The sequence below is a fragment of the Tasmannia lanceolata genome, unplaced genomic scaffold (genome assembly GCF_043159265.1).
Source record: "Tasmannia lanceolata isolate RefF3 unplaced genomic scaffold, GAP_Taslan_0.1 ptg000048l, whole genome shotgun sequence".
In the NCBI taxonomy this organism is placed as follows: domain Eukaryota; kingdom Viridiplantae; phylum Streptophyta; class Magnoliopsida; order Canellales; family Winteraceae; genus Tasmannia; species Tasmannia lanceolata.
The window spans coordinates 4843537-4915625 of NW_027518725.1; the positions used below are offsets into that span (position 1 = coordinate 4843537).

The 72089-nt window shown below is 38.0% G+C and overlaps 4 protein-coding genes across 5 annotated transcripts in view; 2 read left to right on the plus strand and 2 right to left on the minus strand.

Moving 5' to 3' along the window:
• Positions 1–2121: 2121 nt before the first annotated feature.
• LOC143864163 (subtilisin-like protease SBT1.7) lies at positions 2122–7184 on the plus strand. 2 transcript variants are annotated; one of them, XM_077375035.1, is made up of 4 exons: positions 2122–3300; positions 4653–4996; positions 5664–6192; positions 6349–6488. In XM_077375035.1, exons 1-4 carry the CDS (start codon positions 2436–2438, stop codon positions 6351–6353), a joined length of 1743 nt encoding a protein of 580 aa, XP_077231150.1. In that variant the 5' UTR covers positions 2122–2435; the 3' UTR covers positions 6354–6488. The 2 variants fall into 2 exon arrangements, with proteins under 2 accessions (XP_077231150.1, XP_077231149.1); XM_077375034.1 differs by having other exon boundaries at positions 2285–3300; positions 6385–7184.
• A 9016-nt stretch (positions 7185–16200) lies between these two features.
• Positions 16201–18046, plus strand: LOC143864475 (uncharacterized). The gene is made up of 3 exons (XM_077375398.1): positions 16201–16547; positions 16901–17570; positions 17924–18046. The coding sequence occupies exons 1-3, from the start codon at positions 16201–16203 to the stop codon at positions 18044–18046; spliced, it is 1140 nt and encodes a 379-aa protein (XP_077231513.1).
• A 2681-nt stretch (positions 18047–20727) lies between these two features.
• LOC143864165 (transcription factor SRM1-like) lies at positions 20728–32600 on the minus strand. Its single transcript, XM_077375036.1, has 2 exons — positions 31644–32600; positions 20728–21632 (listed from the first exon to the last, which is right to left on the minus strand). Exons 1-2 carry the CDS (start codon positions 32015–32017, stop codon positions 21146–21148), a joined length of 861 nt encoding a protein of 286 aa, XP_077231151.1. The 5' UTR covers positions 32018–32600; the 3' UTR covers positions 20728–21145.
• Positions 32601–50339: 17739 nt separating this feature from the next.
• LOC143864415 (SNF2 domain-containing protein / helicase domain-containing protein / zinc finger protein-like protein) overlaps positions 50340–72089 on the minus strand; it is a 27755-nt gene continuing 6005 nt past the window's right edge. Inside the window, exons 2-12 of the mRNA XM_077375353.1 lie at positions 71604–71777; positions 71272–71503; positions 70347–71152; positions 67098–67169; positions 66932–67009; positions 65923–66820; positions 65206–65336; positions 64393–64614; positions 59424–60026; positions 59048–59257; positions 50340–50800 (exon numbers count right to left, since the gene is read on the minus strand). Coding sequence (XP_077231468.1) covers positions 50684–50800; positions 59048–59257; positions 59424–60026; positions 64393–64614; positions 65206–65336; positions 65923–66820; positions 66932–67009; positions 67098–67169; positions 70347–71152; positions 71272–71503; positions 71604–71651 — 3417 coding nt within the window. The 5' untranslated portion in view covers positions 71652–71777 and the 3' untranslated portion in view covers positions 50340–50683. The remainder of the gene's footprint in view (positions 50801–59047; positions 59258–59423; positions 60027–64392; positions 64615–65205; positions 65337–65922; positions 66821–66931; positions 67010–67097; positions 67170–70346; positions 71153–71271; positions 71504–71603; positions 71778–72089) is intronic.

Sequence of the window (72089 nt, forward strand, 5' to 3'; positions counted from 1 at the left end):
TCTATGGTTCAGGGACCTGACTCTTCCCACCGATTGGCTTGCCGCAGAGCCGAACTGACTTTCCGGACTCCTACGACGAGGCCGGGACTTCATTGGTGGTGCTCGTTCCTCGTGAGCTCGGCGCCTTTGCGTAGGACGAGACCGCGACCTTTGACGGTGGTGAGGCTCTGTCTGTGCATGCCTGGCCGTGGGGTGACAGACTTGTCTGGTGGAGTGGTGAGTTCGGTTCTCAACGTGGCGCGATGACTCTCCTCTATGGATATCTGGCCTTTCTTGGCCAGGTCATGGAGCTTCCAGAGGAGGTTGAGGAGGTGCTTGTAGCAGCTGTTGGTACTGGCCAACAAGGGCCGTCATTTGCTGAAAGAGAGCTTGAACTTGCTCCGGAGTGGGCACGGGGTTCAGGTGCTCCGAGCGAGCAAGGCTCTGCTCGGCGGTAGCAGAAGCTGCCACCACCAGTGAGGCGATTCGCTCGCTCCTGGTCCTGCGAGGGAGCACGGCTCGGGTAGTCCGTGCAGTAGGTATCCGCGCGCTCTTGCGCCCCACCATTTTTGTGAGATGTCTGAGAACAGCTTTTAGTTCCGGGGTCCCACGAATGGCGCCAATCTGTTAGACTGAAAATTGGTAACAGGTACGACAGTGACGTAAGAGCGGAGCTGGATGACCAGAGGAGCTGAATCCTGAGGGACCGGAGTGAGGTGAGATGAAGTGACTGAGTCCTGCTACGAGGGTTGAGTCCTGCACAAGGCAAGCGAGGTCAGAAGACCAACCCGGGTTTTACTCCGGACAGGCCTTTCGACACTCAAGTCAGTATGAGCAGGAGTGCAGAGCTAGTTTTTAGGAGTTTTTGGGTGGAGAGGGTTTTTTGTATTACCCATTGGTTTGAGCTTTGAACCCCTTTTTATAGGGGAAAAACCTGGTGAAGTGTCCAGGACAGGTGGCGGCCTGTGAGAGGCTGGAGTTCACCTACTCCAGGACAGGTGGCGGCCTGTGAGATGCTGGAGTTCACCTACTTCAGGACAGGTGGTGGCCTGTGAGAGGCTGGAGCTTTTACACCCCATCAGTTTTACATCGTGACAAGTGATTGTGAGGCCCTCATTGGATTATTGGCTGAAAATTCAACATAATTTTGGAGCTCAACAATCAGTTGGGGAGCTCACAGTCAGCTGTCATAATCTGAAACTAACATGGCCTAAGGAATTTATTGTAAAGCAAAATCAGTACTATGAAATGTCTGAGCTGAAGTCGAGAGCATGGTTTTAAATTTCGACCGAAATCCGAAATCCATAAAAACCAAAACGGTCATTTATTTCGACCGAAATTTCGGTTTTCCGAAATTTGACCCAAAAATTCTTTTTTTTAATATTAATTTAATATTCACCGAAATTTAATATTGAATAAAATATTAGTTTCGGGTCTTGTACCAGATTTCGACCGAAATTTCAAAGTCCGAAACCGCTACAGAAACCGAAATTTTAAACCTTGGTCGAGAGACACGCAGAGAAAGACTTAAGGGTAAGCAATTTATTGTACTATGAAATATCTGAGCTATAGTCGTGACTCGTGAGACACGCAGAGAAAGACTTTTGGGTAAGCAATTTATTGTAAAGCAAGAAACTCCCTTAAATTCCACTGATTCTTTCTACGAGCACATTGGTTGTGTCTCATAATTATGCCAACGCATTTTTAGTTGGATGTCGGCGGACGGGCAATTGTTAAAAGAGTTTATATCCAAAAATTACTAGGCCCCACCTGCATTATTGGAAGTAAAATATTTACCCCCTTTTCTCTTTTTACATTACAAGGAATAGCTAGGGAAGAAAAGGGGGGAAAAGGTTTCTGAGGTATTGCGGAACCTGAGCAGCCCTCTAAATACCCCATCTCCCATAGTTGTTTGACTCATCCAACCCATTCATTCGATAGGTTATAGTTAGGATTATTGTTAGGGTTAGGGTTATGGCTTATGGTTATGGTTATGATTTGTGGAGGTTTAAAACGGATGGCTAGAAATTAGGTTAGGATTGAATGGTTAGGATTATGGTATGTAGATTGTTTGTTAAGAACGCCCTATCTGTGTGAGGTGCTATAGAATGAATGGGTAGGATGAGTCAAACAACATGTAGATGATGTATTTATAGAGGGTTGCTTAGGCTGAGCTATAGCTCAGAAACCTCGCCGCCATAATATTTACCTTGATTATCTAACTCCAAAAATATATCCAATTGGACGATCCCAACCATCCGATTGTTAATCAAGTCAGTGGTAACAAATCACAAACCATATTTAAATACAAGATAGAATAGCTCAAACTATGCACTAATTCAAGTCCATCCAAAGTTTAAAAAAACTGTTCATACTATTCTCATGATGAACAACCATATATAAGAATGTGCTCCCCTCCTCCATCATAAACCCAACACCATAACCATAAAAAAAACATGGGTTCTTCTTCCTTCATGGCCCTCAAATCTTCCTCCACTCTATCCACCTATCTTCTTATTCTTATTCTCACCTCTCTACTTTCAATTGCTTCTTATTCCACTGCTACTACCAGAGCTTCCAAGTCCAAATTTGACATGTCAAGCTATATTATCAACACCCACAATTTTAGCAGACCCTCTCACTTCCCCACCCAACATGACTGGTATTCTTTCATGCTCCAATCAGTTGTCAATGGCAATTCCAATCTTACCACTCATGATCACTTCCCCACCCAACATGAATGGTCTTCTTTGATGCTCCAATCAGTTGTTAATGGCAATTCCTGTCTTACCACTCATGATCGAATCTTTTACATCTATGATACCGCAATGAACGGATTTGCTGCCAAACTGACCGCCCAAGAAGCCCAAAACATGGCAAAAATACCCGGAGTTATCAACGTCTACCCTGACAGAATGATAAAGCTCCAAACCACAAGATCACCAGATTTCATCGGCCTTAATGCAAATTATGGTCTCTGGCCGAAAAGTAATTTTGGTGAAGGTGTGATAATTGGCTTTGTTGACAGTGGAATCTGGCCGGAAAGTGATAGCTTTAAGGACGATGGCCTCGGACCTGTTGGGCCTGAGTGGAAGGGAGAGTGCGAGTTCGAATCCAGTTTATGCAACAACAAGCTCATCGGTGCGAGGTTCTTCTATGCTGGTGCGGAATCCCTTGCGGGGCCCATAGATGAAGAGGCTGGTGAATATAGTAGATCACCTCGAGATGCAAGCGGCCATGGCACGCCTGTCGCTTCAATTGCCGCTGGCGCTGCAGTTGCGAACGCAAATTTGTTTGGCTTCGCTGTTGGAACTGCCCGTGGTATTGGTGGATATTTTCAAAATATTTTATTTTTAAAATAAAATATGAGTTTTTCTGTGATAGACAATTTTTTTTTTATTTTCTATATAATTAAGGCCATGTCTGGCAACCATGAAATTTTTTTTCCACCATAAATTAGTTTCTCCAAGTGGTGGGATAAGGATAGTGTGGGTGGGAGAAGGAGAGACTTGGGAGGGCAAGAATGAGTTGAGGTGAAAACTGGCTAAAAACGGAGAAAAGTCGATCATAGTTTGGGTTGAGTTTTTTGTTTCCTTTTTTTCTTTTTTCGGGCTTATCTTACCCATTCCTCACTCAGTCCCTCTAGTATCAATCTCTTTCCCAGCCCCCCAGCCTCTGGGCATGCTAATATTCCAAGAAAAAAAATTCATGGTAAACAAACGTGTCCTAGAAGAAGGCTTTCAAATCAATCTTTTGTGAATAGTGTTTTTACTCTCTAAATAGGGGTGCAACTTGGGCCGGCTCGGGTTCAACTTTTCTAAAATATGACCCGAACCCCACCCGATTTTATGGTAAACGCTCAACCCAAATTCCAAAAAAGTCCACATGAGTTTGTTTTTTTTATTTTTTATTTTTTATTTATCGGTAAGTTGGGATTAGGTGGACCCCTACCAATATATTGATTAATTAAAGATGATACAATAAAAGAAACAAGAGCACTCCCCAATTAGAACAAAGTCTAAGGAAAGGGCAGAACAACTAAGGGCATTCTACCCTTGAAATCAAAACACAGCACAAAGTCCACATGAGTTGCCTCGGTTTTGGATATTTGTTAGCCCACTTTGAATGGATCGATAATGCTGTGTTATGATCAAAAGAGCAAGGTCGGTGTATCTCCCAAGCTCCCTTACCTTGCTCTTTTGATCATAACACTAACATTATCGATCCATTCAAAGTGGGCCAACAAGTGGTATCAAATCCAGTCCAAGATTTCTCGCACGTTTTATCCTTTTTTTCTGGAAAACTTTTTTCAGTCAAAATATGGCATATCATATATCAATTGAAAGATTTTTTTAATCTAGTTTCTAACAAAAAAACACGGCATTAATGATCCATCCAATCGGGTTCAATAATATTGACACTCCTTTTTCACTCTTCTCTTTTTTCTCTAAGTATACTGCTTTGAATTTGGAGTGCAGCCCTTGATCATGGTATATGAACTGTATCTTCAGGATTTATTTCTTGGTAGCCACTTGCATAAGTGGTGAAATTAAAGTCTTTTAAGAGTCTTAATTCACTTGCCTCACTTAACTCTCATTTCTATACCTATTTCTTAATTTGATTATTTGTATCTCCACCATTTGATCATCCATCGTACCAATTTGTCCCAACAGGTATGGCGAGTAAGGCGAGGATTGCCATGTACAAAGCCTGCTGGGCCGGGCATGGCTGCGCTGATTCCGACATTCTTGCTGCAATAGAGAAAGCCATAGAGGACGGAGTTCACGTCCTTTCCCTTTCTCTGGGTGCCAACGACCCTACTAGGCCATACTACCAGAACCCAACTGGTATTGGTGCTTTTGCAGCAATTGAGAAAGGAATTTTTGTTGCGGGCGCAGCCGGAAATAGTGGCCCTTCTATTTTTTCTGTTACGAATTCAGAGCCATGGACAACCACAGTCGCTTCTGGAACAATCGACAGGACATTTCCAGCACAAATCATTCTTGGGAATGGAGAGGTCTGCTGGATATGATCAAAATATTTTATTTTTAAAATTTGAAAAATGAGTTTTTTTTTTACAAAGAGACACTTCTTTTGTAAAAGAGTATTGCCAGGGAAACCGACAGTAGGACCGAAAAGGGGACCGGGCAAATTGATTCTTGCCACAACATGCCAAGTGACGTGAGCAACCCCTAGATTTGGGAAAACCAAGAAAAAGTAAACATATTATCGTACACATGACATTTTTTCATTGCAGGTCCCATGCTCGGTGGTACTCTCGGTTTCCATATCAATTTCCTTTGTAAAATGGTACACAAATGATACTTGTGTTGTGAAAAATGTGTTATTTTAAATGAAAGGTTACTTTTATTTGAAAGTCTAGGGGTCTCATTTTCAATAAGATATTCTCCTCTTCCACTCTCCTCTTTTTTCCCCTCTAAGTGCGGGTATGCTGATTGTTTTGAACTGTTCTTGGCACTGGAATTGTAATCTCGAGACTTATTTCCATGGTAGCCATTTGCACAAGTGGGGAAATTAAAGCCATTAAGTGAAAGCCTAGACTTTCCTTACCTACATCCCATTTTTCTAACCCTCTTTTTTATTTCAGTTTGTGTTTCTTATTTGGATTAGTTGCATCTCCACCATTTGATCATACATTCTTGATACCAATTTTGTCCCAACAGGTCTATGAGGGTGTTTCTCTTTACGACGAGAAGGTGAATGCTAGCATTACGAATACTCTTGTTCTTCTTAATTACTGCAACTCTACCGATATAGTTCGTAGTAACGTAATGGATAAGATTGTAGTCTGCAAAGGAGGCGACGTAGGTACTTCGATTCTCGTTCTAGATGCTGTTGGTGCAGGATTGGCCATCTTGGATGGCGTGTACATAGAAGATGGCGTCCCAAGTACTGCTTTTACAGTGCCTGGTCTAAGAGTAGCAGACAGAAGACAGAAGATAACTACTTATATGAACAGCACGCAGAATCCAAAAGCAGCTCTGAAATTGGATGGCGTTACAATTGTGGGGGAAAATAGAGCTCCATTCGTGCACTACACTTCCTCCAGAGGCCCAAATCCTGTTGTCCCACAACTTTTAAAGCCGGATATTCTTGCTCCCGGAGTGAACATCTTAGCTGCATGGATTCCCATTAAGGCGCCAACTGGATTTGATTATGACACAAGAATGACGGCTTTCAACATGCTTACAGGTATTGAAGTATAAATTATTAAATAACACCAACTCTAACGGATTAAGTTTTTGTAGTAATTGGTTGTTTTTCACATCCTATCATCGTCACGATTCAAAACGCACAAAACCCAACAACCTCTTGATATTAAAATCCACTTGTACACTTGACTTATAGCTTGAGATTTTGGAGTAATTGGTTGTTTCGGGACAGGCACCTCCTTTGCTTGCCCACATGTGTCAGGCCTCGCAGCTCTGCTCCGTAATGCCCACCCAACATGGTCTCCAGCAGCAATCAGGTCCGCTCTGATGACAACTGCCACCGATCATGACAACCAAAACCGCAGAATTGCCCTCTACGAGAATTTCCAAATGGGTACTCCTCTGCACTACGGTGCCGGCCTTGTTGTCCCCGGAATGGCGATGAACCCAGGTCTGGTTTATGATGCCAATGTTGATGACTATATCAATTTCTTGTGCACTCTGAATTACACCGTCGAACAAATCCAGAGTATTGTGAAGAGACAAGTAATTTGTTCTAAGTTCGAAGGAGGACCAGGGGACCTCAATTATCCATCCTTCTCTGTGGTATTTGATAGTGAAAACAAGGTTAGTGTGTTGAAGAGGACATTGACAAATGTGGAAGATCGAGAAGTGAATTACAGTGTTAGAATCGTTAATGACCAACCCGATAAGGTGGAGATATCGGTGAAACCAGCGATGCTTACTTTCAAAAAGATGAACGAAAAGTTGAGTTACAGTATTGAGTTTAAGAGCATGGTTAACTCTGTTTTTGAGTTTGCGTACGTGATTTGGGAGAACGAAAATCACAGTGTCAAGAGCCCCGTTTTACTCACATGGTATAATTGAAGATGGAATAAAGAGACTTTTACAGATTGATTCAGTGGGCTAAGGGATACATGTTGGGATTCTTGTGTTTATGGCATATAGCTTCTACATAATCTATAAGAGAACCCCGTCTTAAATTTATAGGGACGGCTATTAAGAATAAAAGACCTCTCTCTCTCTCTCTCTCTCTCTCTCTCTCTCTCTCTCTCTCTCTCCCCTAGTTAATTCTAAGATTCTTCTTTTTCCCTATTGGATTCTAGGGCATATTTTAGATTGTACGCTTAGGCGACGATTTTTCGTTTGATCCGTTGAGTCAAAAATGGCCCCTCGAGTTGGGTCAGGTTAGACCTCGTCTGGTTGGTACTCTAGTTGGAATGGGTTCGGGTTGAGTAAATGGTTCCTCAGGTTGGCTTCAAGCGGACCCAACCTGACCCGAGCTGCACGCCTCTTCTCAAAAGCTGTTTAGAATTTCCAAAAAACTCTAAAGCATATAAGACAAGGTGAGTTTGTCTCATTATCAAAAACAATGTGCCCAAGTTAGAGTTTTTAGTGTTTGTTTAATATTAGCCCATTTTCAAGGAGTAAGATGACCAACCAACAACAGAAATTTAGTGAACACAATCCTAAGTCTGCGAATGGAGAGGAAGTAGACGGGTAAGTGTGTCCTAGGATTCAACAAGAGAGAAGATGGATGGAGATTTTGTCCCTTCGACTCGATTCATCAGAATGAGAATTGTTTTATTTTGTTATGTTAGATGTTATATATTGAAAATATTCCTCATGTTTAGCTTGAAAGTAAAAATATATATATTAAGGGTATATTAATTTGTACTATAAGCTCCGTTTCTTTCGATGCAAAATGAGTGTAAAACAAATTCTAAGCCCATTAAAGCAAAAATTGTGCCCATTTAGGTCGAAAGAAACGGATCCACAGTGAAAATATGTTTAGATGTAAGACACTCCATCAGACTCTTTTTATAGCGTCTATGTCCCCATCCTATTAATTAAGGGTTGTGCATGAGACACTTCAGCGTACTCACTTCATATGCTTCATATGCTTATGTCCCACGCATTTAGAATCTGATCCAAAAGGATCCATGGGACCTTTTGGGTCCCTTCACAGGCCTAACTAAGAAGCGACTGAGATTTCATGTCAATGGCAACTAACTCCATGGGATCAATCATCCATCACACCAAACCATTCTAAGTCATGTTGAACGCACAGTTGTGACCACAGGTTTAATAGATTCTAGTCCTAGAAATTTCCAATAAATTCTTCTTCCCATACATCAGCGATGCCGCAAACATTAATCTATCTATATCTATAAAGCTGAATGTGGTAAGCTGGGGTGTCGCCACGTGGCACCCCCATTGTATTCTGAAATTTAAAAACGTTTCATAATTGAACTTCGACTTCCCATAACGCATGGAATTCCAAACGCTATAAAGTAGATGTGGTAAGGTGGGTGTCGCCACGTGGCACCCCCACTGCATTCCGAAATTAAAAAACACTTGATAATTGAGCTTCGAGTTCCCACGACGCATGGAATTCCAAACACTATTTTGACGCTATTTAAAGCTCAACTAGGAGTTCCCACAACACATAGAATTCCAAACGTTATTTTGACGCTATATTTTAGGATTTCCTTTAAAAAAGAATTGGTTTCTCACGAATTCGCATTATTCTCCTTTTAAACAGCTGATAAGTTAGAACCAAATTATGCTTAGGGGAATCAAATTTGGCAAACGTGCTCTTATTCTTTCACCCCGTGCATCGCACAGAACTCCAACTACTTACATTAATATCAGAATAAATGTGGAATGTTGCCTAAAAAAAATCATTTGAGCCGTCAATTTGCAATCTAATGAACAACGGTTAAGATCATTCCAATTGCTGGGCCTTAGTGATTTTATAAATACTCAACTTGATGGTAATTATATTACCAAATTGCATTTGTGGCAATTAATAAATTAATCAACAGAAGAAAAATCAAAGTGGACTCGTTCTACTCAGTAACAGCTTGGGCTCGATCAGTCTCAGGTGGTTTTTGAGCCCCACTAAATCAGGAACTCGGTTTGGATCCTAAAAATCTCACGTTATTGGGAGTTAGAAGAAAGCAAATGGGTCTTTGACACACACCCACTATAGATCCATAGATGTAGGAATCAAGTGTTTGTAGACTTATTTAAACTGAGCCCCATCGACTACCAAAGTTTCAAAATAGACCAAAAAGCTTAAAGTCTTAAACTCCATGAGAGAGAGAGAGTTCCAACCAAGGTTTTAAATTTTGGTTTCGGTACCTATTTCGGACCCCACTGAAATCCGAAATTTCGGTCCGAAATTTGGTATTAAGCTTCGAAATGTGGGACCGAAATTTTGTAACATTTATTTATTTTTTTAAAAAATGCAATTTTCTCAAAATTTCGAACTGAAATTTCGGACCATTTATTTCGCGAAATATCAAATTTCAGGAAATTTCAGTTTCGGTCCCCACTGAAATCCGAAATTTCAGATTTCAGCCGAAGTTTAAAACCATGGTTCCAACTATAACCATGTGGAGAGGATCATTAATTTGTGTGTTCTTCTTCTTACTGATTATACAAACACCTTCATTAACCAATGTTACTGCCGATGCCGTGCGTGACATAGACGGCAACGAGATTCAGCGCAGCGAAGAATGCTATATAATTTCAGCAATTTGGGGAGCCGGCGGTGGTGGGTTATCACTCGCATGCCGAAATAGTACTTCCCCGGCCTCGTCTTGCTCAAATGTCATGCAACATCAAAAGGACACCAGGTGGGCCAGACTCTCAATTGTTAGATATTTTCAAAATGTTTTGGGTCAATTCAAAATGTTTGAAAGTGTTTTATCAAATAAAAACAGATTTTCAAAGAGAGGGCCGGTCGACCACGGAGGTTCGGTCCACCGCGGATCGGAATCTAGAAATATAAACGATTTCAAGAAAGGTATGGCCGGTCGACCGCAGTAGGCCCGGTCGACTGCGGTTCTTTGGATCGTAAAAATAACAAGTCCAGAAGCATAGCGGCGGCCGAGTGAAAATCTATCCGTTGGGAGAAAAATAGACATATCTTTTCACTTCCAAATTTGAATTTCTTCGTGTCCTTTTGTTTCCCAACAGTCATGGATGATTTCAAACTCAATGGACACTTTATGAATGATCCAAATTAGTTCTATCGCGAAGAAGTGCGATCTAACGGCCATTATACAACCAATCTAAAGGGTACTTTGAAGAGGTACTTTGAAGGGATGCTTTTCACATTGAAAAGACATATGTGGAACTATAAAAATAGAAGAAAATCTGTCTTTTGAGAATGAGTTATTTGATGGACTTTTCTCTCATTCAATTCCCCTACTTTCTTGTTTACTCTCTCGTTTTTAAAGGATGAGTTTTATACAAAACTATACACTAAATACTGTTTTTCTGCAGAAACAGTTTTAGTGATTTTCTCTAAGGCTTGTTATTCTTAAAGGGTGTTTTGGGTTTGATTCTGCTTGTGCAAAGTGTCATCAAACTTTTGGATCATTTGTAGGATACTCCAAATGTTTGTCTGTCACGTTTCTAGCCAAAGTACTTTTCTGACTCTGGGCATTGCATGTGAATCTCATTCCACCAAACAAAACAATCCAAAAAATGAAAACGAAACAAAGATACTTATATTAACCCCCTTGTTTTGATTAGGTGCAACCCTCTTGTTGTTTTTATACACAACCACTTTGAGTCCTGACTCTTAGCATTGCATGTCAATCTCATTCCACCAAACAAAACAAACCAAAAAAAGAAAAAAGAAAATAAAAATCTTATTATAAGAAACATACATTCACCCCCTTGTTTTTTATTACTTACACCCCTCTTGTTGTTTCTATACACACCCACTTGGAATGAGTCCTGAAAAAATAAGCCCTCCGTTGAAGTGGAGGCTCCTTAATTCCAGCAATAATTTTTTACTTTTCGCAGGTAAGCTGGCTTGAACCCAAAATCCTCGTGGTTGCAACACATAGCACCTATCAGTGGTGATATTACCTAAGCCATTCCAACAAAATGTTTGATTTGCCATGTTTTCTACTTTTCTTCTTGGGGTTTCCGTTTTAACCAAAATTTTCAAAATAGAGTCTAAAATTATTTGGTGTAAAATTGTGTTTTGCTATTGATAATTCTTTGAGAGCAGATTAATTTTGGCTTTCAAAGCAAGTGAGCAATGATGAATTTTGGAATATGAGTTTGGTTGTCGTTTTAATAATAAGTGAAAACTAGAACTGGATCCATGAATTTTTTTTTTTTATATGAAACTACCTTGTAGGGAGTTCTAATCAATTCTCCATTGGCAGAACTAAATGCAACAGATCTGTCTCTGCAAAATGCAATCTTCTCAGTAGAGATAAACAACATCCCTGCAATAGGACCAGCTGTGGTTGACAAATAGCATTGACAGGCTTTCAACAACTTCTCTCTTTCCCCAACGCTGAAAATCTGTTTGAACACCTTCCCAACACCACCAACTTGTAGACTCCTAGCTCCCAGGCTCAGTTTACCCTTCACAGTTTCAGAGATCTTGGGCCCCATCCTCACTGAAATTTCCAACAGACAAAAAAAATCAGATACTTTCCGCAATTAATTTATGATATTAGTCCATACACACAAGCTACATATCAGTTTTGGGTAATCATTCTTCCATGTTCTTGTGTCTATGAATTGAGGCGGCAAAGGTAAAAAGGACTTGACTCAGGGGAGTCCACCGTGACGCGGAGGAGTTTTGAAATTATGCTTAAAAGAGATCATTTTATCAGATGGATTTTTATTTATCATTGTCAGCGTTGCTTCAAGTATACTTTCAGATACAATGGAATATTGAGTGTGTGTGTGTGTGTGTGTGTGTGTGTGTGTGTGTGAGAGAGAGAGAGAGAGAAATCAATGCAGAAAATGGAACGACAAAACAGGTTAAAAACCCAGGATAGGATTCAACAAAAAAAATTGACACAAACTCAGCTTGAATAGTTCTTTATTGAGATATTGACACAAGAAGAAAAAAAATCATTTAAGCAGAAGAAACCCAGAAAATTCTTAGGAAATTAACTCCTCAGAAGTTAGAAGACAAAAATGTTGAAAAATTTAACGATTCCCCATTTGTTACTAGAGTAAGATGCAAGAATACACTTACTATGTTCACGGACCCCATGCAAAACTGTCTGCTCTTTTGCTGAATTTGTTCATCCAGTCAATGACCAAATCAATTCTCTCTGCAGTTCAAGGGTCAAGATTGATACGCTACTGAACAGCATGAGACTAAAATTGCCATAAATTATTCATAAAAAAGGAGAGAGAGAGAGAGAGAGAGAGAGAGAGAGAGAGAGAGAGAGGGCAGATTATTACTCTGTTTGAATTGGGAAGACCCATTTGAAGCAGAACGACTGCCTAACAGATTTGGGAACAAAAACGAGTCTCTCCCGTGATCTCTCATCTGTATTTTTTACGGAGGCAATGAGAATTCCTATAACGTGATCGTGGATTAGGTTCTTCATATTAAATGGATGTCTGATCTCCTCTTGCTTCAAGCCTCTTCCTTAGAGATAGATACCTTTAAGTGTTCTTGATACACTTTTGACTCGAGTGACAGAGCCAGTGGATCTGAGACCCAACCCAAAGGGGAGAGTTAAGCTTCAAAGAAACAGGGTTCAGCCACAGTGGATGACAGATTATGTAAACAACTAATGTGAACTGAATCTCAAGGAGGTTAATACGATGGAACTTAGTTACAACTATAGTTAGTAGTTAGTCATGTGGTGTAACCAAGGTTAGTTAACGGTTATAGGTAGTTGGTATTAGCATATATGAAGTGTATTGTAATTCAAGAAAGGTAATCAAAGAATTTTCTCTGTCATTTCTTCTTCTTCTTCTCTGAAAACTCTCTGAAAACAGAGCATTACCAGTACTCTGATGTTGCAGTAAGCTTTTCTCTATCATTGGTGCTTTCATTGTTCTGTCCTCATGGCGGACGGTACAAGAGCTCGACAAAACTCCCAATTTGATGTTGCAGCAGAAAAGCTTACTGCTCAAATGGCCACCTTACAGAGACAACTTCGTGAGGATTTCATGGCTATTCTCCTTCCAATGCAACAAAAATTGGACAAGTTGTCTTCTGAATTTGAAAACAGCAAAACCTAAACCAATCAATTCAATTCCAATTCGTTCTCAAATCAAGACGAGTTGAATTCCTATGTTCTTCCTCACCTTCCTCCGAAACACCTAAAGCTTGATTTTCCGAAGTTTAGTGGTGGAGATCCCTCTAATTGGCTTTTCAAAGTTGCTCAATTCTTCTCTTTTCATAAAACTCCAGAGAATCAGAAACTTCCAATGGTTTCTTTTCACATGGAAGGTTCAGCTTCAAGTTGGTTTCAATGGATGTCAAATAGAAATCAGCTGCGATCTTGGCAAGAATTCGAAACAGCAATTAAATATCGTTTTGGTCATTCTCCCTATGCCAATCCACAAGGTGCGTTAGTCAAATTAACTCAAATAGGCTCTGTTCTTGAATATCAAGCTAAATTTGAGGATTTGTCGAATAAAGTCTATGGTCTTTCTGATAATTTCTTGAAAAGTTGTTTTATTTCGGGACTTAAACCTGAGATTCGATGAGAAGTGATAGCCCATCAGCCATTTGGATTGCATCAGGCTATTGGTCTTGCTCGATTACAAGAGGATAAAATTGCAGAAGTTTGTATGGTTAGTAGGCAATGGAATTCCAAAGTCAGTACTCAACCTTCTCTTTTAGGACCTACTCCTAATTTTGCTACTCAGAAAACCCCACAGAATTCGTCTAACAATTTCAACACTTCAACTTTTCCAACATCAAAAACCTCTTCTTCTAACAATTCAGCTGCTGCAAAAATTCCAATCAAGAAACTCTCATATGCTGAAATGCAGCAAAAACGAGAAAAAGGGCTATGTTTTAATTGCGAGGAGCGATTTCATCCTAGACACAGGTGCAAGAATCAAATGTCGCTTTTGTTGTTAGAGCGTGACAGTGGTGCAGATGAAGTGTTTCATTTGCACGAGTAAGAAACACCTTCAGAATCTCTTGAAGGGTTGGCAGAACCTACTATAAGTTTCTATGCTTTCATGGGTCTGAATGTGTCAAAACACTCTGGCTAGAAGGTATCATTGAAAACCGTATTCTTCAAGTGTTAGTCGATAGAGGTAGTACCCACAATTTTATACAGGAAAGGGTAGCAAAATTCTTGGGCTTACCTATTACTCATTCTCCTCATTTTAAGGTTCAAGTGGGTAATGGATAATTTTTAACTTGTCATGGAATGTGCTCCAACATTCTAGTTGACATCCAAAACCATTCCTTCGTTACAGACTTATTCATCATTTCCTTACATGGGGCTGATGTTATTCTGGTTGTTCAGTGGTTGCAACAATTGGCGCCTGTTACCACTGATTATAATGCATTGACAATGGCTTTTGTGTGGCAAGGGAAACCAGTTCATTTCTATGGACTTCAAGATCATCAGTCAGATTTTATTTCCCCAAACCAGTTACATAAATTGGCGGATAATGGTGGTTTATCCTCTTGCTTCATGTTACTCTCTTCCACAACAAGTACAGCTACTCCTCAATTGGACAACAACCCTTATCACCAAGTGGACCCGGCCTTACAATCTATTCTGCAACAATTTACAGAGGTATTTGATGAACCTTTTGCTTTGCCTCCTTTCCGATCTACTGATCATCGTATTTTGTTGGAACCAAATTCAAAACCTGTTAATATTAAACCTTACAGATATCCACATTTTTAGAAATCAAAAATTGAAAAATTAGTTAAGGAAATGCTTGATTCAGGGGTTATTCAACCCTGTACCAATCCATTTAGTTCCCCTGTTCTGTTGGTAAAAAATGAGATGGTAGCTGGAGGTTTTGTGTGGATTATAGAGGCTTGAATGCTATCACCATTAAGGACAGGTTTCCCATACCAACCGTTGATGAATTGCTCAACGAATTACATGGAGCTAAGGTGTTTTCCAAACTGGATTTACGAGCAGGTTATCACCAAATCCGAATGGCTCCATCTGATATCCCTAAAACCGCTTTTCGAACACATGATGGGCATTTTGAATTTCTTGTTATGCCCTTCGGTTTAACAAATGCTCCCTCCACCTTTCAGGCTACCATGAACCAAGTTTTTAAACCTTTTTTACGGAAATTTGTCATTATTTTCTTTGATGACATTCTGGTTTTTAGTCAATCTATTGATGATCATGTCCTTTACGTCACTCATGTTCTACAGACCCTTAAAACTCATTCATTATATGCCAAGTATAGTAAGTGTCTGTTTGGACAACATTCCATTGATTATTTGGGTCATGTGATTTCGAACAAAGGGGTTCAACCAGATCACAGGAAGATTGAAACTACGCTGAATTGGCCGGTAACTTCTAATCTGAAACAATTACGAGGTTTTTTGGGTTTAACAGGGTATTATAGAAAATTTGTCAAAGGCTATGCTACCATTGCATCTCCTTTAACTGAATTACTTTTTAAAAAAAATAGATTTTCATGGTGTAATGAGGCCCAACAAGCTTTTGACAACTTGAAGCAAGCTATGACAATGGCACCAGTTTTGACATTACCAGATTTTTCACAACCGTTTTACTTGGAAATGGATGCTTCTGGGGTGGGAATTGGCGCTGTGTTGATGCAAAAAGGCTATCCTATTGCCTATTTCAGTAAGAAGTTATGTCCACACATGCAAAAGGCTTCCACTTATGTCAGAGAATTGTATGCTATTACCTCATCAGTGGTTAAATGGGGCCAATATTTGTTGGGAAGCAAGTTTTACATTCATACGGATCAAAAGAGTTTAAGGGGACTCATGGATCAGGTAATTCAAACACATGAACAACAACATTACCTTACTAAACTTTTGGGTTATCACTATGAGATTACTTATAAACAAGGAAAGGATATTCCCGCTGCTGATGCTCTGTCTCGATTGCCAGTGGACACTCCTGATTCATTACCAGTGCATTGCATGGCTATTTCTATTCCTCAATTTGACTTTCTGAATATTCTAAGACAGGAATTAGAAGAGGATACTAAAGCTAAAACTGTCTTTGAGAAGTTACAACAGTGACCTGAGGATTCTCTTCATTGGTCCACCATGGATGGGTTACTCTATTCAAAGGGAAGCTTTATTTACCTGCTACTTCTTCTCTCAAGGAACGTATATGAATTTCATTCTACGCCCATTGGGGGTCATGCTGGTATTCACAGAACTTACATCCGCTTAGCCACGAATTTTTTTTGGAAATCTATGAGAGCAGATGTTCATAAGTTTGTTCTTCACTGTGTGGCGTGCCAACAAATTAAAAGTCCTAATGTCCCTTCTTATGGTCTTCTGCAACCTTTGAATATTCCCGAACAGGTTTTGGAAGATTTAAGCTTAGATTTCATCACTCATTTACCCACCTCTCATAGTTTTTCTGTCATTCTGGTGGTAGTACACAGGTTTTCTAAGAGTGCACATTTTGGAGCTTTGTCCAAGCATTATAATGCGAGTAAGGTTGCCTCTTTGTTTCTGGAAATGGTGTGTAAACATCATGGCATCCCAGATCACTAGTCAATGATAGGGATTCTGTCTTCTTGAGTAACTTTTGGAAAACTTTGTTTTAATTACAAGGCACGGAATTACGGATGAGTTCTGCATATCACCCACAAACCGACGGCCAAATGGAAATTGTAAATCATTGTTTAGAACAGTATCTGAGGGCTTTTACATCTGACTACCCTACAAAATGGTCCATTTTTTTGGGTTGGGCAGAATACCATTGTAATACAACTTTTCACTCTTCACTGGGAAGGTCTCCGTTTGAAGTAGTAATTGGGAGACTTCCTCCCAACATACCTGCTTATTGCAGAGGCAGTACCAAATTAGAAGCTTTGGATCAAGACTTGGGGACCATAGATGAGTTATTACATAATCTGAAAGAAAATCTTGTTTCCGTTAAGGCTCGAATGAAAGCTAAGAGTGATGCACATCGCACAGACTTGCATTTTCAAGAGGGAGATTGGGCTTTACTGAAGTTGCAACCATATAGACAAGTCACAGTGGGGCATAAGCCTAATCACAAACCTGGGAAAAAGTTTTTTGGTCCATTTCAGATACTCAATAAAGTTGGGTTAGTCGCTTACAAACTCAAGCTGCCTGAAGGTTCACAAATACACCCTGTTTTTCATATTTCTGTTTTGAAACCATTTCATGGTGATCCTAGGTCAGTCGTGGTACCATTAGAATTGCCACTAATTAGCATCAACAGTCGTCCAGTAATCGAACCTGTAGCTATTCTGAATGAGCGACAGATACTGCACCAAGGAAAATGGATTAAACAATCGTTGGTACAGTGGAAACAATTACCACTGGAAGAAACCTCATGGGAGGATGCTGATGAATTTCACCTTCTATTTCCTTCCATTCACCTTGAGGACAAGGTGGTTTTTAATGGGGGTGGCAATGATACACTTTTGAATCGAGTGAGCCAGTCGATCAGGGACCCAACCCAAAGGGGGGAGTTAAGCTTCAAAGAAACAGGGTTCAGCCACAGTGGATGACAGATTATGTAAACAACTAATGTGAACTGAATCTCAAGGAGGTTAATACGATGGAACTTAGTTACAACTATAGTTAGTAGTTAGTCATGTGGTGTAACCAAGGTTAGTTAACGGTTGTAGGTAGTTGGTATTAGCATATATGAAGTGTATTGTAATTCAAGAAAGGTAATCAAAAATTTTCTCTGTCATTTCTTCTTCTTCTTCTTAAGACTCTCTGAAAACAGAGCATTACCAGTACTCTGATACTTGTAAGTATCAGTTCTCAACTGCAACAGGTCGACGGAGAGTCCTTTGAATGGTGGAGAAACCTTGGAATTCAGAAATGTGCTCCGGGGAATAAAGTTAGTGCAGATTCACAACTTTTTGCTGCTGAGTCATCTTCAGCTCATCAGGAATAAAAGCATTGTCATGAGCTAAAAAGAAAAGAAAAAAGGTCCCATTGCTGGTATTCATAGCTTTTCAAAGAGATTGCAATTAACCCAACTGCCCCTTTGGGTAGTTGCAACAATTATTCAACAGTTTTTCACTTTAGCCAAAGGAAGATAGATCTTTTCTTTTTTTTTGAAAAGGAAAGGAAGATAGATCTTTGTTTATTCAATTTGAAACTTACTCTAGTTAAAGGAAGTTTATGTTTGAGGTTTCTCATCAGTTTTCACTTTGCAAAAGATCTTTAGAAAATTTTAACTCTTAAAAAATCAGCATATTACTACTAAGGACAACCCATGTTCTTTACTTCCTTTTCATTCTCTCCATGATTAGGCCGAGTAGATTGTTTATACAGTTTGATGAAGTCGGTATTTTTTTTTTATGGAGACAGCATTCTTGCAAGTCTAGATGAACTTTTGAGCTGGCTTATTAAAGTTGTGATCTTTGACTTGTTTCATACAAAAGAATCTTACTGGTGTATCAACAAAGAACAATGACTCTGTGACCAAAACTATATTCTAATGCCCACACTGAGGACCACAGTAATATTATAGATTCAAAACAAGAGAAAGAATGACATTGTGAAAATTAGGTGAGCCCAAATTACAATCTAACAAAAAAAAAACACACACTTTTTTTTTTGTCAAGTTCTCTCCGGAGGGTCAGTAAGTCAATCTTAGTGGTCATAAAAGAAACTTATCTGATACCCCGTGCTTATCTGTAACAAAGCCTTTTTAGCTTTTCTTTTCATCAGCATGATGTGGAAGGATAAGTTGGTTAGCTAGAAGGAGTCCCACCCCTTTTTGAGTCTCCACGTCGGTGTGTAATTTTGAAACCTATGTGGCAGAGAGCATCACCACATCAGCTCCACGTCCTTGGGTCAAAATCAGGGAGCCTTAACCCACAAGATTTCTGGAGCTTTCAATATCAAACTGAATAATGCTATCACCACAAATCACCCAATCTTTATGGCAAGCATCACATGAAACAGCCAGTGAGATGCTTTGATGTTATGTTGCATGAGTACGGGTAAAGTGTCAGAATCTGACACGAGTGCCCGAGTGTCAGATTAGGCTAATATATTTTAATCAATTTTAATTTTAACTTTCTTACATTATAATATAGCTATAACCAAGGTTTTAAATTTTGGTTTCGGGGTATCTTCAGTCCTCACCAAAACTGAAATTTTGGCCAAAATCCTGAAATTTCGCCCGAAATTCGGTAGAAGCACTTGAAATGTCTGTTTTTTGGGCCGAAATTTCAGTAATTTCGGCTGAAATTCTGTAAAGAAATAAAAATAATAATGTTTTATCAAAAATTTTGCCGAACCTTTGGCAATTTCGGTTTCCAAACGTTTTGGTTTCGGTCCCGACCGAAATTTAAAACCATGGCTATAACAAGTAATATAATGAGAATTTTGGTAAATATAATATTTTCTATATAAAAAAACTTATTATTAGAATAGATTAAACTCAAAACATGTGATAATTGTAAATTTTTTGTAGTAGTAATTAGAAAAAATAGATTAAAGGGATCTCCAAGTGTTGCAGTCAATCCAAACACGGGTATGTTGCCATTCAGAGGAATCCATGTAACAGAGCTTTGGGGCCTATTGTTCATACATCGCCAAGTTGGTCACCTGCTTGCCCATCAGATATTATAAGCACAGTAGGCCCTCTAAAGACTAATATCTCTCCGGAAAGATGTCGTACAATTGAAGAGTATCAGTTATTAGCTCTCTCTATTTTCATTTAGAAGTGCATTAATCTTTATACCATCTATCTTGTGCAGAACTTCACATTTCTTGTACAGAAGAACAGAATTGCATCTTGTTCTAGTATAAAAAGATTAAATAACGCCATCTCCAACAGCTTAAGCTTTTGGAGTAACCAAGCAAAGGTCCTGGGTTCAAAAATTCCTTGATATTAAAAATCCACATGTAATTGCCAACCCAAAAAAGGGGTCACATGTGCCACGTGTAGGCCAACCCTAAAAAGAGGGGCGACACATGAGGGGGGAGTATAAAAAGATTAAATAGCCTCATCTCCAACAGCTTAAGCTTTTGGAGTAATTGTTTTTTTTTATATAGGAAACGGGGCGGCACCTTAAATTTTATTAATAACAAAATATTAATTACAAGAGTAGGACATGAAATCTTGACCCATTACAATAAATGAAGATAATAAAAAAGAAAAAACCCCTTAACAAGAAAAAGCACTACATTATTTGCTACGAATGTAGGGAATACCAAGTTGATCACATCTAACAGCTCCTCTACAATCCTTAGGGAGACTTGTCCAATTCCAAAAGACTGCATTGATGCTGGTGTCGCAAGCATAATTAGTCACACTGTCCGCTACACGGTTTCTTCCCTCCAAAGGTGAGTGATAGCAAAATCCATAGCAGACAACATTTTCTTTATTTCTTTGGAGTAATTGGTTGTTTCACACATCTCATGCACTTGATGTTTTTGCTACTCAAGTTGAGTAACCAAAATGTGCGACATACTCACATCACAGGCTCACCAAAGGAAAATACATGCATCATAAATCAACAGAACAAGAAGCAAAAGATAATCCACAAACATTATTCCATCCATACTAAGGAGCCCATAAAATCCTCATATCTGATAATGAAGGATGAGACTAATCAATTTGTAAAGCTTGGCACAAAATGTGACAAGCGTGACTTAAATATCAAAACATGATATGAGTTCTTTACATCTTTGCCTTAAAGATATTGTCACTCTGCATCTACACTAATGGGGTGAAGCTAAAGGATATACAGGACATCTGCCACAACAAAAACAGTAAAAAGATGCTCTATCCATCAAGCTACCACCTTTTCTTCCACAGATTGCATATACACAGACCTGTAATTCCTTTTCCAAGGTTTATTCAGACATGATATGAATTGACAAAACTCAACTACAGACAGGAACAAAGTCAGAATGGAATGGATACACTGTGCTTTCGACAGCGTCTCTTATTCCGCCCATAGAAGTTGAGACGACGAGAATCAAACATGAGCAGGCAATTCATTATTTTGTACACTCGTAAAATCAACAGTTGTTATCTATGTGGCATCGGATATGTCATGGGAGCGAGATTCATTGGGGCACCAGAAACTATGGTTCCAGGAACTGGGGCTCGCATGCCATAGGCCATGTGTGGTGGGGCAGGGAGATTCACTGGGGTACCAACTGCAGAAACAAGAGGTCCTCCAATGGGTTGGCCTATAGTAGTCGTCCCGTACATGCCAACTCCAGAAGCACCTGGTGTGGATTGAGATGACTGTTTAGAAGATTTCCCGGAAACTCCTGAAGGCCCACCATTTGATTGACCAGTGATTGGCCCTTGAGGTGTTATTTCTCCATTACCCACACTGGTAATATCATGAATGCTTGACCGTCTCCTGTCTTTGTTCATTGAGTTCAAGCGGATAAAGTATTTTTGAGCATGGCTGGCTACCTGTGTAGGTGTCCTTGATACGACAAAGTTTCTAGATATGCTTCGCCAATCCCCTTTGCCATATTTATCCAATCCAAGAAGAAATAACCTGTTTTTATTAAAAGAAAAAAAATGCACCCACATTAAAATAAGAAACTACAGTAACATGCACACTTAACTGTTCAAAAAAAAAGTAATATGAACACTGGCACTTATGAGTCACATCACTGATAGATGCCAATTTCATTCAGACAATACAATTGAAGATGATCTTGAAAAACAGGTCCGTGTTAGAATCTAATGCATGTACTTATAGAAATTAAGTATTAACAGTGTTTCAAAAAAGGAGGCGAAGAAAATCCTAGTCAACGTGGCATGACGTGGTCAAGTACTCGGTTGACGCGGCTGAGTACCCGGTTGATGCGGTCATAACTCGGGAGAGTCAAAGGAGTTTTTATAGACTATAGGGCAATACGCGGAATGCAGCCAAGGGAAAAGGGAGTAGACTCGGGGAAGTCCACGATGACGGGGGAATTCTAAAACTATGGATATTAAGAATGCGCGGATAAATCTTCACAATAAAAACCAATGAGAAATAAGCATGCCTAGAATACCAAAAAACGCAGGATTGAACTAGAAAATCACAACGCACACTATAATTCAAGGGTAAACTCAATACTTGAGAAAGACTGGACCATTAAATATAAGTTGGAGGCCTTATATTTGTGGTGGACAATACTCAGATGCTAATTCAATATATTCTAAAAGGTGTTGTTTGTAAGTTCTGGCATTCATCCTTGTACATCAGAAATCAAATAAAACAGTGCAATCCCCTATAGCATATTAATACATCTGTATGTTCTGAAAACACAGCACAACCATATTTCTAAGGAATCCATCAGTAAAGGCACAAGCAGATCAGTTAATAATTAAGTAGTCTGTCTTCACCTATGGGTATCCACTATCCAGACACTTTTATCAGGCCAACATCCATGCAGATATGATACAGAAACAGATACAGGACACAATAGATGCTACTTTGGTAGTATACTATCCATATCCATATTCTTGGAAAAATTTAAGCATTCTTTAGCCATGTCCTTATTTGTATCTTTTATGGCCATCTTAAGTCTTCCCGTCAAATTTAAGAGAACAATCATATAACTAGTAACTATATCCTAACATCGACCCTCCCCTCCCTCCCTGCAGGAGCTCTTTTTGTTTGAAGTAAGAACACAAAACATTTAATAGTTATGCCTATGTTACATAAGGTTCTGGCATGATATATGAAAGATAAGTAGATGCCAACGGTAAAACCAAATCAATATTTACGTAATGATAAATAAATAATGAATTAAGATACTTCTGTCCTTTTCTTTTCAAAGAAAACATTAATCTATTAGTTTGCAACATGTTCTGTGATCCCTAATGTTCTAGGTTTGGAGGATTTAGATGTCGTAGATTACATTCCTTAAGGTCTCTACAAGCGCCACTAGAATACAAAGGGTATTTGGTATTCTTACCTAACATTGACAACCAGAGCTCTTTTTTGTTCGAAGTTGTTGAATAACATGTACTAGAGTACAAATGGTATTTGGTATTCTTACCTAACATTGACACCCAGAGCTTTTTTTTGTTCGAAGTTGTTGAATTACATGTAAGGGTAGTTTAGGCATTAAATGTAGTGTAGGGGGTATTGTAGTCTTTGTACACTGTTGCCCTATTTAGGGCCTATATACATCGTATACATGAAGAGCTCCCTAGTGGAGACTCTCCATCCTTTACTCCTCTTCTTCTTCCTCTCTTCTAACCCTAACCTCATTTCTAACATGGTATCAGAGCTAAGATCCTAAGGGAAAGAAGAAAGAAGAAGAGTCCCTCTCTTATCCATCTCTCATCCCACGCATCTCTCTCTAGCTCTCGCATGCCATATCCTTCTCCCTCTCCCGTGCGCTACCCTCACCCCAAAACCCTAGCTCCCATCTCTTTTCCCTATGCCTAATCCGTTTCCATCTTCCTAAAACCCTCCATCTTGTGAATCTTTAAACCCAAAACCCTTTTTCATTTGGGAATCCCTAATTGTATATTCTTTTCCTTCTTTTTCTTCATCCATAACATTGTTTCTTGTTCTTTTTTTGTCCTAAATCCATAAATCTCTCTCTTTTTTGGTTCTCCATCCCAAACTCTCATTCTTCTCTATGTCCATACCCTTGTTGGGTTCTTTCTAGTTTCTTTCACATCTCTTTATGTTTTAAATCCTTTCTTTCTTTCATGTTTTGAGTCTCTTCTCCTATCCACTCCATCCTAATCTTTGTCCTTTCTACTCTAGATTCGTTGTCTTCTATATCGTTTGTGTTGTTCTTCAAGGTGCACACCAAGTGTTTGGTGAAATGTCCGACAGTTCCGTGCATGTCCCTTTTGAATCGGGGTGGAAGCAAAAAACACAGGGTGGTCGTTAGACCGGACCAACCTAATCAATCTTCTATAATCCGCTCTTACTATTCCCTTGGAACAGGTGCCATTTCTGATGAGAATGCTATAACTCCGGCCAGAAATTCTGTTTCCATGAATCGAAGGTGTGATGCCTTGAAGTCATTCTTTTTGTTGAAACTTGAAACCCTCATCTAGTTCCATGGATGGAGTGTGTTGTATCCTTGTCTTGTTATTCTCTTCTTGTTGGATGTTGTTGCCTTATGATTGTCTTGTTGTTGTCTTGTAGTCATCTCCTGGTTGTTCTCATGTTGTTGCCCTATGGTTGTCTTATTGTTGTCTTGTAGTCATCTCTTTCTTCCCATTATCTTCTATGGCTTTTATGTTGATGTCAAAGGTGTACACCAAGTGTTTGATAAAATGTCTAAGAGAGATGTTGTGCCATGCTAGTCTTCTTTTCGTTTCAAGTTGAAGGCCTTCGGCCTCAACTTGAGGGGGAATGTTGTCATGTTGTCTTGATATTGTTTTTCTTTGTTGTCATGTAGCTCTTTGTTGTCTTTCCTTCTTCTTCACATTGTTCGTTGTTTGCTCTTTAGTTGTTTGGTTTCTTCTTCGCAATGTCAGTCGTCTATCAGAATCGTGTTTCTTTGTATTTCTACACATGTGTAGTTCGTCCTCACCTGCCCTGGGCGACGTGCTTTCCATTGTCTTGTAGTCATCTCCTTCTTCCCCTAGGCTCTCTTCAGGCGACGATGTTCATGCCGTCAACCTTCTTTCAAGACGATGGTGTCCCCATCGTTGGTTTGGAGGACTTAGATGTCACATTCCTTAAGGTCTACACGCGCGACTAGAGTACAAAGGGTATTTGGTATTCTTAGTGACTATACTAGTGTTGATACACAATTTTCTTGTACAAATGATTTCTAAACATATAAACACAGACCAAGATTACAAAGGAAATAAAAAAATCCCCATGTACTCTACTGGTGCTCAGTACTCATTCTCCAGGTATGCAGTTTACCTTGTCTAAGTTGCTAAAAAACAAGCATGTTGGTGTTGACGGAGACAGGCATAAGTGGGTAGGACTGTAAGCAGAAGAGCACAGATAAATGCAATTATAACCAGATCATTGACTAATGCATTACCAATACATTCCTAAGCTGGCAGCATGGTCAAACCATGACTGGATTACATGGTGTCTATGCCATATATGCCGGTAATCGGCCCATGCATCAATTACTGTGAGCTAGATTTAGCTTATGCATGCAATAGTGCCATAAAGAGTAGGTTCAGACTGGGAAAACATGCAAGAGTCCAATTACACACGAGAATGGATAAGATTTTCGGAAGAATTTTAATAAATTGTAAGTGAATCAAGTACCAAGAATACCAAAATCAAAAGATAAAGATTAACTTAAGGGTAAATTGTAAGCTCCGGCGTTTTATAAGAAACCTGGGCAGGCTTCTATGCGTAGAAAGGAACTTGTTAAATATGATTGGATGAGCTACGGGGAGAAATGCTGAACCTGGAGGTTTTCTCATATGTTACACGAGATTTTTGAGATAAGCAAGGAAGTGGATATCTCCTTTTTCCATATCTTGAGAAGGGCTAATGATGTGGCTGACTCCTGTGCGAAGGATGGAGTTGGAAGGATCGATAGCAAATGTACAACACTGTAACGGCATGTTTTGTTGTTTTTTCCTTTTCTTTGTCTATTTTGTGTTTTTTATTTGATTAATAAAAAGCTATCTTTTCAAAAAAGGACAAAGATTAACTTAAAGAAAAATGGCATAATGAACACATTTGAAAGTTGATCAGTGTGATTATCCGCAATGTGATCGGCTTTCATTGTTCTGCACGTCCACAAGAGCGAATCGAAAAATAATGGGAATATCTATGGAAATATTAAATTGAGATATTATTCTGAACAGGAAGAGTATTATGATTTGTAGGTTTGTTGGTGTCGTACTAGCAAGTCAATCGGCTTTTCAATCCTCAATTTTAGAGGAACCTTAATCTGAAGATTGACGTGTCTTCGATAAAGCTCTTTTGATTTTCTTTGATGTCCTTTTTAATTCGTTCGTATCCATTTTCCTATATGTTCTTGGAGGGAATCCTTTTTTTAAAGGAAAATGTTCTTTTCTGTGATAAATCTCTTTTTCCTGAATCTGCTATAGCAGAGGAATTTTGAGAATGTGTGTCTTCTTCTTCCCAGAGGAAGCCTTACCTTTGAATTTTCCGGGAGGAGATAACTTGAAAGTCTAAAGTATCTTCTTCTTAGAGAAAGTCTAAAGTATCTTCTTCCCAAAGAAAGTCTTAAGTATCTTCTTCCCGTAAGAAGTCCTTTTGCATTTTGGATCTCTCGGAGGAGAAAAGTTTTGAAGGATCCCTTCTTCCTCCCGAAGGAAGTCTCTCTATTTGAATCTCCCAAAGAAAAATAGCTTTGACGATCTTTATCCTTCTCCCCGGAGGAAGCCTTCTTCTTCTAGCGAAGAAGAGTCCCTACGTAGTAAAAGAAAAAAGTTAATCCAAACTTTTTCTCACATTTTCTTATTTTTCATCTCCTTTATCTTCCTCATCTCCTTAGCCGTAGTATTTTCTTCAAAAGATTTGATCCCTCTTTCTTTGTTGGACTTTTTTCCTATTTATAGAATTTTTTCTTAGGTAGACGGAAACAATTACCACTTCTCTTGCTTTTTGCTCCATGTCCATCCATTTTCTTCTTCATGGGAAGTTAGGAACTTCCTTTTTTCAGAAATGAAGATAAGGCATTTCTTTCTCATGGAAAAGTTCCATCAAAACTTTTTACTTTTCCGCAAATTTAAGAATCCCCTTAACTTTAGTCATTGTTTTGTTTCTTGAATGGTATTAGTCGTTGATTTTTTATAACTACTTTTTCCTTCTTATTAAAGCTTTTTTATTTTGCTTTCCTCTTATTTTACTTTTCCTTAATTTAGGAATCTTCTTTTTAACTTAATTCTAAGTGTGACTAATTTTCTATATACCAAGGGTTCCTACTTCATTTTTTTAGTACAAATTTTAGCTTAATGCTAACATCCATCTATGATGATCTCTTTTTGAAAATATGATTTTTATTTTGAGAAAAGTGTTCCTACGCAGCTGCTCAGATAGCTTATCTGAGCTGCTGCTTCAAAAACTCATGTGGCCCCACATTTTTGGGGTGATCCAAAGCATTCATTTGGAAGGCCCTTCCATGGATAGGGTGTGTACCAAAAATGAGCCCTATAGGATCATCCTAACCCTGCCATTTGTGGAGGGAAAAAATGGTCAGAAACAGTGTCTGTCCATTTTCCCCTCCACCTTTGATTGGGTTAGGATGATCCTATAGGGCTGACTTTTGGTACACACCCTATACATGGAAGGGCCTTTCAAATGAATGCTTTGGATCAACCCAAAAATGTGGGCCACATGAGTTTTTGAAGCAGCTGCTCAGATAAGCTATCCGAGCAGCTGCGCAGGAACACTATTCTCTTTTATTTTTTAAGAATTTTTAAAATAAATAAATAAAATAATTAATTTTTAAATGAAACATAGCTGGCTATATCAATTGGCAGATTGGGGAAAGACTCACATACAATAAAATCAGAAGCTAACATCCATATATGGTTGGTTTTTATTCAAAAATATACTTTTTTCAAATTTTCAAAACCACAAATCAATGAAAAATGAAAATTCAAGCACCAATCCATGTGCAAATGCATCAAATCAATAACTAGTGTTAAAGTATAAAGAATAAATAACGCCTTCTCCAATAGCTTAAGCTTTTGGAGTAACTGGTCGTTTAACACTTTGACATGGTATCAGAGCAAAGGTCCTGAGTTCAAACCTCCTTGCTGTTAAAAATCCACATGCAATGGTCAACCCAAAAATGGGGCCAGATGTGCCATGTGTAGGCCACCCAAAGAAAGAGGGGCCACACGTGAGGCAGAGTGTTAAAGTATAAAAGAATAAATAAAGCCTTCTCCAATAGCTTAAGCTTTTGGAGAAACTGGTTGTTTGACAATTGTTTATGGATTTGCCCCGTAATTGAAGGAACCAGCAACAATTGAATATAAAATAAGCACTTAACAAGCAAAAAAGTGAAAACCCAAGTTTCTCTATGCACTTAGGTCGAAATTTTGACATGCTAACTGAAGTTTTGTAATTTACATACTCAAGTGGTAGCATTTTGGTTTACATGACCAAAACGTTACTGAAATCTATACATGTTGACCTAGGGATTTCGTTTTTGTGGGGATGGAAATCGAAACATGTCCCTTTTCTAGTATATTTTGAAAAAACTCTCATTTATGCACAACAAATACTTACGAATATCATATTTTGAAAAGTTATAGGATAGAAAACAAATTCTTCAGGCAATTGCTTGTATTATCTTAGTTCCTCCAGGACCATCTCGGTTCTGCTTCTTATATATATATATATATATATATATATATATATATATATATATATATATATATATATATATATATATATATTCTGCTGCCCTTTTCAAAAAAAAGAAAACAAATTCTTCAGGCAATTGGCATACCACATGCCTATATTCATAAAGCATAAGAGGTTCTCCAGCATACGTGGTAACACTGGGTTACACTTCAAATGCAAGAGCTTCACCTCGAGTGAAGGGAGCTCCGTCTAAATCTCAATGTGATTGACCACCATAACAAGGATATATAAGACATAACTGAAGGTCCTACCTAATCTTGATGAAACAAAGTTGTCCTGGTCTTTAGATCAAAGCAAATAAGTAATACTTTAGCTGAACCAACCACAGAGTTCATAGCAGATTGGAAAACCTGCCAATCCAACCATTAATGAGATATTTTATTGGGAAAATGATTACCAGCACCATCTCTTCATCTTCTTCTATCATACTACACAATCTTTTCATTTTTTATTGGTTCTACACATAATGATAATCCCCTTCTTGGGATGTTCTTGGCAAAGGAAAGCCATAGGAGAGATTGAGTTTTTGGTTTTTCTCTGGTTTGTATATAGCAAATATAGAGAAAATGAAAAATAATCTTAAAAATAATAAAATTGGTAATAGAAAACATCAAAAACAAAAAGAACACATTAAAACAACACAAATATAGTAATATTTTTGTGGAAAAACCTAATATGTCTTGAGATTTTAAAAATCTTGAGACATTCTGATGTTTTTAGTTCTCTAAAAGTTTCACAAAAATATCAAGAGATTTTGCAAACGTCAGCACCATTCGCCATTACAATACTATGTTGTAATAGTTTTCAACCACTGGTTGGGTTCCTATTGAACAACCATTCCATCACCATTTCCTCATTTTATCTGTCATTATGAAGCTTTTTTGTTTTTTTGGCAGGTAGGGTGGGACTGAACTAAGACCTCAAAATATTGAGGCACAAAGCCTCAACTAATTGAGCCACACACACAAGTCTAAATTGCTACGACAACATCTCTGCTAGGGATTGAACCCAGAAAGCAATAAGCTAGTTGCCTTCTTATTTTCGTTCCCCCAGAAGACAAGCTAACAATCAGAAATCCAAATTTAAACAAGGAGCAATGTCTATCATAACAAGAATTTCAGATTTCTAATGAAATGACATCTCCAATCCATCACAAACCCGAGCCTCTACTAATTGAGCTATAGGCTAAACCCTAAACTGCTACGGCCTACGACAATGACTATACTAGGGATTGAATCCCGAAAGCAATAAGCTAGTGGCCTCCTTAATTTCCTCCCCCCAGAAGGCAATAAGCTAACAATTAGCATGGTTTTAAATTTCGGTTTCGGTACATATTTTGGTGTTGACCGGAACCGAAATTTCGGGCGAAATGCCAGCTACTGCATGCAAGCACCCTTGGGAAGAACAAGTACAAGACTACAAATTCTAAAGGGCCCTTCTTCCATGCATTATTATCATTAAACGTTTCAAACCAGATTTATGAAATCATACAACAGTAGGCAACATTTGGAATCCTAACCAAAATAGGTCCATGCAAGCCTTACCCTAAACACAACAAATTCCAAAAGTAATAAAAACATATGATAAGTGGCCGGATAATATATAAACAGGACACAGGTTGGAGATCTTTATGTCTCAAGAAAATGACAATGACACTGACATCGAAACTATAGCATACATTGGCTTGGTTGGTGGATAGTTATGCTGACTCGCCATATTAGTTTCAAGGATATGATCCAGACTTGATACCAATAATAGGAAAACCAAGAAAAAAAAGAAACTCCATGTTTCATAAATCTCCCATATCAGACACATATTGATGCAGCTATAAAGGAAAAAACAGAATATTTCTTGTATTACTCAAATACCATTTATAAATTTAACTTAATCCAAACAACCAAAGCTAACTGTTGTCTTTATGCTTTTATGAACTAATATGTGTATAAAAATTAAAAATCTATGTTTCACAATAATAATCAAATATGAAATGCGTTACCAATGTCAAACCAAAATGCATGTCCAATTGTCCATGTCTAGAGTTACACACGGGAAAAGATGAGTAGCTCATAATACGAACAATTGGTACACTATCAATGACAATCAGCACATAGTACCAAAATAGTAAAACAAAATTTCAAAATATGTAAGGACATACACATTTATAAAGAATAGGTGAAGTATAGTGTTGGACTTTTATACCAGGTTGTGACCAAATTATTGACATATTTACAATGGTCGATTCAAGGTAGCATCTCCCCATTCAAGAGACAGAGAATAAATTGAACTCTGAGATAAACCCCTCCTATTTAAAGGTTAAGCTTCAGGAAATCGGACACCGCAGTAATTATCTGTTTTTGCAAGTGACCATTTTTTCAAGGTAGATTTCGGTTGCTTCAGATTGATGCTTTAGTACTTTTGGCTACTGCTAAATGATGTAAGCTTCTTATAGATCCCATTTCTTTTTATGAAATCCCCAATCATCATTTCATTATTGTTACCAACCTTCTAAGAACCATATCAGTTGCACTCCCAACATAAGGTGGCCTGGGAAGTTATGGTCTAGAGTCTCGATCACTTGTATTTCTTTTCTAATGGGTATTTCAGCCTTGTTTGCCTCCTTCCTTTGTGAAGAACACTTTATGTTCTTATGAACGGATCAAGTACGCTAAGCAGAGTTGCACTGACTTTCAAACCAAACCAAGTCAAATAAGAGTTTATGAGCATATCAACAACATGCTTGCGTGTATATGCCCTGTATATATGCAGGTCTTCAAGATAACAAATGCTTCCTGGGTTTAGTGACCACTTATTCGTTCTTATAAGCAAGGACTTGGGAGCGATTAAATAAGCAAGGGTAAAAACCAGAAAACAACCTATTTCAGAACCCAAAGCATCAAGGAATCACCTCCTTTCAAGAGAAGTGCCCGAAGTTTGGCTGATAATAGACACAAAATAGACTCAAGATTTCACAAGAAGGTTCCTAAAAGACAACTCAAAGTTCCAAACAAGGCTATTCTTGGGTGTCTGATTCCACATACTAAGCACCAACTTTACTTTTCTCAACAGTGTAATATTTAATTAGAAATATACTTACCCACTACTCAATAAAGTATTTATAACAGTAACCAATCCATTTCTAGAAACACATTCAACATTTCTTAAAGGATATCTGTATAGACATAATTAAAAGAACAAATGAGAGAAGATCAGTATGAGATGTACCTATGTTCATCCTCAGTCCAGGCTATTCCCTTGCGGCGTTCTTGATCCGACCTCGATGCTTTCCCACCATGATTGGAATCAAAACGTCCAAAATCAGAACCTTTCCTACTAGACCCACCCTCACTTGGATGTTCAGCTGAACCCTCTGAAGAAGAAACATAGCAAGGCAGAGGGACACGGCCGGTTTCGATGCCATTGATATCCTCCACTAAAAGGTCGTAATGATGTTTAATATCGGCGAGGGTTTTTCCAGGCACGGCAGCTGCAATCTTGTCCCACCGATCGCTACTATCTTCGGAATGAATTGCTAGGGCATTCTCGAACGCCTTTTCCTCCTCTCTACTCCACAAGGAGCTATCACTTGCATCATCCATCGTCAACTATCTTTCTTTGAAATTTGAATTAGCAAGCATAGGCATAACCCACAAAGAAATAGCTCAAAATCAGTTGAAAAAAAACCCGACAAAGCACAATCCTATCTAAGCCAACCCTCTCCAAAACCATGAACACATATTTTTCTTCTCTCTGAGACAGATAAAGGGCATAGATACAGATGTAGATTTTTCTAGATTAGCTCTTGGAATTCGGATCTGAATAATTTGCTTTTGGGATATCAATACCTAGTGGTTAATTGGTGGTTCAAAATATTACACAGAAAGGTTTGTAAATTAACATTTCAAGGGTGCAAAGGGACAGATGTGTCAGATTAGAGACTATCAAAAGGAACCAAGCAGAGCTACAAAGAGCCAAAAAAATAAAGAAGAATTCAAGTAGACTGCTCCATAACATAAGTGGGCCTCTCTGGAAATGCCATGAAAATCAGGATTTACAACAAGGCATCAAAATTGAGCTAGAAAAATGAGAAAAGTACGATTACCGATAACTCAAGTAATGAAGTGCGGTCCTGAGAAGACCTTGCAGAGGGGAATTCGAACGAATGGGAATTAGGGTTTGGATTGTGAGATGAAAGAGACCATAAGAAAAGACAAAAAACCATGTCTGTATGGGTAAAAACTAAAAAGGGTATTCAAAACAGAGGCTTTTGAACACAAGAATTTTCTTTACACCCACATAAATTAACCTTCTAAAACAAAATATCCTTCTACTGTTTTAACCCTTCCAGTAAAAACCAAGCACTTACCTTTTTAATCCATTAACAGTACCAAAAACAAAATTTACAAAAAAAAAGATTACCCACAACAAACAGTAAAAACAAGCCCTTTATACCCTTTACTTTCACCTCCTTTTTAATCATAACAGTAAGAACCGACCACCAACAGTACTTTTTCTTCAGTGATTAAAATCCAAAGAGAGAACAACTTTTCAGTGCATAGCAGTAAAGAAATATCTCGATCCAATATCTATAATTTTTCTCTCAGTGAAATCTCATTTTTTTTACCTACTATTTAAACCCAAAGTGCATAGCAGTAAAGACCCACCTCATGATACCCTTGTTTTCGATGATTATTGAATAAGAAATGCACTTGTGGATGCCTTCTTTATAACATTGCAAAATTCCAATGCAGATACATTGCACTTTCACTGTTAACCCGGAGTACTGAAAAGGGAAGAAAAAGAGTCAATGTAGGAAGACAAACGTGTGCATACAAAATTGTTCTTGCTGTTAAGATACTAAGGCCAAATCCAGAATATGCAGAACCAAGTTCATTGACAGGCCAACCACCCATAAACATTACATTCCTAAAGGAATTCCTAAAACATCATATCTGAAACCCTAAAAAGAAGGTCATTCAAAACCCACATGGACCCATGAACCTCAAGGTCGAATTTTGCTATGGTCCAAATGGGGGCCTGCCTAGGTATGGAACTAGGTGGGAACCAGTCTAGTATCTATGGGTCAGATTTTAAAGGGCCTAGCTTAACGCGTTCCATTAGTTATGAAGCTTTTGGTGTATTGGTTTGGTATCCAACGCCCCCATGTCACACGTTCGAGTCACGGCGGGGCTACCTGTGAAAAGGGCTACTTATAAAAGAAAAGAAAGGCAAGAGTGACACGAAATGCAGAAGCCTGGTGGATATTACATCACTTAGTGGGGGTTTGCCTAGGTCCATATGTATGGGACTAAGTGGGACCAACATAGTATGTGATAGATTTAAAGGGTTTAGAACTTTTGGTGTATTGGTTAGGATACCTAACAAATTTTGAAAAGAAAAAAAAGGTGAATTGACACCCATTAAAGTAATTAAAATCCTAAAAGGAAGAAAATACCCAACACCCATTTTCCAAAAAAAGAAAAGAAAATTGAGATGGAAAAAAGGTGAAATTAAAATCTTACAATTGTTAATAACGAGCCCTTCTAAGAACACTAAAAACAAACTTGTGATGCTGATGGGTTATTGAGACCCTCAAGTAAAATGTAGAACATACCCAAAACCCACTCATAGAATAACCCAAAGCAGCAGCTAAAACCAGATTTTAAGAGATAAAGAAGCCCTGAAAGAAGAATCTTTTTACAGGGGTAGGTCTGAAAATTACTTGATGTTGATAGGTTATCCTGAAAATCAAGGAGAAGGGTCAGTCCCATTTGGGCAACTACTTGCAAACGAGTAGAATACGACAGCTGGTGATCGAGAGGCTACAAGTTGGTTAAAGTATGAAAACAGGAATCTGAGAAACCCATTAATATCTGACCTCTGAAAGGTGGAAAGAGCCCCAATAGCCTTTTCTTTTCTTTTTTTGAAATGGATGATGAGGAGAAAAACAAAGGAATCGTCAGGAAATGAGATAATGATCTGCAACTGCAGGGAAATTAAGAAAAACAGACAAGAAGATTCGAAGAAAAAAAATCCAATTCAGCTATAGGAAAATCATGTCCGGGTCTCTTTTACTAGTCTTATTTATTTATTTATTGCTACTGATATTGGCACTTACAATGTTTTGATAACTGCAGTAACTCATCTTGTCTTTTACTATTTACAAGTTGTGAAAGGTTACAACTTACTACATAAGAATAGTAAAAAAGAGGTTACTACATTGACCAATCAAAAAAAAAAAAAAAAAAAAGTTACTACATTTCCCAAAAAGCTATCATAAGCTCTCTTGTTTTGGTAGGTAAGCTGGGGGTTTGGCAGGGACCCCACCGGTTTATTAAATGATAGAAAGATGTTATATTAAAGGTTAATGACTATCATCCAGGGGATTTGCATTGAATTGTATACATAATTGATCCCACTCACTAAACCTAAAATAAGTGAATAAACCCCACTCCATTTTTTATTAATCCCAATTTACTGCTTATTTTGTCTTGATAGGTTTTGTTAGGCCTTTTTGCTTTCCTATTTTTTATAATCGAATTTTTGTCCAAAACTGATTATTTGACTCAAATTTATGTTTAATTTTGAGTCCAATAATCAGTTTCGGACTCACAATCGGTTCTAAAAATCCAAAACAACCCGGGTCTCAAAGAGAATGTTTCACCTCCGTTGCGACTAAGTGCATCGCCGGAAAACAGCACTTTCACTTTTTCTGTGAAGGGCTGGGATTGAAAAACGAGGCTAATCTTTGCCTTGCACAGAAAAACTTAAACGGGCTGGATTTCTGGCGAGTCGCAACTGGGATAAAACAATCACTTTCTTAAAATCCTGAATTTTTTGTTCATATAGGGGACCACTGTACAAACCGTGGAAATCAGGCTTGACACTAATGTCAGCTTGTCCTAACTACATGTGGATAGAAGCAAAAACAAAATCAAATCAGACAAATCGGCTTCATGTATGGGTGTCAATACCAATTCGTTGTATAGTAATGTTAAGTCTTTGTTGAGTTATTAAGCATTTGTATCCTAACTCATTGAATTTGATAAATTCATCAACCGGTACACTCACGAAGGCCGGAGCTGCTCGTTTAAGATTATGAAAACCGATTGTAAGTCCGATACTGATTATTGGAGTCAAAAATATGTTTTAGTCCATTGCCATTGATCACATCATGATCGGATGATCCTAGCCCTTTGATACATCAAGCATTGTTTAGGTTACTGTGAAGAAAATCTAAACCATTGATTTTTCTGATCTTGTGGATGAGATGGTATCAAGACTGTGGTTGCCTCATGATGGTATACACTATACAAGTCTAGTCTATTTTTAAAAATTCATGTCATGGTGTTAAATGGACATCACATGTCTGAAATTCGTATGGAAAACTGTATTGGTCAATGGGCAGTGCTATCGAGCAAAAGGCTCCCCGTGCTTATTCATTTGGTGTTTTCTCAAAAAAGACTTCTACTTTGATTTATTTGCAAAAAGAGTTCTAATTTGAAAATTTACATACGGAGTCCTGTTTGAGTGAATTTTGCAACTCAGGTCTTGTCATCAATTTGTGATCAAAATACCCATGATAGATTTATTTACTCATTTAAAAAGACCAATATGTCCTTGCACTTAAAAGAAAAAAAGTTACCTTATAAAAAGACGAAAATTTCCATGACAACCAATGATAAGTTTTGAATCAAGGGTGTGGGAATATCATTTCTACATATACCAGCTTTCTTATGGATGTTTGTTGAGAAAATTCTGAAAGATTAAGGAATGAGGGTATTTATTAAGAAAAATTACGGATCACGGGTGCCCATTAAATTAATTAATAAACACATGTGATTCTTCAAAAATGGGAGGGAAATAGACCCCAAGACCCTTATGACATTATCAGAACGATGATAGTGTCCTACTATGTTGGTGCTTACATGATTCTCCTTTTCATTATTTTAGTATTTTCTTTGTAGTGAAAATCCCAAGAAAAGTACGGAATTACGGCATTAATTACGGGAAATTACGGATCACTGGTGCCCACTAAAATTATTATTAAATACGGGTGATTCTTAAAAACATGCATGGGAAAGTGACCACAATAAGCTTACAACATTATCATAATCAAGATATAGTCCTCTTATGTTGGTGCTTACATGATTCTCCTTTTCATTCTTTTGTTATTTTCTTTGCAGAGAAAATACAGAGAAAAGTACGGAATTAGGGAATTAATTACGAAAAATTACGGACTACAGGTGGCCATTAAAGTAATTATAAAACAAGCTTGAATCTTCATGAACGGGTGGGAAAGTGACCCTAATAGCCTTCTAACATTTCCAGAATGAAGATAGAGTCCTCCTATGTTGGTGCTTACATGATTCTCCTATTCATTATTTTAGTATTTTCCTTGTATAGAAAATCACGTGAAAGTACGAAATTAATGCATTAATTATGAGAAATTATGGATCACGGGTGCCTATTAAAGTAATTATAAACACGGGTGATTCTTCAAAAACAGAAGGGAAAGAATCCCCAATACCCTTACGACATTATCAGAACGAAAATAGAGTCGACCTATGTTGGTGCTTACATGATTCTCTTTTTCATTATTTTAGTACTTTTTTCTAGAGAAAATCCCGAAAAATTGCTGAATGAGGGTGTTAATTATGAAAAATTACTGATCATAAGTACCCATTAAAGTAATTATTAAACACGGGTGATTCTTCAAAAATAGGAGGGAAGGATATCTCAATACCCTTATTACATTATCCGAACGAAGATAGAGTCCTCCTATGTTGGTGCTTACATGATTCTCCTTTTAATTATTTTTCTATTTCCTTTGTAGAGAAAATCTAGGAAAAAGTACGGAATAAGGGCAATAATTACAAGAAATTACGGATCACAAGTGCCCATAAATGTAATTACTTAACACGGGTATTTCTTAAAAAGGGGTGGGAAAGATACGCCAATAACCTTTCAACACTATCAGAACGAAGAAAGAGTCCTCGTAAGTTGGTGCTTACATTATTCTCCTCTTCATTATTTTCGTATGTTATATCTAGAGAAAATCCTGAAAAATTACGGAATGGGGGCATTAATTACGAAAAATTTCGAATCACAGGTGCCCGTTAAGGAATTATTAAACACGTGTGATTCTTCAAAAACGGGAGGTAAAGAGACCCCAATACCCTTGTGACAGTACAAGAATGAAGATAGTGTCATCTTATGTTGGTACTTACGCTATTCTCCTTTTCATTATTTTAGTATTTTCTTTTTAGACAAAATCTGGAAAAATGTACAAAATGAGGGCATTAATTGCGAAAAATTATGGATCATAGGTACCCATAAAAGTAATTACTAAACACGGGTGATTCTTAAAAAACAGGTGGGAAAGAGACCCCAATAACCTTTCTACATTATGAGAACGAAGAAAGAGTCATCATATGTTGGTGCTTACATTATTCTCCTTTTCATTAATTTAGTATTTTATTTCTAGGGGAAATCCTAAAAAATTACGGAATGAAGGCATTAATTACGAAAAATTATGAATCACAAGTGCCCATTAAAGTAATTGTTAAACACGTGGGATTCTTCAAAAACGGGAGGGAAAGAGACCCCATTACCCTTATGACATTACAAGAATGAAGATAGTGTCCTCCTATGTTGGTGCTTACATGATTCTCGTTTTCATTATTTTAGTATTTTCCTAATAGAGAATCCAGAGAAAAGTACAAAATTTGGGCAATAATTATGAGAAATTTCAGATCACAGATGCCAATTATAGTAATTACTAAACACGGGTGATTATTCAAAAAACGGAAGGAAAAGAGACCCCAATACCCTTATGACATTATTAGAACGAAGATAGAGTCCTCTTATGTTGGTGCTTATTTGATTCTCCTTTTCATTATTTTAGTATTTTCTTTGTAAAGAAAATTCTGAAAAAAGTACGGAATGTGGGCATTAATTATGGAAAATTACGGATCACAGGTGCCCCAAAAAATAATTATTAAACACGGTGATTCTTAAAAAACGGGTGGGAAAGAGACCCCTACAACCTTACGACATTATTAAAACGAAGATAGAGTCCTACTATGTTGGTGCTTCCATGATTCTCCTTTTCATTACTTTGATATTTTGTTTGTTGAGAAAATTCTGAAAAATTAAGGAATGAGGGCATTTATTACGAAAAATTCTGGATCACGGGTGCCCATTAAATTAATTTATAAACACATGTGATTCTTCAAAAATGGGAGGGAAAGAGACCCCAAGACCCTTATGACATTATCAGAACGATGATAGAGTCCTCCTATGTTGGTGCTTACATGATTCTCCTTTTCATTATTTTAGTATTTTCTTTGTATTGAAAATTCAAAAAAAAGTACGGAATTCGGCATTAATTACGGAAAATTACGGATCACTGGTGCCCACTAAAATTATTATTAAACACGGGTGATTCTTAAAAAATGCATGGGAAAAAGACCTCGATAAGCTTACGACATTATCATAACCAAGATATAGTCCTCTTATGTTGGTGCTTACAAGATTCTCCTTTTCATTATTTTGTTATTTTCTTTGTAGAGAAAATCCCAAGTAAGTACGGAATTAAGGAATTAATTACGGAAAATTACTGACTACAGGCGGCCATTAAAGTAATTATAAAACAAGCTTGAATCTTCAAGAACGGGTGGGAAAGTGACCCAAATAGCCTTCTAAAAATTCAAGAACGAAGATAGAGTCCTCTGGGAAAGAGACCCTTATAACCTTTCAATATTATCAGAACGAAAAACAGTCCTCCTATATTGGTGCTTACATTATTCTACGTTTCATTATTTTAGTATTTTATTTCTAGAGAAAATTCTTAAAAATTACGGAAAGAGGGCATTAATTACGAAAAATTACGACTCACAGGTGCCCATTAAAGTAATTATTAAACACGTGTGTTTCTTCAAAAAACGGGAGAGAAAGAGACACAAATACCCTTGTGCCATTACAAGAATGAAGATAGTGTCCTCCTATGTTAGTGCTTACATGATTCTCATTTTCATTATTTTAGTATTTTCTTTGTATAGAAAATTATGAAAAAAAAGTAAAGAATTATGGCACTAATTACGGGAAATTATGGATCATAGGTGCCCTTAAAAGTAATTATTAAACACGGGTGATTCTTAAAAAATGGTGGGAAAGAGACCCCTGCAACCTTACGACAATGTCAGAACGAAGATAGAGTCCTCCTCTGTTGGTGCTTATATGATTCTCCTTGTCATTATTTTAGTATTTTCTTTTTTGAGAAAATCCTAAAAAAAGTACGGAATTAGAGCATTAATTACGGAAAATTACGGATCACAGGTACCCGTCAAAGTAATTATTAAACACGGGTGATTCTTTAAAAACGGGTGGGAAAGAGACCCCATTAACCTTACGACATTATCTGAATAAAGATAGAGTCCTTCTATGTTGGTGCTTACATGATTCTCCTTTTCATTATTTTAGTATTTCCTTTATAAAGAAAATCCCGAAAAAAGTACGGAACGAGGGCAATAATTACAGGAAATTACGCATCACAGGTGGCCATAAATGTAATTACTAAACAGGGGTGATTCCTAAAAAACGAGTGGGAAAGAGACCCCATTAACTTTTCAACATTATCAGAACGAAGAAAGAGTCCTCCTATGTTGGTGCTCACATTATTCTCCTTTTCATTATTTTAGTATTTTATTTCTAGAGAAAATCCTTAAAAATTATGGAATGAGGGCATTAATTATGAAAATTACGAATCACAGGTGCCCATTAAAGTAATTATTAAACACGAGAGATTCTTCAATAACGGGAGGGAAAGAGACCCAAATACCCTTATGACATTACAAGAATGAAGATAGTGTCCTCCTATGTTGGTACTTACATGATTCTCATTTTCATTATTTTAGTATTTTCTTTGCAGAGAAAATCCCGAAAAAAAGTACAGAATTAGGGCGTTAATTACGAAAAATTACGGATCACGGGTGCCCTTAAAAGTAATTATTAAACGCGGGTGATTCTTTAAAAAAGGTGGGAAAGAGACCTCTACAACCTTACGACATTATCAGAACGAAGATAGAGACCTCCTATGTCTGTGCTTATATGATTCTTCTTTTCATTAATTTAGTATTTATTTGTAGGGTAAATCCTAAAAAAAGTACGAAATTAGGGCATTGATTACGGGAATTTACGGATCACAGGTACCCGTAAAAGTAATTATTAAACACGGGTGATTCTTTAAAGACGGGTGGGAAAGGGACCCCAATACCCTTATGACGTTACAAGAATTAAGATAGTGTTCTCCTATGTTGGTGCTTACGTGATTCTCCTTTTCATTATTTTAGTATCTTTTTATAGAGAAATTTTCGAAAAAAGTACAGAACGAGGGCATTAATTACGAGAAATTACGGATCACAGGTGCCCTTAAGAGTAATTATTAAACACAGATGATTCTTAAAAAAGGGTGGGAAAGAAACCCCTGCAACCTTTCAACATTATCAGAACGAAGAAAGAGTCCGCCTATGTTGGTGCTTACATTACCCTCCTTTCCATTATTTTAGTATTTTATTTCTAACGAAGAAAGAGTCCGCCTATGTTGGTGCTTACATTACCCTCCTTTCCATTATTTTAGTATTTTATTTCTAGAGAAAATCTTTAAAAACTACGAAATGAGGGCTATAATTATGAAAAATTACGAATCACTGGTGCCAATTAAAGTACCTATTAAACACATGTGATTCTTCAACAACGGGAGGGAAAGAGACCCCAATACCCTTATGACATTACAAGAATGAAGATAGTGTCCTCGTCTGTTGGTATTTACGTGATTCTCCTTTTCATTATTTTAGTATTTTCTTTGTAGTGAAAATAGCAAAAAAAAAGTATGAAATGAGGGCATTAATTACGGGAAATTATGGATCACAGGTGCCCCTAAAAGTAATTATTAAACACGGGTGTTTCTTAAAAAAGGATGGGAAAGAGACCCGTACAACCTTACGACATTATCAGAACGAAGATAGACTTCACCTATGTTGATGCTTATATGACTCTCCTCTTCATTATTTTAGTATTTTCTTTATAGGGAAAACCCCGAAAAAAAAGTACAGAATTAGGGCATTAATTACGAAAAATTACGGATCACAAGTGCCCTTAAAAGTAATTATTAAACACGGGTAATTCTTAAAAAAGGGTGGAAAAAGACCCCTGCAACCTTACAACATTATCAGAACGAAGATAGAGTCGTCCTATGTCGGTGCTTATATAATTCTCCTTTTCATTAATTTAGTATTTTCTTTGTAGGGAAAATTCTAAAAAGAGTACGGAATTAGGGCATTGATTATGGGAAACTACGGATCACAGGTACCCGAAAAAGTAACTAATAAACACGGGTGATTCTTTAAAGATGGGTGAGAAAGAGACCTCAATAACTTTACGACATTATCTGAACAAAGATAGAGTCCTCCTACGTTGGTGTTTATATGATTCTTCTTTCCATTATTTCAGTATTTTCTTGGTAGGGAAAATCCTAAAAATGTACGGAATTAGAACATTAATTACGGAAAATTACGGATCACAAGTACCCATAAAAGTAATTATTTAACACGGTTGATTCTTTAAACACGGGTGGGAAAGGGACCCCAATAACCTTACAACATTATCTGAATAAAGATAGACTCCTCCTACGTTGGTGCTTACATGATTCTCCTTTTCGTTATTTTAGTATTTTCTTCATGGAGAAAACCCAGAAGAAAGGACGGAACGAGGCCAATATTTTCAGGAAATTATGGATCACAGGTGCCCGTAAAAGTAATTACTAAAGACCGGTGATTTTGAAAAACGGGTGGGAAAGAGACCCCAATTACCTTTCAACATTATCAGAACGAAGAAAGAGTCATCCTACGTTGGTGCTTACATTATCCTCCTTTTCCATTACTTTAGTATTTTATTTCTAGAGAAAATCCTAAAAAATTACGGAGTGAGGGCACTAATTACAAAAAATTACGAATCAAGGTGCCCATTAAAGTACCTATTAAACTCTTGTGATTCTTCAAAAATGGGAGGGAAAGAGACCCCAATACCCTTACGACATTACAAGAATGAACATAGTGTCCTCGTATGTTGGTGCTTACGAGATTCTACATTTCATTATTTTAGTATTTTCTTTCTAAGGAAAATAGTGAAAAAAGTACAGAATGAGGACATTAATTATGGAAAATTACGGATCACAGGTGCCCTTAAAAGTAATTATTAAACACGGGTGATTCTTAACAAAGGGTGGGAAAGAGACCCCTACAACCTTACGACATTATCAGAATGAAGATAGAGTCCTCCTATGTTGGTGCTTATATGATTCTCCTTTTCATTATTTTAGTATTTTCTTTGTAGGAAAAATCATGAAGAAAGTACGGAATTCGGGCATTAATTACGGGAAATTACGGATCACAGGTACCCATAAAAGTAATTATTAAACAAGGGTGATTCTTTAAAAACGGGTGGGAAAGAGACCCCTACAACCTTACGACATTATCAGAACGAAGATAGAGTCCTCCTATGTTGGTGCTTATATGATTCTCTTTTTTAGTATTTTAGTATTTTATTTGTAGGGAAAATCCGGAAGAAAATACAGAATTAGGGCCTTAATTACGGGAAATTACGGATCACAGGTACCCAAAAAAGTAATTATTAAATACGGGTGATTCTTTAAAGACGGGTGGGAAAGGGACCCCAATAACCTCACGACATTATCTGAACAAAGATAGAGTCCTCCTACGTTGGTGCTTACATGATTCTCCTTCTCATTATTTTAGTATTTTCTTTATGTGGAAAATCCGAAAAAAAAAGTACGGAACGAGGGCAATATTTTCAAAAAATTACATATCACAAGCGTCCATAGAAGTAATTACTAAAGACGGGTGATTCTGAAAAAACGGGTGGGAAAGCGACACCAATAATCTTTTAACATTATCAGAACGAATAAAGAGTCATGCTATGTTGGTGCTTACATTATCCTCCTTTCCATTATTTTAGTATTTTATTTTTAGTGAAAATTCTGAAAAATTGCTGAAAGAGGGCATTAATTACAAAAAACTACGAATCACAGGTGCCCAATACCCTTATGACATTACAGGAATGAAGATAGTGTCCTCGTATGTTGGTGCTTACGTGATTCTCCTTTTCATTATTTTAGTATTTTCTTTGTAGAGAAAATAGCAAAAAAAGTACGGAATGAGGGCATTAATTACGGAAAATTACGGATACAGGTGCCCCTAAAAGTAATTATTAAACACAGGTGATTCTTTAAAACGGGTCGGAAAGAGACCCCTACAACCTTAAGACATTATCAGAACGAAGATAAAGTCCTCCTATGTTGGTGCTTATATGATTATCCTATTTATTATTTTAGTATTTTCTTAGTAAAGAAAATCTGTAGAAAAGTATGAAATTAGGGCATTAATTACGAGAAATTATGGACCACAGGCGCCTATTAAAGTAATTATAAACACGGGTGATTCTTCAAAAACGGAAGGGAAAGAGTCCCCAATACCCTTACCACATTATCAGAACGAAGATAGAGTCCTCCTATGTTGGTGCTTACATGATTCTCCTTTTTATTTTTTTAGTATTTTTTCTAGAGAAAATCATGAAAAATTGCGGAATGACGGCATTAATTTCATAAATTACTGTCTCAGGTACCCATTAAACTAATTATTAAACATTGGTGATTCTTCAAAAACAGGTGGGAAAGAGTCCCCAATACCATAACGACATTATCAGAAGGAAGATAGAGTCGTCCTATGTTGGTGCTTACGTGATTCTCCTTTTCATTATCTTAATACTTTCTTTATAGAGAAAATCTCGAAAAAAGTACGGACCGAGGGCAATATTTACAGGAGATTACGGATCACAAGTGCCCATAAAAGTAATTACTAAACACGGCTGATTCTTAAAAAACAGGTGGGAAAGAGACAACAATAACCTTTCAACATTATCAGAACGAAGAAAGAGTCATCCTATGTTGGTGCTTACAATATTCTCCGTTTCATTATTTTAGTACTTTATTTCTAGAGAAAATCCTTAAAAATTACGGAATGAGGGCATTAATTACAAAAAATTACGAATCACAGGTGCCCATTAAAATAATTATTAAACACGTGTGATTCTTCAAAAACGGGAGGGAAAGAGACCCAAATACCCTTATGTCATTACAAGAATTAAGATAGTGTCCTCCTATGTTGGTGCTTACGTGATTCTCATTTTCATTATTTTAGTATTTTCTTTGCAAAGAAAATTCTGAAAAAAGTACAGAATTAGGGCATTAATTACGAAAAATTACGGCTCACAGGTGCCCTTAAAAGTAATTGTTAAACACGGGTGATTCTTAAATAAGGGTGGGAAAGAGACTTCTGCAATCTTACAACATTATCAGAACGAAGATAGAGACCTCATATGTTGGTGCTTATATGATTCTTCTTTTCATTAATTTAGTATTTTATTTGTAGGGAAAATCCTCAAAAAAGTACGAAATTTGGGCATTGATTACGGGAAATTACGGATCACAAGTACCCGTAAAAGTAATTATTAAACACGGGTGATTCTTTAAAGACGGGTGGGAAAGGGACCCCAATAACCTTACGACATTATCTGAACAAAGATAGAGTCCTCCTACGTTGGTGCTTATATGATTCTCTTTTTCATTATTTTAGTATTTTCTTTGAAGGGAAAATCCTAAAAAAAGTTCAGAATTAGGGCATTAATTACAGGAAATTATGGATCACAGGTACCCATAAAACTAATTATTAAGCACGGGTGATTCTTTAAAAACGGGTGGAACAGAGACCCCTACAACCTTACGATATTATTAGAACGAAGATAGAGTCCTCCTATGTTGGTGCTTATATGATTCTCCTTTTCATTATTTTAGTATTTTCTTTGTATGAAAAATCCTGAAGAAAGTACGGAATTAGGGCATTAATTACAAAAAATTACGGATCACAAGTACCCATAAAAGTAATTATTAAACAAGGGTGATTCTTTAAAGACTGGTGGGAAAGGGACCCTAATAACCTTACGGCATTATCTGAACAAATTACGGAATGAAGGCATTAATTACTAAAAATTACGAATCACGTGTGCCCATTAAAGTACCTATTAACAACGTGTGATTCTTCAAAAACAGGAGGGAAAGAGACCCCAATACCCTTACCACATTACAAGAATGAAGATAGTGTCATCGTATGTTGGTGCTTACGTGATTCTCCTTTTCATTATTTTAGTATTTCCTTTGTAGAGAAAATAGTGAAAAAGTACGAAATGGGGGCATTAATTACAAAAAATTACGAATCACAGGTTCCCCTAAAAGTAATTATTAAACACGGGTGATTCTTAAAAAAGGGTGGGAAAGAGACCCCTACAACCTTACGACTTTATCAGAACGAAGATCGAGTCATCCTATGTTGGTGCTTATATGATTCTCCTTTTCATTATTTTAGTACTTTCTTTGTACGGAAAATCCTGAAGAAAGTACCGAATTAGGGCATTAATTACGGGAAATTACGGGTCACATGTACTCATAAAAGTAATTATTAAACATGGGTGATTCTTTTAAAAGGGGTGGGAAGAGACCCCTACAACCTTACGACATTATCAGAACGAAGATAGAATCCTCCTATGTTGGTGCTTATATGATTCTCCTATTTATTATTTTAGTATTTTCCTAGTATAGAAAATTCGAAGAAAAGTACGAAATTAGGGCATTAATTACGAGAAATTACGGATCACGGACGCCTATTAAAGTAATTATAAACACGAGTGATTCTTCAGAAACGGAAGGGAAAGAGTCCCTAATACCCTTACGACATTATCAGAACGAAGATAGAGTCCTCCTATGTTGGTGCTTACATGATTCTCCTTTTTATTATTTTAGTATTTTTTTCTAGAGAAAATCATAAAAATTGCTGAATGAGGCATTAATTACAGAAAATTACGGATCACTGGTACCAATTAAAGTAATTATTAAACATGGGCAATTCTTCAAAAACAGGAGGGAAATAGACCCCATTACCCTAACGACATTATCAAAACGAAGATAGAGTCGTCCTCTGTTGGTGGTTACGTGATTCTCCTTTTCATTATCTTAGTACTTTCTGTATAGACAAAATCACAAAAATAGTACGTAACAAGGGCAATATTAACACGAGATTACGGATCACAGGTACCCATAAAAGTAATTACTAAACACGGGTGATTCTTAAAAAACAGGTGGGAAAGAGTTCCCAATAACCTTTCAACATTATCAAAACGAAGAAAGAGTCATCCTATGTTGGTGCTTACAATATTCTCCGTTTCATTATTTTAGTATTTTATTTATAGAGAAAATTCTTAAAAATTACAGAATGGGGCATTAATTACGAGAAATTACGAATCACAGGTGTTCATTAAAGTAATTATTAAACACGTGTGATTCTTCAAAAACGGGAGGGAAAGAGACCCAAATACCCTTATGACATTACAAGAATGAAGATAGTGTCCTCCTATGTTGGTGCTTACGTGATTCTCATTTCCATTATTTTAGTATTTTCTTTGCAGAGAAAATCCCGAAAAAGTACAGAATTAGGGCATTACGGAAAATTACGGATCACGGGTGCCCTTAAAAGTAATTGTTAAACGCGGGTGATTCTTAAAAAAGGGTGGGAAAGAGACCTCTACAACCTTACGACATTATCAGAACGAAGATAGAGACCTCCTATGTCTGTGCTTATATGATTCTTCTTTTCATTAATTTAGTATTTTATTTGTAGGGTAAATCCTCAAAAAAGTACGGAATTAGAGCATTGATTACGGGAAATTACGGATCACAGGTACCCGTAAAAGTAATTATTAAACACGGGTGATTCTTTAAAGACGGGTGGGAAAGGGACCCCAATAACCTTACGACATTATCTAAACAAAGATAGAGTCCTCCTACGTTGGTGCTTATATGATTCTCCTTTTTCATGAATATGACAGCCGATTGTGAGTGCCAAACCAATTGGCTTCAAAATTACATTTAATTTGAGTCCTATAATCGGCATTGGACTCATAATCGGTTATAATTATCTTAAACGAACAAGGCCCATCATTCCTTGTGTCATAAGCCCCACTACATTGTCTCACAATTGATTCTTACTCGAGTCGTTTAAATTTAAACTAATATTTTAAAGGAAATGATATTTCCACCCCTTTTCCCCACCTTTCCACTCACTTATGATTGTTTTTTTTCGTTGGACCCTGTTTGGAATTGAAGAAAAAATTCTAGAAGTCTCTATTTATTTTGACAGAAAATGGGCCTAAAACAAAATTTAGCCTCATTCGTACGTGAAAAAATGGGCATAAAATTTGTTATAGACCCATTTTAGGTCAAAAGAAATGGAGCCGGAGGAAAAAGGTTTCTTCTTCCCACAATGAGATGAGTATGGTTAATTTAGAACGATATCATCAGAATTTGAAGGTACCTCAAACTAAAAATTGAATAGGACTTGTTGAAGTTATCTTTACTTTTAGAAATATTTTTCCTTTCAAAGCTTCCCGGAGAAACTCCTAAACATGGCCTTAAAAATTAATGTCAAGTGAAGACAAATGAAAGGGGTGAAAATGCAAGAAAATTTGGTCGAGATATCAATTCCCATATTTTTAATTAAGAAATGACCTAGAAATTGCATTTTATTTCTGAAATTATGGGTGGCTTGTACTTTCAGTTCTTCTTACTAACGAATGGCTCCGTAAAAAAAAAGGACCTGTTTCTTTTCTTCTTCTTCTTTTTCTCAATTTTTCATCGCCGACGACCATCATTAAAACACAGAGGAGGAGGAAGAAGAAGAGGAGGAGGAGGAGGACAACAAAGACGAATAAGAGAAAAAAGAAAAGGAAGAAGAGGAAAGGGAAAAGGAAGGAGGCGGAAAAAAAAGATGATAATTAAGAAGGCAAAAGTAGAATCGACGCAAAAAAAAATGAAGAATCGGCACAACATAAAGTCACGACCCGAACTTTTCCTAATACGACCCTAAGTTTTCTCAACAGAACCTGAACTTTTCCTACTTGAACCAACTTTTCTTCTTCTTCTTCCTCTTTTTTCTTTTCATTTTTTCCGTGTCTTCCATTTTTTTCAGCATCGATTCTTCTTCTTCTTCTTCCTCCTCTTTCCGAAAGAATTGATGCCCAAAAAATGAAAGGTGTCGGAAAAATGGAAAGGGAAGAAAAAGAAAAATGGCTTTATTCTCCTACATATAGACTTAGGGCAAAACGGTATTTTTCCAGTACGGCGCCATTCATTGCTAATAAAATGCAATTCTCCTGCATGTGGATCCATCTAGCTATATGATGCCAAGGCAAACTCAAGGATGGGTGTCCTTTGCGACTTGAACACCAAGGGTACCTTCGTATCTAAAATTATATTAAGATCCTTATGGATACCTTTAAAATTTATTTACATATCTATATTTTATATAAGTGGAAAGAGGTTGTTTCTAGGGGTGCAACTCGGGTCAGGTTCAACCTGAACCCATCGGGTCAGGGTGTGTATCTTTCGGGCCGCGTTCGAGTTAGGTTGAGTTTTCCTAACCCGGTTTGGGTTCGGGTCAGGTTCAGGCTGAGTGCTTGGGCAACCCGACCCGAGTGAAATCCGACATTTTTTTATCATTTTTTTCAGTTTTTAGTTCATACATATAAAGCTTAAAAACTAGGGTCGGGTCGGATTGGGAAAAAAAGGGCTCCTCATGTTGGGTCAGGTTGGAACTCGGGTCGGATTCGGGTTGACCTCAACCCGACTTGAGTTGCACCCCTAGCTGTTTCACCTCCGTCGCGTCTATGCATGTAGCTGGAAATCAGCGCATTCACTTTCCATTGAATGGCTACGATTGCTCTAACAGAAAACCTGTTTTTTATCCCGGCCCTTCACAAACAATGAATGGGCTGATTTCTAGCTACACAAAAATCCACTCAAGTGGAAGTCCCCCTCTTAGTAGGCCCTTGTTTAGATGCACAGCATAGGCTCGGAGAGTAGTGGAATAAGAAGTCAAAAGGAAAGAGACAAGCATTGGATTTGTTTAGAATTACCTCTGAGAATAGTGGAATAAACTTAGAATTGTGTTTGGTTGCACACTATAAATAAATAAAAAAAGGGGTGTCATTACCTATATAGAGAGTGAAGAGATATGAGCGGGTAAGAAGAGGCTAACAAGCAGGGAAAATAAAGGGCAGTAGTAAACCGACCCCCAAATATCTTAAATCGACGCCCTATTTCTCTTTCTTTCTCCTCTAGGTTAGGGAGAGAAATATACAGGGGTCGATTTAAAATATATGAAGTCGATTCATCATTCCCAAAAATAAATTGTATTTTTATTAGAGTTCCACCCCCCCCCCCCCCCCCCCCCCCCCCCCCCTGTTCTCCAGCCTTTTCTCACCGCCTTCACTCATGTCCTCTGGTCTCTCCTCCCACCATCCATAACCCACTATTGCCACTAGATAAACTAAAATTCCGTGGAAAATATTTTCTTGGCATTCAAACATGGCCTAAGGTCCTTGTAAGTGAAACCTGAACTGGGGCATTTAAAGTTACCTTTTTCCATATGTAATTAGGCAATGGAAAAAAAGATTTTCTTTTCCAAACTTATTCCTGAAAATCCCTGCAATCCAGACAAGGGTCTTACTGAAGACTTTTTTTCAATGCCCCTTGACAACTAATAGAATAAGTTGAGAAATAAAGAGAGAAGTGACATTGTTAAAACATTGGATGGGAGACCATTTCTTTCTCAAATTTTCCAGGTCTTCATCTAAATATTATTCTAGAGAGAAATGCTACCCCTGGACAGTATCCAAGCACTTGCCCTTCTGTTTGCTTCCTGAGCATGAGTTTTTAGATAACTTCTTAACCATAAGTTAAAATGTAACCCATATTAACATTTACTAGCAAAATTATTGCTATAAATTCCCTCACAAGTTTGGCATTTCAAAATCTTATATTTACAATATGTTTGCCTCTGCAATTCACATAAACAAAAATGCCCTGCCCTCTCAAAACCAGAGACTATCATAGATTACACTAACTTAAATTGTCTACCATTTTCGATGAGCAATGGAGCCCAGTTGTATGGAGTCATCCCAAGTCCCCCAACCCTTCGGATCTAGGTTCAAACCCTAAGTTCTCCATTGCCAAAAAAATAAAAGAAGCCACCATCTCATCATATCAGCGCATGATTTGTACAAAAATAAACCAGGAAGGTTCATCGGGCATGTGATCCCATAAATAGGTACTTCAGATCTTCCACAGTGAGGCGAGTTGCGAAGCTCCCAGTTGGATCTTCTCCAAAAGCTGATGCAACCATTTTTCTCTTCTCTTCCTGAAACACCATATAGAAAAAAAGATATAAAGAATAGAAATAAAGCATGAAGATCATCAATGCAATATAACTATGAACATGTCATTTAAAGATTTTGATCCATGAACCAAGTAAAAAGTTCACGGCTGTGCTGCATCATGATGGGTAAGTGCCAGAACCTGACATGGATATCGAGTGTCAGATTCGACAAAGCTCAAAAAGAGAGATTCATGGATTCACCAAATGTTTTAATCAATTCTAAAATTTTAATTTTTTACATAATAATACAGTTATAACATGTAATATACTGAAAATTTTGATAGGTTTAGTAAATAAATATAATGTTTTATTTTCATATAAAAACAAACTATTAGAATAGATATAATTCGAAATCCAGTCCATGTTCAATTATATATACATATATAATTCGAAATCAGGTAATTGTAAACTTGAGATAGTAGCATTTAGAGGGGGGGAAAGAGCTAATAGAAATCTAGAACTGTCGCAGAGAATCTTGAAGTACTGGAATTCAACATATGTCCAACACAGGTACTTCGCTCATTCAGAAGAATCAGTGTAAGATAGGTTCATGACAAAATATAGGTCAGCATACTGAAAATGAAGTGCATACTACACTGAATGCATGTGGGCATTATGTTAGACAATACTGCATTTTAGAAAATATATAATGGAAAAGAATGTCTCCCATTCGAGGAGTGTATAGAAGATAGGTCAGTTGTGACGGCAAGGAATCTTGCATAGATACATAGCATGATTATTCTATGCAAGGTGCCACATCTGTTCTGAAAATTGCTCCTATTCCAGCTTTAACTCTTCCTCTCCCCACTACCATTACTCTATGGAACACAACCTTTAATCTTTTATATTTGTTGTTTCCTTAATTCCGGATTGTAGATATTAGATTTGCCATAATTTGACTAGAAATAATTTAAACTTATGTACATATTAATATCTGTTAAAGTACAAAAAAGATTAAATAACACCATCTCCAACAGCTTAAGCTTTTGGAGTCACTGGTTGTTTCACATGGCATCAGAGCAAAGGTCCTGAGTTCAAAACTCCTTGATGTTAAAAACCCACATGTAATGGCCAACACAAAAGGGGGGCCTCATGTGCCACGTGTAGACCAACCCTAAAAACAGAGGCCACAAGTGAGGGGGAGTGTTAAAGTATAAAAAAGATTAAATAATGCCATCTCCAACAGCTTAAGCTTTTGGAGTAATTAGTTGTTTCACAATATCAACCCTATTTCTAATTATTTATTAATCCTATTTTATAGAAATAGTTCCTAGCAGCTTCTCACACTCCCAGATTGTTCTGAGAACAGTTGACATGCCACCCATGCTTTTCGTGACTAGCAACATGATAACGCTCTTTGATCACGTAACAGAACTTAATTGACATCCCCATGTATTTTCTATATTTATAATTGATCATCTCACCACAATCTGACACAATTAAAGTTTGTAACAAATTCTGCTCTAGTAATAAACAAATGAGATAAAACAAATGACTTGAAAAACGACATACTGATTACGAATGGAATACCCTTAGGTTAGATCATTCTGAAAAGTAAAGGATGGTGATTCTAAGACCGGAGTAAAAAGAAAGACTGGTTAGGGACGGGGAGTCAATTGAGGGATATGCTTATGACACCCCATATCAAAATGGAAGATCAGAGAAGCGGCCATGGGAAGATGTGAAGAGTCGAAGAACGACTAGGATTCAAAAACAAAAAGAAAGAGATTGGGCGATTGGTGCTGTTCCAGATGCAGATTCCAGAACTTCAAATGGAGATCGATCTGCACTAGACGTGGAAAAATATGGTCCTTTCATGATTTTAACATTCCTAGGAAATGGCTTGCTTCTGATTTCCAGCGCCTCGTCAAAATGATGTTGATGAGGAGTCTAATCCCCTTCCTGACTCGGACCTGGAGATGAATGTGATTGGATCTGATGTGGATGGAATGATTTTGAATTGAAGGCCCTCCCCCATGCTGTTTCCCTTAGTATCTGGGGTTTTCTTGCTAAAAGATGGTCGGGTACTCCAGATATCCTTGCGACTTGGCTGTATCAAGTCTCTGGCTTGTATTCGGGTTTGCAAATCTTCTCTACAGACTCTTTCGAGGTCATCATCGTCGTACCTCAGAACTCAAACATTGACTGGCTCCTTCAAGTATGGCGTACTAAAGTGGGATCTCATTTCAAATCTTTATTGAGATGGGATCATGGGAAGATAAGATTGAAGAGAACTGCAAATCCGAATGGTTGGAATTTGAAGGTCTCCCAGCCCATGCATGGACGGAGGAGAATTTTAAGATCATCGGCTCTCGAGTGGAGAAAATCATAGAAATGGATTCTTCTTGCTTCTCTGATTTGGGATATAAATCAGTGAAGTTAAAATTATCAGTGGATGGCAGATCTCAGGACAATCGAGAATATGATATTCCGGATTATAGCAACAAAAAGTAAAATTTCAGATAGCCCTTGTCCTGGTGGTGTTTGCGAGCCATTGGAGCGGACGGAGACGAAGAAAGGTGAGATTGGTGAGGTCGAAGGTGAAGCGCATGATAGCATTTCAAAATTCGAGACAGGAATGCTATCGTGCACTGTTGGGGAAACAATTAAAGCATGTAATTCCTTATTGGAGAATATTACATCCTTAGATGCTCCGGATAGCATCAATTTAGAGAGAGCTGGCCGTGGTTACTATTTTGAAAATGGAAAGTTTCAAGATACCTATTATTGTATGGGATACAGCTGTCGTTCAGCTGGCCAATACGATTTTTGGGTTTACGTCAAAACCTCAAATACACTTGATGAACAAGTATGGTCTGCAGATTCTTTTTTGGTCTTTGGGTCTTTTGATCCTCTTTCTTTCGGATCTAATCCAATACATCCAAGGGAAGAGATACAAGATCCTGGGAAAGAAAGTCTAAACCCTCAAAATAGGAGCGAGTTGGATGCATATCTGGGTGATCTCATCTCTCTCATTTCACACACCGAAGAAGAAACAGTAAGTGGAGGGGTTTTTGAACGGCTGGTTTCTTTACTGAAACCTCAAATTTCTGATGATTCGGCTCACTTGGTTCTTCAAGTAGGTGGCAAGACAGTGCGAGAGATTCCGGAAATATTTCGATTGCAGATTGGGAAGTAGGGTTAACCTTGGGCTCAGGTTCTAATTGCATGTACAAATGGAGTTCCAGTAGTGATGGAATACATCTAGACTCTAGAGTTCATAACTCTGTTTCTGGCCCTTCACAGATTGCTATTCAGATGTGTGTTTCGGAGGTTGACTTTGGATGTGCCAATAACCCAAAAGGCAGCGAGAATGACGGTGACAGGGTGGAACAAAACTTGGCTTTGGTACTGAGTTTTGAGAAGGAAGTGTACCCAATTGGTATGAAGGGTGCGGAGGATGACTTGATCAATCTGATGCTTAACCATGTGTTTTTTGCCAGTGAGGTTTTCGAGTTAGTATATTCGGGTCAAGAAGAAAGCCTAAGGGGCTATTTCAAACGGGCCGAGGACCGAGATTATCATTTGCAGATGGAATCCGATGTATCCTATATCGAGTCATCCAAAAAGTTGATTCGTGAATTGGCTCGCCTGAGGTCTGGAATCAACTATGATGGTTTGAGACAAAAAAGCAACATATCTAAGGGGAAGGAAGGGATGGGAGAAGTTGCACCCGGGAAGAGGGCTACGAGCAATTAGTAATCAATGAAGATTCTTTCCTGGAATATTAACGGGCTTGGGTCTTTGGAGAAGAAGGCGCAAGTGAAATTCATGTTTCGGTCTCATAAACCAAATATTGTATGTATTCAAGAGACGAAGTTGTCGGAAGAAAATAGGGTGGTGGTTAAATATATTGGTGTTCCAGGTAGTTGGGGATTTTGTGGCTTTGAATGCAGTTGGGGCGTCAGGGGTCATTCTGGTAACTTGGGATTCTGCTTTTTGTGAGCTTGTAGATTCTTGGACGGTGAGGTTTTATGTGTATGTTGTTCTGAGGAAGAATGACGATGGATCTGTATGGTCCTTCTCGAGAATGATGGCCCTGTAATCAGAGAAGAAAGGTACTTGCTGTGGGAGAAGTTGGAGAGTATTTGTGGTAGATGGAAGCATCCTTGGGGTATCGGGGGAGATTTTACTGAAATCAAGTTTCTGGAGGAAAGGGTGGGGTGCAATATAATGACTCAAAATATGGTGGCTTTTGCAGATTTTATTGAGAATCAGGAGTTGATTGATTTGGCTCTATCAGGGGCGCAGTTTACTTGTGCTCAAGGTTTTAAATTTCGGTTTCGGTGTCGGTTTCGGTCACCACGGGCAGAAATTTCGGCTGAAATCATGTAAAAATATGATTATGATTATGTTTTTGTTTTTTGTTTTTTTTTGACCAAAATGTCTAAAATTTCGGTGTAAATGTCGGCGATTTCAGTGGAAATTTTGGCTATTTCGGTGAATATTTCATAAATTTTGGTGAGAATTATAACATTTCGGTGGAATTTTTTTTTAAAATGCTAAAAAGGAAATTTCAGCCGAAATTTCGGTGAAATCTTGTAAAGAAATGACTTCATGTAAATTTCATTTCCGTCGTGGCCAAAATTTAAAACCATGCTTCGGCTCGAAATTCTTCTCGTAGTCGTATTGATAGATTTCTTATTAATGATGGATGGCTTGAGTAGTTCCCGGATATCTGTAAAGTGCTCTATCATTCAGTGTCTTATATCATTGTCCCCTTCTGTTGGATCCTAGATTGGAGTCTTGGGGTCCTTCATCTTTTAGATTTGAATTAGCTTGGTTGGAGGAGCCGAAGATGGAGGAATTGTTAGGTGCGTGGTGGGGTGAGTTTAGGATTTCTGTGTCGGCGGATATGGTGATAGGGGCAAAACTGCGGCATGTTAAAATGAAAATCAAAGAGTGGCGGCAGGACAAGGAGAGGGAAGGATCGGAAAGGAAATCATGGTTGATTTCTAGAATTAAAGAATTAGCGATTGCAGAGGAGGGGGTATAGCTAGCGATGAAGAGGTTGGGGAAGCGGGAAGGCTGAAAGAAGAACATAAGAGAATTTAGCTTCAAGACGAAATATCATGGCATCAAAAATATAGGACAAGATGGCTTAAAGACGAGGATAAAAATACAGCTTACTTCCATGGAATTGCCAGTGCTAGGAGGGGCAATCGGATAGATCGATTGTAGATGACAAGGAGGTAATTCCAAAGGAAATTGTGGATTCTATCAATCTTTATACACGTCAGAAGATGTGGTAAGGCCTATTCCGGAGGAGGTAGTATTCAACTCTTTGGAGGAGGCAGATAGAATCAAGTTAGAAATGCCTTTTTCGGGGGAAGAAATTGAACGTGGAGTGTTTTCTTTGGAGAAGGACAGAGCCCCTGGTCCTGATGGGTACTGCCTCGCTTTTTTTCAGCACTGTTGGGAGTATGTGAAGGATGACATCATTCGCTTCTTCAATGAATTGTATGAAGGAATGGTGTTAGATCGTGGCACGGGTACAACCGTGCAACCTTCATTGCTTTAATTCCCAAACTAAAGGGCGCTTCCTCAATGACTGAATTTCGTCCTATTAGCCTGGTGGGTTGCTTATACAAATTATTGGCTAAAATGCTTACCAAACATCTAAAAAGTATCCTTCCTTGCATTATTTCCGGCAGCCATAGTACTTTTGTCAATGGGAGACAGATTTTAGATTGTTCATTGATTGCAAATGAGGTGGTGGATCACTATGTCAAAGACGGAATTGAAGATCTGGTGTGCAAACTGGATATGGAGAAGGCTTATGGTACAGTTGAATGGCAATGTCTGGATTGTCTGTTAGCAATAATGGGGTTTGGAGAGAAAGGGAGAATGTGGATAAGGAGGTGTATTTCCTCTGTATGGTTTTCAATCCTAATAATGGGGTTCCTCAAGGGTTCTTTAAATCTTCAAGGGGTTGGAGGCAAGGTGATCCATTGTCACCATCCCTGCTTGTGATTGTCTCTGAAACCTTAAGTAGGCTGATTGAAAGAGGTAGAGATAGAAGGACGATTGAAGGTTTTAAAGTGGGAAGAGATGGGGTGTGTATCTCGTTTGCAATTTGCAGATGATACTCTCCTGTTTTGCTCCCTTGATGTGATGAATGTTCTCAACATTAAAGCTATTCTTTGATCCTACAAAGCAATTACTGCGCAAAGATCAAATTTTCATAAGTCAAGAGTCTTTGGGATCCATGTTGGAATGGATATTCTACAGGGTTTGGCTGGTATACTGCGTAACAAGATTGATGGTCTGCCATCCACTTACCTGGGGCTGCCTTTAGGGGCTGGGCGTGCTAAGAAATCGGCTTGGAATCACATTGTGGAGAGGATGGAAAGAAGATTGGATACTTGGAAGCGAAACTTAGTATCCAGGGGTGGCCGAATCACTCTTATAAAGTCTGTTCTTTCCAACATTCCAATTTATCAAATGCTATCTTTAAAGCTCCTATGAGCATAGTGAAAAGGTTGGAGCAAATCCAAAGAAGATTCCTGTGGGGAAGATCAGATGAGAAGAGAAGGATCCCTTTGGTCAGGTGGGAAGTGGTTTGTAATTCTAGAAAAGGGGTAGGGCTTGGTATTAGAAGAATAAATGAATATGCCATTGTTGGGGAAGTGACTATGGAGATTTGGGTGTGAAGGGATCAATTATAGGTATAGGTCATTGAAAGCAAATATGGCTCCACTCCGGGCCATTGGGTATCGGATGATAGGTTTAGCCATCAGGTGCTCACTGTGTGGAAAGATATTTGAGATTTCGGGTTTCTTTCCAGGAAGGGATAAGATTCAGAGTTTATTCAGAAGATCGAATCAGATTTTGGTTTGATAAGTGGTGTGTTCCCAAAACCCAATCAAGAATATTTTTACGGATCTGTTTGCAATAGCGGCGTCTAAAGAGGCATTTATGAAGGAATACATGGATAGTGATGGCTCTGGTTTGGTGTGGAGAATGATGTTTAGAAGGAATTTTTTTGAAAGAGAAATTCCTTCAATAGCGAGACTTTTAGAGATGCTCGAAGGAGAATACGTCAGGCGGTCGGGGGAAGATAAAAGGGTATGGATATGGAACTCTACGGGGGACTTCTGTGTCAAGTTATTCTACACCCATCTTGTATCTAGCCCAGCTTCCTCCAACGTAGCTAGAGTGTGGACAATACAGGCACCTCCAATCGTAGTTACTTTTGGGTGGGCGGCACTTTTGGAGCAAATTCAAGTTGTCGAATTTTTGAGGAAGAGGGAGATTTTGATTGTTGATCATTGTGATCTATGCTTGGAGGCTAGGGAATCTGTTAATCATTTGTTCATCCACTGCAAAATAGCTAGGGAGGTATGGAGTAAAATCCTTTCCAGATTCGGAATAGTTTGGGTATTTCCTGCCACTCTCATGGATCTCTTTCAATGCTTGCCCTTTGTTCCTTGGAGGAAAAAAGGGAAGATTTTGTGGAATATATCGTTCCTAGCTACTATATAGGTTTTATGGAAAGAACGAAACATTAGAGTTTTCAAAGGCTTCTCCAGAAGATCCCTTTCTCTTTATTGGAAAATGATAGCGCTGGTGGTCTCTTGGGTGAAAACCCTCCCAAGTTTCAGATTTGTGTCAGGATATGATCTTTGGAATAGTTGGAGGGAGGTATGTTGTGGTGGAGAGATGCAGACGAAAGTTATTCAAGAATGGGAACCTCCACCTATGGGTCTTCTGAAATTTAACTTGGACGGGTCTAGCTTGGAGGCCTCAGGTCCTGTTGGGTGGGTGGGTGGGGGTTGGGGGTCTTACAAATGATTCAGGGGTCGTGATTTGGGCATTTTCCGGTCCCATTGGTGTAGCGGATTCAAACGAAGTTGAGGTTCGGGCGGTGCATCAAGGTTCTAAAATGCTCGAGAATTATAGCCTTGATAAAGTGATTCTGGAGGAGATTCTTTGAATGTAATCCGATGGCTTAAAGGAAATCGGCATTGCCCTTGGCGGTTTGCTAGTTTTTTTATGAAATCCAAGATCAGGTGGGGACCTCTTCATGTGTGTCGTACTGCAAATGGAATAGTTGATAAGCTAGCTAGGGAAGGGGCTGAAAAGGATGATTTGGAGATCTTTGGCTTTTTGCCTCTCTAGTTTCTTTTTTCCTTTTCATTGTATAATGTATTCTTTTTCTTTTTCTCTGTTATGGACCATCTCGGTCTTCTTTTAATGAAATTTATTGCCATTCCAAAAAAAAAATACCTGGAGAGCTAATATGCGATCTTCAACAGTGTCTTTAATAGTTAGCCGTGAAACAGTCACAGGGCGAGTCTGCCCAATTCGATGTGCCCTGTCAATAGCTTGATCTTCGGTTGTTGGATTCCACCAGAGATCCAGAAGAATTACATGACAAGCAGCAACCATGTTAAGACCAAGATTGCCCGCTTTTAGTGACATGATCATAACCGTCACCTGCAATTAAATTCAAATTGTAACATATTGTTAAGAGAATACATTCATGGATGATAACAGGAAATTAACAATAAAAAAGAGTGCATTCAGAAAAGTAAAAGTTCAAAACTGATTTATCAACTGATCACATCTATGAAATTGCCATTAATATAAAGAATGCTCAAACCTTAGGATCGATGGTGAAGTCTTTCACAGCCTTATCTCTTGCAGGAAGGGACATCCTCCCATCAAGTCTTCTGTATTCAATAGAATATTCTTTCAATGAAGTCTCGAGCAAATCCAGCATGCTAGTCCACTGGGAGAAAATAATAGCTTTCTCTGGGTGTCCAGGTTGTAATCTAGAATGCAAAGATATATGCGTTTCCGAATGCACATCGGAGTTTAAACACTCTGATACACCATTAGTAGTGCTTTTTGAACTAAAAGAAATTTCATTGCATCCATCAGAACTAAATGTGGAACTTCCATTCTTTACTGTACAAATTGAATGTAGAATGTCCATAGCAGCTTTAATTTTAGATGAGCTACACATATTCTGCCCGCCTGTGAATTCCTCAGCAACTCCAGAAGAACTTGTAGCATTATTATTATCAAGCTCGTCGGAAATACAACTTATCAGCGTAGCCCTAGAAAAAACTGAATCAGAGCCAAGTTGATCTCTGCAAGAATCTACAGGACATGAATGGTCGTCTCCCGTTAAATATTCAGATACACATTGATAGCAGAAAACATGACCACACATTGTAACAACAGCATCCTCAGGTGGGTCCTGCAAATGCAACGCAGAGAAAAGAGTGAGTTCCAAAAGATCCCTCTCCTAGTAATGCCCTTTATTTTTTTTTCATGCAAAAGCAATGCAATATCTTGCTAAAGAGGCATCCTTTTAATGATTATAAATTCCATAAAGCACCTGTCAGAATAATAAAAAAGAGAGAAAGAAAAATAAAAAGATCCATTAATTTCTGCTGAATTAATATTCCCTAAATTTTAGGATATTGTAATGTCATTAAATAAGTAATGAGAAAGTTGAATGCTCCAAACAGGCACCCAGGGATATTAAAAATATAAATGACCACATTAAAAACTCAGTGCTGATGAGCCTTATACATGGGAAACACTCTGGATATAACAGAACTCTGTCCTTGGACTAGGGTATCTTGAACATCGACTTGATTCAAGTCTTTTTTTTCTACTCTAAGGACTACCTCACTAAGGGCATACCTTGGGAAATTAAGATCTAATGGACCCAAACCCTTTACGTTATTTACCAAGTGGTTAGATGAACACCCCAAGTTTGGGGACATTGTGAAGCAAGCAGAGTATCCAAATTTGAGGAAGCTGAATGTTGGGAGTTACTCAGAAGCTTAAAGAGTAAAAAAAGCACCCAAAATCTGAAACCAAATTTCCTCTGAGCAAGTGGGGCTTCTTGTGTGGAAACTAAGGCCAAGCTTGATGACGTCCAAAGCAAAACTCAAAACCAATCCTACAAACACAAACCTAGAAAGAACGGATAGCGAAATGAGGTAGTATGCAACCCTTTTTTCACTGCAAAATTAGTTGCAAAACTGGACAGTCCTAGAAGCCAAAGACCGGAATTTGATCGGCATAACCTAGGGCACAGTAATATAAATTTCTTTTATCATTTCCCCTCCATTTCAAGACCTTCAAAATGCATACTGAGTCCTTGAAAGGAGACATTTTATTGAAAGAACAAGGGTAATAATATTTACACCCATAAATCTAGCAATTTGCACATGCAGTTGCCTCTATTTCTGTACAGGACAGGCTGAATTGGGTGGAATTGCCTAATTTCAAGGGTGGCAATACAGGTCCCCAAAAGTATAATTGTCGACTACTTCAAACTCGTATCCTTCCTTCTCTAGTTTTATTGAGTAAGAGGAAGGAGAAGCATAAATAAAAAGAAATAGAGTAGAAAGGGGACAAGGAACAAGATCACTCAATAAAGGTGAAAAACAGCACACTAGAAAAGGGTCCCAGTGCAGAGCTCTTGCATATCAGAACCTTCTCTAGATAGTGGGTACCTTTTCTATAGTCTATACTATCTATACTAATATAATGGGAAAACATGGGTGCCTCCAATTATTTATTTATTTTTTATCGGTATCCCTCCAATGTTTTGAATATCGGTGCTTCCAATACTAGGAATTGTTTGCCAATAAACTTGTCACATACTAATCATTTATTTCCAAGCCAAACCCATGCATATTAGATAATAATTTTAAAAATATTCTTAGACACAAGATCATATTAATTCTCTAAGTCTAAAACATCAAATGACAAATATTATTTATAAAAAATCGGTAATTTGTTGATGTGGTCCTTATTATAGTCATCACCCTCCTCGATGAAGTCAAGCTTTACAACATCCAAACAACTTAGGAAGGTCTAGGACGGTTTACTCCCTCGGATGCATAGACTCTCGTAACTATCTCCTTTCCAATTATGCCCTTCTCTTCCCGCATCGCTCCATCCACCTGAGGTGTGCTGATGTGATTTCCTCTCCTTGCGCTAGCTATATACCATGGAAGCATGTGGTATTTTTGTCACTCTTTTTGAGCCATTGAGCCGGAGATCTCTGCTTCCAAGAAATTTCTTCTTATACGACGAAGCGGTTTACTCTTCTTTCAGGGCTCCCACATCTTCCACCTCTTCCTCGTTGGCTCTACCTCCTTCCACCGCCCAATGATCTCCTGGATTCAATATAGTAGCCACACCGTCTTTCTTTTTTCCTAACTTATAGATTCTCTTGGTTCCATTCTTTTAACTTTTTTTCCATATCGCAATTTAAGATCAATAACCACATCGTTGGACCAATGTTACTTCGTTCCGGTGCATCCATCACACATTGACTTGTTCTGTTGCATCCAACCCTTTCCTCAATTGATCCTATCACGTTGAAGTCTCCCCCAATGCACCATAGGTTCAACTACCTACGCCTTATCTCTCCGAGTTCTACCCAAAGTTGACTGTGATCCGCCACCGAGATTGGCCCAAAGACCTCGTGAATGTGCACTTAGTTAGATCGGATACCTTTTTGACCACTATAGACACTAAGAAACTCCCAATGAAACTTTCCACTAATCCTTACATCACATTATACTACCAGTAGAACCCATTATGTCGAGTTACATAATCCCTACTAGACCGACCCCAAATTCAACCACTCTTACAACTTTTTTCTTTTTTTGATTTCACACTTACAACTTTTTGACCCATAAAACCTCAAGAATACATGCTAGAATGATTCACCCAACCACAAATATTTCCAAAAACATAATTACCTCCCCCACTATACCTAATCCCCGAGAAAAAATTGACTCAAGAAAAACAAATGTTGAATCAGCCCCTCTTTTTCCACTAAAACTTATGAAGGACATGCTTCTGTACAAGCTGAAATTTGGCACTTATCCAACCAGTCCTACACAACTACTGGATTTATGGGGCATCAGTCATTCAAGTCTCTAAAGAAGTGATTAACAATATAAAACAAAATTTTAGGGACCACCTCTGGTCATTTAACGAGACATAAAAGAAAATGCGTCCTCTATAAATGGCCCAATCTCTACAAGCGTAAAGAAGACAGAAATTTGGACGTTTAAAGCATTTAAAATTGGAACACAGCTGCACTAATGAGACGACACCAGAATATCATCATTGACAATGATTCCCCCTGGGTTTTTGAAAGAATATATATATATATATATATATATATATATATATATATCTGTGTGTGTGTGTGTGTGTGTGTGTGTGTGTGTGAGAGAGAGAGAGAGAGAGAGAGAGAGAGAGAGAGAGAGAGAGAGAGAACAGTTCCTGTGCTCAAGCGCAGATAAGCTTATCTGCGCTGGAGTGTAGAAAACAAGGTGGGCCCACATTTTTTGGGTGATCCTAAGCATTCATTTGAGAGGCCCCATCATGGATGGCGTGTGTACTAAAAATCAGCTCCATTGGATCATCCTAACCCATCCATTTGTGGGGTGAAAAAATGGGCAGATTTGTGGACAAACAGTATCTGCCCATTTCCCCCCTCCCCAACAAGACACTCTAAGATGATCCAATGGAGCTGATTTTTGGTACACACCGCATCCATGATGGGGCCTCTCAAATGAATGCTTAGGATCACCCAAAAAATGTGGGCCCACCCTTGTTTTCTGCACTCAAGCGCAGGAACTGCTCTCTCTCTCTCTCTCTCTCTCTCTCTCTCTCTCTCTCTCTCTCTATATATATATATATATATATATATATATATATATATATATATATTCAGCATGCAATAATATCGGACACAAAGATCCCAATAAATTCATCATGGGTCTGAAGAGAAGGTGTGTGTAAATATAAACGCATGCCATAACACATGGGCTAATCAGATCAAATTGACTAAAAGCAGAATTGCCGGTCACCATTTCCAAGGGTCATGTAAAAATTTACAGAAGGCCATCCCTCCTTACTAAGGAGTAAGGACTAATAGTAACTTTGCCATTTAAAAAAAAAGATATAGGGAATTCCATTGTAACCCCAGATAAGTAACAAAAGCATTCATCCAGCCATGCCCCCCAAACAACAACAACACAGTAGATCCTATTAACTTACCAACTTTTCCAAAAGCTTAAGCTATTGGAGAAGGCGTTATTTATCTTTTATACTTAACACTCCCCCGCACGTGTGGCCCACTTGGCAAACACGTGGCACATGTGGTCCCACTTTGGGCCGACCATCGCATGTGGATTTTTGCTATCCGGGAGGTTTGAACTCGAGACCTTTGGCTCTGATACCATGTTAACTTGCCAACTTCTCCAAAAGCTTAAGCTATTGGAGAAAGGCGTTGTTATTTATCTTTTATACTTTAACAGATCCTTTCCAAACACCTTCTAAAAGCCTAAACCTCACAATAATGTCTATTTTAAGTTTTTAACTACTTCGACCCATATCTTTCACAAAAAAAAAAAAAAAACTACTTCAACCCATAAACCAAATTTCATTTTATGCCCCATAACGAATATTTTGAAAGATAAAGAGTCAATGACCAACATAATGTCTTTTTCTATGTGTAATGACAAATACAATACCATACAAAGAGAGAGACATGAGGTATGAGGGATAACAAATCTCACGCTGCACACGGCACAAATTGCTAAAGATGTTTCCAAGAGATTCAATAAATTGATCTGCATTTCTCTTGGGAGTTTCTTTGCCATCTCTAAGGAAGCTTTTCCAACAGGATCTGAATGGTATTCTTTAACTAGAAGAGGGGAATCACAAGCCTGACGGAGACGCAAAAGCATTAATAAAATATTTGCGTAATTTTGCTTCACCGTCCCAGCAGCAGCATATGCCTGCAACATAACACTTAGAGCTTGAAATAATTTTACTGAAAAAGCCTAAACAATATATTATTTATCATAAGCTTAAAGAATTATGAATATATTCGATATTAAGGAGGCAATATTTCAGAAGATCTTATAACTGAGAATATCGACCAAATCTTCAATGGATCAGATCGATAAATGTTGCACATTTATCCTCTGCATAATCACATAATATTACTTTCATTAAAAGATTCTATAAGTTTGAGTTGCAAAGATGGTATGTATATGATTATGCAGAGGATAAATGTTCAACATTCTTCAGAATCATATATCAATCTGAAAAGGGAGGACATGTTGTTCAACAGATTTTCCACTCAAAAAATCAATTCAGAAAGATGACACTGAGCGGCATCTTGATGAGCATAAACATTCACAAACTATACTTTTCTGATACCAATTTTATCAGCAAAATATTATAATAAATCACTTGGTGAGTATAATTAAAGAAATGCTTGCAAACTCAGAAAACCAAAACCGTTTCAGATGATTATGGTTAACTAATCAGCAGATATAATGTGCATTTTGAATTATAAGCAAACTAATATAAATGAAAAGTACCTTGAAACGTTGGCGTGAATCCGCTTCTAGAGTGGTATAGAAGGACCTCTCCTCAGGAGTGAAATCTACCTTCTTCAAGCATATTGATTTTGGTGGTAGTTGGATAATCGGATCCCCATCAATCAGTGTGCCTATAACAAAGTGGTCGATGAAAAATTATCACTCACAATCAGGATTTTAAATTTAGGCCGAAATCCGAAATTTAGGTCTTACCAAAATTTGGCAGAAATTTCAAGAAATTGAATTTTTTAAATATAATTATTCCGAAATTTCGGCAGAAATTTGGTATGGTAAATAATTAAATAATAATTTTTTTATAACCGGATTTCGGCCGAGATTTCGGTTTCGGCCAAGACCGAAATTTAAAACCATGCGCACAATTGGTAAGTGCTTGGGACGCGATAAACATTGCTCATCTATGTCACTCGCAATATATTAGTGACAGTAAGAGACATCCAGAACTAAATGCAAGGATTTTTATTAACAAAGCCAAACCAGCAAGAAAAAACTGCATTATCAAAACAATAAGATTTATTATGAAGGTGAAAAACATTTAAGTGCCAGAAAAAAACATAATTTAGGATGAAAGTGACAAGGAAACACAGGAGAGTGACGATGATTGCAAACTAATAAGTGCTAACCACACAAGAATAAAAAAATCATAAGAAAGCAGTTTTCTAGTCTAAAATATGAATGAATCTTTAGAGAAAAGGTCACCTTTCGTGCGACGCAGCATTACAGTCTTCAAGACTGCTTGAAGTTTCTTATAACCATTGGATGCATTTCTGGCTATTGGAAACTTTAAAGCGGAACAAAAGGATTTGTAGTCAGAATAAGGATCATATTTCAGAAATCTGAAGTAGCTGTATAAATCATCAATTGCATTTTGTATAGGTGTTCCGGATAAGCACCACCTCTTCTTGGCACGAAGACCACAGCAGGCTCTGGCCACTTGAGTTCTGTGATTTTTAATTGTTTGAGCTTCATCAAGCACAACCCTTAACCAACCCACTCTTGCAAGTGGACCACTGTCATAATCAAGTGCGGACCCATCAACCTCTTTCCTACTTTTCTTACCTTTCTTACCTGCATTTGAAGTATTTTTCCTTTTTTTGTTGGTCGAAAAATCCGAAGATAGTGCATACTTCTCCTTATTTCTTTGTTCTCCATCGTCATCATCAGCTAGACGCTGCTTTGGAACTTCATTAGTTACGATTGAATATGTAGTGAGCACCACATCATACCTTGCCAACTTAACGGGATCCTTTGTCCGGGTACTGCCGTGATAAATCAAAACAGAAAGCTTAGCATCAGGACCCACCTTTTCATCCAGTTCTCGGGCCCACTGGCGAAGAACACTTGCTGGGCATACAACAAGCGTACCAGCTGCAGGCCTCCCCTTCTGGGATGCAGGCAATGCTTTAGCTGTTGGCATCACTATAAGGTCATCAGATTTTTCAATCTTTTTCACTTCGTCCAATTCAAAAATACTATCATCATCCTCATCCAAATTCAAGGCTTCAGTGTTAATACGACGTAAATCATCAGATGTGGATTTGGACAGAGACCTCTGCATTTGTATAAGTGCAATCACTGATATAGTCTTACCGAGGCCCTGTGAGATAACAGCATGATGAGCCTGGCTATAATGCAAAGCAAAGGCCCCAAGCAATGAAGCATATATGATGCAAAATTTAAGGGATCAATGGAACTTCAGACAAGTAACCTGGTCATCTGCGAGAATTCCACCTAAACAATGCGTACTAGCTGCCTCCTTCTGAATCATCCATGCCAAGGCTATTTTCTGTAAGATAAGACACTGTGTGCATCATTTACCTTGCAAAAGAATAGATTACTAGCAATACAGATAGAGCTTAAACGGCTTAATAGACCTGATGCCTTAAAAGGGGAACAGACAAAAGACCGTCAGGTATACTGGCTTCTTGTTTTGGCTGAGCAAGATCCTGAAAGAAAATCATGAACAAAGTTTTACTCATATAATTTCATCTAATTACGGGAAATCAGAAATAAATGCAAAGATAGACTTGCTTTGTACTTTCATTAAAAAAGAGGGCCCAACAGATTACAAATTCCTTTCCTACATTGCTAGACCAAAATTTGATTGAAGCAAAAGCAAATTTCAAACCAACGGAACGTGGTCTTAGAGATGGGATGTGAGAGTTGCTTCATTGTGCCTCTAAGACAAAGAATATATGTTACATAAGATAAGCCAGCCTTTCCAGAAAGCTCTCAGAACAACAAAGAAAGAGAAAGGGAGTCTTCAGCAGCTCGGAAGTCCACTCTCTTTGAGGTCTTCAGTTTTTGGGACACCAGGGTAACCCACAATATCTATATGAGTAAGCGATGATGTTTTTAAGGCCACCAACTAGATTTCAAGGGGGAGAGAATTCTTTAACACTCCTTAAAACCTATGATTTGGCCGACAGTTCGAATTTATTGCCGACTCACGTGTCCTGCCGTGTCCGACACAACACGCGTGTCCACACGTGTCGACACTCCTTTGAACACTTTTACTTGTATTGCTGGAAGTGTTAGACTTCATGTGGGTGTGTGGACATGTTTTTGTACCTTGTCAACTGTGATATTCTTTTTTTTATTGAATATTGTGTTTACCTCATTTAGACAACTCGTATCCATGTCGAAACTGGACACACAAATCCATATCCACAAACCATGATTACATATACTTTCTATTTTAGCCGTGTCCCCGTTTCTAAAGTTTGGGGGTTTGCCGTGTCCGACACTCCATGTCCGTGTCCACAAATCATAGCTTAAAACTTAAGAGAATTTAAGGTATAGGACCGACCATTTAGTAGAGTTTATTTAAGTCAGTCATTTAAGTAGTAATGTAGCGCAGAGATTAGAATAGAATTAAGGAAGATTTTTTAGGGCTACGAATATGTTTTAAGGGGGTTTTCTATAAACAAAAGATATTAAACAGATTTGGAAATTCAAGTTGAGATTTTCTTCCTAAGAAATCTTAGTTTCAAAAGTCAAAACTCCCATGCATCATTGTCGACTCGCCCAAGTCAACTCCCTTTTACCTTGGCCACATTGTTGTCCAAGTTGGCATTTTTCCCTACAAAGTAAATCAAAACTCCTTTGAGACTCTCCCGAATTATGACCGTGTCAACCGAGTACTCAGCCGCATCAGCTGAGTACTTGATCGCACCGCGGAGGGCCAACTAGGATTTGCTTTGGCCGCTTTTTGTCCTGCATCCTCATTTTGAAACATTGCAAGAAATTACTCGAATTGTCAGCAGCACCCGTATTGGTATCAAAGCCAAATCGATTCACGGTTACATGAGGAAGAGGTTGTTCTGCTCGTGTGAATCAAGCAAATCAAGAAGAGACACAAGAACAACGGAGAACGATTAAATGTTTGACGCATGAGTCACAAAAATTGTGGCGTCAAGAGGGAGTAAATGCCCAGAGAGAGGTACAGGAAGGCAATAGCAATGATGAAGATATCATTGATCATATGGAATGAAGCCTCGAGGATGATAGCAACAAGGATATGGAAAACCCTTTTCATGAGCCCATGTAATCGCATATGAACAGGAAAAAATATGCGAGCTTTTGATACTTGTCGAGGTGTTCGGACTGACCAAATTACATCTAGGACTGACTGAAACAGTTCAATAATGAATCGTCCAGTCACGACTCGCCAGAACAGTTGGAAGTTGTGATGAAGTTGATAAAGAGAAGGGCTCGGCAAATGATGCCCCTGCCGGTCGCACGGATAGCAGAACATATAAAGGGGGCAATCGGTCCACATTGCGTAGCTTTCATGTGGAGAGTAGGGTCATGTCGTCTATGCATGTGCTAACCACCATGTCAAGTTGTCAACTTTGTTGAGGGTGAAAGTGAAAAGGAAGATGAGTTTTCCACACAGAAAAGGCTTTCCCAAGAAAGCCTTTTTCTTTCCATTACTTTCCTAGAAAGGCAAAGGGAAGGGCCTTTTACATAGAGATTCAGTACTATATTTACTCACTTCTAATAGGGTTTAGATATGGAGTTCAGTTTTAGTATTGGATACGAGATTCATGGTGCAGCAGAGAAGGCAATTCTGTCTAAGGTCTAAAATCCGATAGCAAAAGGGAGAGCCAACAAACAAGGGGAGAATCAAGATCCAAGGTCTCTGATTTGATAGCAAACGGGAGATCCAAATGACGAGAGAAGAAAATGGAGAGTTAGGGTTCCAAGATGATGAACATACCCATTGTACCATGATCTAATACCATGGTTTTTTTATTTTTTAAAGAATGATCTAATACCATGTTAATCTTCAGAAATTAACCAGTATCCAATTTGTATGGAAAATGAAGAGGAAAAGGACAAATAATAATGAAGTGAATTTTCGTGGAGGTATACATATATGTGTGTGTGTACATATATGTAATAGAGTTAAGTGAAGCTACACATACGTGTAGCTAACTTAGCTACACCGACGGCTTAAAATACAGTGGGCCCACATTATTTGGGTGATCCAAACCATTCATTTGATAGGACCTCACATTGATAGGGTGTGCCCAAAAAATCAGCTCCATTGGATGATCTCAACCCTTCAAACTGTGGAGGCAAAAATGGACAGATTTGTGAAGGTTTTTACACGTCCATTTTTGCCTCCACAAATCGTAGGGTTGGGATGATCCTATGGAGCTGATTTTTTGGGCACACCCTATCTATTGAGGGCCCATCAAATGAATGGTTTGCATCACCCAAACAATGTGGGGCCCACTGTATTTTAAGTCGTCGGTGTAGCTAAGTTAGCTACACGTATGTGTAGCTACACTTTTCTCTATGTAATATGTAAATATGTATAAGATGAAGCCCAACCCAATGAATTGATGCTTTATAAATAATAGTTGTAAGTAACTACAACTAATTGATGCTTTTATAAATAATAGTTGTAAGTAACTACAACTAATGCCATTAGGGCCATCCTAAATGTGCCTTAATAACAAGAAATAAAGTAATAAACCATCAAGTTAAAAAAGTTAAACTAAAACTTCAATACAACTCTAATATATTCTAACTATTAGCAAGTACAAAATAATCAAAGCCTTCCAACAATAGTGATAAAATGATAAGTTAACAAAAGGATCTCATGAAAATACCTGCAATGCCGCTTGGAAAATCAGCCTCTCGTCATTTTCCGCTGGCCTTTCTTCTCCTGCACCTGAGAGATGTGCAACATCACTTAAACCAGCAGGTTGTGGATTAGTCACGGACTTTCCACGTATCAAAGATGGAGGTAGGAGCCTACGTGTACCAAAATTTTCATACATGATAACTTCTTCATCATTGTCCTTAGCTAAATCATTGTTCATAGAAAACTTGCGATCAGTTGCACTTGCACCTACTGAAGGATAATTTCCACGAAAATCATGATTCTTACTATCACCTCCATTCATTATGGAAGATTTTGATTCAGTAGTTGGTATGGGAGGTTGAAGAGAAAATGGAAGAATCCTCCGTAGTGTGTTTTGGAATGAAGGCTTATCATGTTCTGGAACAGGATCTCCATGGATTTGAAAATGCGCACGGTGATTCATCACATTCCCTCTCCCATTACTAATACCATCCAGATCAAGCTCAGAGCCATTCCTCAGCCCTTCTTTCAGGTGCTCCTTGAACTGAGGAATAAGATCAGATCCTAAGCTAGTTTTGCCTCCTCCACCCATGCTTTGAATACTTTTCCCAGAACCAGATATCTCTATCAAAGGTATACTTTTTTTTGAATGGTAATCCATCAAAGGCATACCATTCATGAAAGATCTTGGCAGCTGTCTACGATCAGTGTAATTATCAGAGGTAATGCCATCAATGTTTTCCATGTATAAGACATCTTCTGACTGGCCTGTGTTCCCATTCTCAGACCCCATTTGTGCTTTCACTATTTCAAGTGACTTTCCATCAGAGCCTGCAAATTTATGTAATGAATTCAGCACATGATAGTATGGCACTTAATAACAAAACAAGCTTTATCATCTATTGAAAGTTGACGTTAAAAAAAATCATCTATTGAAAGTTGAATGTTACTCTTTGAATTTGAACCGGAGGTGGAAGCCCATGGCGGAAGCTTCCTGAGAGCGGTTGACGTGATATTTCCCGTTAGGGATGACGTGCCCTTCTCGATATGCCCAACTTCCATTTCATTTTCACTATCTGAAGAAATAATATCAATGGGATCTATGTCCATCATATAAGTTGAAGAGTATCTTGCCTCTTCAACTGCAAACTCAGAAAAGGAGATTCTGACAAGTGTCCTAATCTGCAAGGGATGAAGACAGTCAAACTAAGAAATCTGATCATCACTCAAAATGATGCACCAGCAATTCCAAGTCAAGAATTAAATGAAAACTCCAACTGACCAGGACCGAGCAACATCTCAGAAAGGAGCCGAAAATCCATTCCTTCATCCCCAAATTGACTTAGCGAGATCATGGAGAGGATGGAAATCGCCTGCTGTTTATTATAGCTGAACACCAAGTTACTTGGAAATCTGCACAACTACAAGCATAGCTGCGTAGGCAGTTCTCAAAAACCTGCATATTGATGAGCAAAAGAAGAGCATAAAACAATAATTGCCATGACCTTTCCGCAACTGGATTACTAGCAAGAGAATGAATATTCAACCATCAATATCAACAGCCACATAAAATTCAATGTGTCAAGCACATGGACATGGTTTTAAGTTTCGGTTTCGGTATTAATTTCGGACTTGGCCGAAACCGAAATTTCAGCTGAAATCACGAAATTTAGGCCGAAATCCGGTACACAAAGAAAAGGCACTATTTTATTATTTACCAAATTTTGGCCGAAATCACTGAAATTTTACTATTTTTTTTTTAAATTGA

What these genes read in the sequence shown, in the direction of transcription:
- LOC143864163 (XM_077375034.1), top strand. Translation starts at nt 2,436, where the DNA reads ATGGGTTCTTCTTCCTTCATGGCCCTCAAATCTTCCTCCACTCTATCC. An exon ending in TCATTCTTGGGAATGGAGAG is followed by an intron (nt 4,997 to 5,663) that starts GTCTGCTGGATA and finishes TTGTCCCAACAG; the next exon opens with GTCTATGAGGGTGTTTCTCT. An exon ending in GGCTTTCAACATGCTTACAG is followed by an intron (nt 6,193 to 6,384) that starts GTATTGAAGTAT and finishes GTTTCGGGACAG; the next exon opens with GCACCTCCTTTGCTTGCCCA.
- LOC143864475 (XM_077375398.1), top strand. Translation starts at nt 16,201, where the DNA reads ATGGATGGGTTACTCTATTCAAAGGGAAGCTTTATTTACCTGCTACTT. An exon ending in ATTCTGGTGGTAGTACACAG is followed by an intron (nt 16,548 to 16,900) that starts GTTTTCTAAGAG and finishes TTCACTGGGAAG; the next exon opens with GTCTCCGTTTGAAGTAGTAA. An exon ending in ATGATACACTTTTGAATCGA is followed by an intron (nt 17,571 to 17,923) that starts GTGAGCCAGTCG and finishes CAACTGCAACAG; the next exon opens with GTCGACGGAGAGTCCTTTGA.
- LOC143864165 (XM_077375036.1), bottom strand. Translation starts at nt 32,017, where the DNA reads ATGGATGATGCAAGTGATAGCTCCTTGTGGAGTAGAGAGGAGGAAAAG. An exon ending in TGGACTGAGGATGAACATAG is followed by an intron (nt 21,633 to 31,643) that starts GTACATCTCATA and finishes TAATAAAAACAG; the next exon opens with GTTATTTCTTCTTGGATTGG.